At 42.8% G+C, this 67,466-nt stretch overlaps 1 protein-coding gene, 1 long non-coding RNA gene and 1 pseudogene across 3 annotated transcripts; 2 read left to right on the top strand and 1 right to left on the bottom strand.

Annotated features, from left to right (window-relative positions):
- The first annotated feature begins 9,907 nt into the window (after positions 1 to 9,907).
- Positions 9,908 to 23,849, top strand: LOC138720687 (kinesin light chain 1-like; annotated as a pseudogene).
- Positions 23,850 to 29,277: 5,428 nt separating this feature from the next.
- Positions 29,278 to 45,868, bottom strand: LOC138721631 (DNA repair protein XRCC3-like). 2 transcript variants are annotated; one of them, XM_069858974.1, is made up of 8 exons: positions 45,851 to 45,868; positions 43,787 to 43,869; positions 43,213 to 43,350; positions 42,091 to 42,303; positions 37,595 to 37,749; positions 35,268 to 35,480; positions 33,076 to 33,122; positions 29,278 to 31,923 (listed from the first exon to the last, which is right to left on the bottom strand). In XM_069858974.1, exons 2-8 carry the CDS (start codon positions 43,839 to 43,841, stop codon positions 31,701 to 31,703), a joined length of 1,044 nt encoding a protein of 347 aa, XP_069715075.1. In that variant the 5' UTR covers positions 43,842 to 43,869; positions 45,851 to 45,868; the 3' UTR covers positions 29,278 to 31,700. The 2 variants fall into 2 exon arrangements, with proteins under 2 accessions (XP_069715075.1, XP_069715074.1); XM_069858973.1 differs by lacking the exon at positions 45,851 to 45,868 and adding an exon at positions 45,027 to 45,111.
- Positions 45,869 to 46,438: 570 nt separating this feature from the next.
- LOC138720591 (uncharacterized) lies at positions 46,439 to 60,286 on the top strand. Its single transcript, XR_011337432.1, has 4 exons — positions 46,439 to 46,579; positions 53,531 to 53,581; positions 59,095 to 59,248; positions 59,825 to 60,286. It is a non-coding gene; the product is annotated as an uncharacterized lncRNA (long non-coding RNA).
- Positions 60,287 to 67,466: the final 7,180 nt, after the last annotated feature.

Genomic DNA, 67,466 nt, shown 5'->3' with positions numbered 1-67,466 from the left:
CATAACTGAATCTTTAGATTTTGATAACACAGGCCCCAAGACTGCCCAATGGTACTATTGGTGCCCAATAAGTACTATTACTGAAGATTGCAGCTGCATCCCACGCTCTCTCCAGGCCACCTCTCCCCATCAGCCCTGACCTCGACCCGACTGGGCTGCGCCTGCAGAAGACGCAGCCTTCGCCTCATCCACCAGCCCTGCACAACCCTCGTGTCTCGGGGCTGCTTTTAGCAGCATGAACCAACATACCCTTTTGTTTGGCAACTGTGTCGTCCTTAGAGGAAAAGAGAGAGCAGCAGAAAAGGAAGCAAAGAGAAAGCAATTCCCAAACTACACACTGGGCGTCTCAGTAAGAAAAAAGACAGCCACTGGATTAAAAGACTTACGCTTTGTGGTCAATGCATTCCACTACTTTTCCGTAAGTGCCTTGACCCAACACGGCAACAACCTCGTCTGTAAAGAAAAGAGCTCTTAGTCACCAAAGTGATAGGGTTACTCATCTATTAAATTGCCTAGCAATTAATAAACAGAGATAAAACAAACAATCAGAAGGAGTAAATACTATTACTGAAGATTGTTCTAGGCTTTGCTCTAAATTGTAAATATCTGGTCTGAGAGATGTTACTGGACAACTGTCTTCAAAGTACATTTACAGGGATCCCATTTCAGTGGGTTCATTAACTCCATTGACTATTTTTTTGAGGGAGGACAGAAGGGAAAAAGAAACAATGAAATATACTTTTAATATATATCATAATATATTGTGAAAAAAATAACAGTCCCAACTCCACACACAACACAATCAAGAGAGAAAGAAAAGGCTTGAGAGCCCCCTCACTTCTTACACTGTAAGAACTTGTTCTATCTGAAAAGCTAAACAAAATGGAAAAATATACTATACATCTTGCATTTAGAATGTCTCCTCTCTGACAGATCAGGTGGCCCGCCTCCTCGTCCTCCACACTCGTGGCTGTGCTCCTTCGACGACTTGCCTGGAACGACACCAGGATTGTCCAACCAATCAACAAACCCAAGTGAATTCAGCTCAGAATACAAAATGCATTCAGCGGGGAGGCAGTCAGGCACTCAGATACGCGCCAGGCCACAAGCACTACACACGAGCAATTTCCAATTCAGCCCCCGGCAATTCACAGGGCACATCGTTTATGTTCCAGGGCAGAAAGGTGGCAAGGAACAGATTTTCAGGTGGGATACTTACAGTGGCAAGGCAACAGAAAGCTATAAGGCCATTGTCTTCCTTTTACAAGATTGGTTCCATGAATTTTCCTTCAGCATTTCAGTGCCCGTATTCTTATTTGAAGCAAAAGCATTTAAGAATTCTCTTCTATGCATCAAAGGTGTCTTTTAGATGTATCTTCCAGAGACAGAGGTCTGAATGATCTGCTCTGTTTCTATATAAAATCACCTTTTGACCACATTAAAGTACTCCTTTAAAGTAACTGACACTGAATCACTAGTCTGCATTTTTGATAGGAATTGTTTGATACATTGCACACAGCATACGCATTTATTTTAGGCCGTCTCAGGTGCAGACGTTGCACTATAAATCCTACCTGCAGCTTTGTAAAGTGTTAAATGGATGATAATAAAGATCGGAACAACTGCCCCACTAGCGGGCAGACGTCATACGTATCTGACTCTACAGATTATTTAGCGATTCTTAGAACATCTTAATAAATATATCTCTACAAAAGTAAAAATCAGATGTGATCTCCTGTTTCGACAACACCAAGTCAAAAGCAAGTCTAAAAACTTGGGCTTGCATTTTTGAGTAGGGTTGAAATAAATGCCTGTCGCCAGGGAAATTCTGATGGCACGAGAGAGATGCCTGTATTTCAGGCACCCCAACGGATGGTTCTTGTTCACTAATCTGGTCTAATATATCCCGAGAACTAACAGCAAGACTGGCCTGTGTGCTGCCACAAGTGTACCTGCAAACTATACATTTTAACTCAAGAAAATCAAAACCCAGCAAAAAGAATAAGCCACTAGTATCAGCAAAATGAATAAACTACTAATGTTACCAACTGAACTCCCTGTGCCCCCTCCACTCAATGGCTGCTGCCCAGATAAGAATTAATCTTCGTAAAATAAAAATTCCTCCATTAAAATGGGTCAAGTATCTGCAAATATTCATAGATCCTGGGCCTTGCCTGTAATTCCGTTTTGTGAGCACTCGTCCCGCTCGGATCCAGTTTGCAGCGCTTGCTCTCCTGAGTGCTGCCTGCTGATCTTGATCTCTTCTTAGCTGTCTTGCTTCCTCCAGGTTCTGTTTTCTTGCACTGGTTCTCTGGTGCACCACTTCCCAATCTCTCTCTCCTTGTAGCCCTCTTGCTTCTTTGTAGATCCGATTGCTTGCGCTTTCTCTGGTGAACCACTTACTGGTCTGTCTGTCTTTTTAGATCTCTTTCGTCTGCCAAGATCCCGTTTCTTCTGCTGGTTCTCTGGTGCACGGCTTTCTGATCTTTTTCTCTTTGTAGCCGTCTGGCATCTTCCGAGATCCGGCTTGCAGTCCTGGTTCTCCGGTGCACCGCTTGCTGATTGGTCTGTCTTTGTAGCCCTTGTGCATCTTCTGAGATCTGGCTTGCAGCACTGCTTTTCCAACGCACTGCTTGCTGATCCGTCTCTCTTTTTAGTCCTCTTGCCTCTTCCAAGACCCGTCTTTTTGTGCTGGGTCTCTTGTGCACCACTTGCTGATCTATTTCTCTGTTTAGAGCTGTTGCAACTTTCCAGATCCCTTTTACACTGCTTGCTCTCCTGTACGCCGCTTGGTGATCCCCTCTTTCTCTTTTTAGCCCTGTTACAACTTCCAAGATGCGGACTTTCTTTCTGATCCATGTCAGGATACTTAGTTTGCTTGGAATGCCACATCTGTAACCAAGATACACGCAGTGATTTGGATTGGAAGGGACCTCAAAGCCCATCCAGTTCCAAGCCCCCTGCCATGGGCAGGGACACCTCTCAGCACACCAGGCTGCCCAAGGCCCCATCCAGCCTGGCCTTGAACACCTCCCAGGATGGGGCAGCCACAGCTTCCCGGGGAAACCTGGGCCAGTGTCTCACCACCCTCACAGGGAAGAATTTCTTCCTAATGTCCAATCTAAATCTTCCTCCTTCCAATTTAAAGCCATTCCCCCTCCTCCTGTCACTACGTGCCCTTCTGAACAGTCCACTCCAGAGAGTGGAATAGAGGGGCAGAATCCCCTCCCTTGACCTGCTGGCCACGCTTCTTTTGATGAAGCCCAGGATATGGTTGGTCTCCTGGGCTGTGAGCACACGGTGCCTGATTATAGAATCACAGAATCCGATGTATCTGTGGTAAAACTCCTTCCAAGGGATGCAGCTGGGATAGTTATGTCGAGCTTCTCATCAATCAGCAACCCCAATTCCTTCTCTGCAGGGCTACTCTCAGTCACATCATCCCCCTGCCTGCACTGAAAGCACAGATTGTCCCAACCCAGGTGTAGGACCTTGCCCTTGGCCTTGTTGAACCTCATGAGGTTCACATAGTCCCACTTCTCCAGCTTCTCCACGTCCCTCGGGATGACAGCCCATCCTTCTGGTGTAAGAACTGAAGCACTCAGCTTGGTGTCATCCACAAACTTGCTGATGGTGCCCTCGATCTCACTGTCTATCGCTGATGATGACATTAAAGAGCAAAGGTCCCAGTATGGACCCCACTTGTCATGGGTCTCCATTTGGACATCGAGCCGATGACCACTACTTACTGGCGACCATCCAACCAATTCCTTATCCCCCAAACTGTCCACCCATCACATCCACAGATCTGCAGTTTAGAGAGAAGGAAATCTGGGGGGACTTTAGGATTGCCAGAGCTCGTAGCAGTGTAAAAATCTGAGTGGTTTAGAACCATGGAGTGGCTGAGGCTGGAAGTTGTCTCTGGAGATGGTCTAGCCCAACCCACCAGCTCAGACCAGGATCAGCGAGGGCAGGTTGCTTAGGGCCGTGTCTACCCAGACTCTGGCCTACAGGATTTTAGAATCACATGGCTGCTCTTCAGAGTGATGGAATCTTTTCCTGGCAGCTGTGAGCCCCATCTGAATCCATCCTGTGCAGCTGGGGGCTCCCCACTCCAAGAAAGACATTGACGGGCTGGGGCACGTCCGCAGAAGGGCAGTGGAGGTGGGAAGGGGCTGGAGCAGAAAGGAAGGGGTTGAGGGAGCTCCGTCTGGAGGGCTCTGTCTGGAGGGCTCTGTCTGGAGTGAAGGAGGCAGAGGGGAGTACCCATCGTACTGCGCAACTCTGGCCAGGAGGTGTGAGCCAGGCGGCAGTGGGGCTCGGCTCGCAAGGAAGAAGGCATAGGATGAGAGGGAATGGCCTCCAGACGTGCCTGGGGAGGTTTAGACTGGACATGGGGAAAAATTCCTTGATGTAAAGGTTGTCAGGCACTGGAAGGAGATTGCCAGGGTTAGCCTCAATGATCCTAAAGGTCTGTTATAACATAAAGGATTCAACAATTCAATTAGCACACACACCTTCAGAGTTCAGAACATGTCATTTATTCCCAACAAATCCCACACCACCCACAACGTGCTACGAAAACCCAGACAAGCTTTAAACACACACAGTGAGAGAAAGAAACCACACCAAAGAATTCTAACCACACCAAAGTTTGTGAAATAAGCGCAGCTGTTCAATACTTTGGCAATCTGTCCCACAAGGATTGCTTTACATTTGCCTCAGTAAGGGACAGACACCAAATATAACACAAGTTTGTGTGAGTAATGTGTAAGCACATTAAGTAGAGTAAAAATTGTATGACATTTCTAACTGATTTTCTTCCTTCCTTGCTTCACATGGCGAGCTCTAACTGTTCTTCTGCAACTACAGCACATTAAAGCATCATGACTGACTGCCTGTTGATCTGCATAGCGTTCATATGCTTTACCTCTTCTGCATTGTCCCTTTCTAGCAGCATGTTCTGAAGTTCTGCCAGAAGAGACTTGACTGCATTCAGCCTTAACAAATTGTATTCTGCCTCCTCTTGGTACTGCAGGCCATATCCATGATATTCCCTTGATGAACGGATCTTTTCTTCAACCTCCGATAACACCACCTAGAAGGGCGGCAATCAATTACTCATTCTTAGAAGTACAACACCCCTCTCCTGACTACATTCTGAAGTCAATGCTCACACTTGCCCTGTCTCCAGAGGAGATTCCACAACCTCCCTGGGCAGCTTTTTCCAGTGCTCCATTACCCTGACAGTAGAGAAGTTTTTCCTCATGTCTAGATGGAACTTCCCGTGTTCCAGTTTATGCCTTCTGCCTTTGCCCTGTCCCTGGGCACCACTAAACAGAGTCTGGCCCCATCCTCTTGACACCCGCCCTTTCGATATTTATAAGCATTGATATGATCTCCTCTCAGTCTTCTCCCCGTGAGGCAGAACCAGGTCTTTCAGCCTTTCCTCCTAAGAGAGATGCTCCGGCCCCCTCATCATCTTCAAGGCCCTCCGCTGGAGGCTCTCTAATACTTCCTTGTCTAAACAGTAAAATAATCCAAAGGAAAGCAGAGCTTTGAAAATACTCAAGAGCTTCACCTAAATCCTCTGGAGGCATAAAGAACCCAAATCTCAAAATAAGTATTTAAACTGAGCCCTTGCAAGGCTGAACCTGAAGCTGAAGCCAAGTGGTTGCCTGGTGTTTGCCCAGTGCAATGAAGCCGATGCCAGCAGTGAGAGCAGAAGCAGTAAGCACAGTTTTTCTGCAGACACACACACCTCAGGAAAGGGCATCTTGTTTGGATGGCAGCAGTAAACTGCCCGCTCCATCTTACCTGGCAATGAGCAAGCTTCCGTTCAATCAGCTGCATTTTGGCCATCTGCAGGATGGACATCATAGCCAGTTTAGTTGTCTCTGTTGTCTCTCTAGTCTCGGGGACCTGGGCCAGGAATGTCTTCGAGACCGCTTCTGGGCTGTTCTCAGGCCTGCCACAATCTACTGCTTCCTCCGACTCCCCTCCTTCTCCTTGAAAGGCTTGGGTGCTGCTGGGGACAGGAGGCAGCTTCTCCCTCTGAAGTAAAGCACGTGAAAGGAAGAGGTTATCTATCTGCGTTGTTCGTTCTTTCCTTCCCCTCTCCATACCTGTGGGAAAAGTTTACCTTTAACACTCACAGAGTTCCAAAAAAAACTCTGCCACCTTGTTCAGAGATAACAAAAAATAACGAAAAAAACAACAAATACAAAAGAAGAGAGGCAGAAGTTAAAAAGAAGAAAGGGAAACTCAGCTGCCAGACTGGTGGGACATGGTGTAACAGCTTTCCAGGCAGCAACTTGCATTTGCACAGGGAGATCAGAGCGCACAGGACATGGCATAACGCACCATTAACAAGTTCTCCCCTGAGGAGATATGTTTCCCTCTGGATGTTACTTCTTAAATCAATGCAGTGTAACGCTGCAAAGAAATCTCTTGAACAATGCTAACAAGCTACCAATATTCCCTTGATTCTGACATTCTTTGTAGTAGCTCATGATGTTCCTGGTGCATAAGAATCTCTAATGTTTGTTGAACTTATCACTAAGCCAAAACTGATTCTAGAAACATCTTAAAGTTAAGAATTGGGTATTGGTACAGACTTTCACTGATGTTTTAAAGAAAGGACTCAAAGCTAATTTCTGTGAGCTGTCTCAGTCGGTGAAGGTACCATCTGCAGAAGATGAGTGAAAAGCTGCATGTTTAGTCAGGATGTCAGGACTATATTTACAGTCCTGACACTTCAGGCTATTTTGTATAAGGTCAAAAACCTGGAATAGTGTGATGCGGCACAGTCATCAGTATGAAATGCTGGAGTGCTTGCACAGGAGTTTAAAATACCAGTGAGTTAGCTCTGTATTAATGGGCTTCATATTGATCTATAACTGTGCTCAGTCTGGATTGAGTTGTGATTGTTTGGTAATTGAGAAGTTGTGTGCATTGGATCATGGTGAATTGAGACCTGAAAGAATGAACAAGTGTGGGTTACCAGGCATGGGAATGTAAAACCCCTCGACATTCAGGTACAGACTGTTAGGCCTTAGTATATTGTATGAGCTTTGATCCCTCCTATTGGAAGAAAATACTAGAAGATACATGGAATAAAATTGCAATAGTTGAGTTACCTTTAATGGGTGTTTGTAGAAGATCTGTAAATGAAGGAGTACATTCTCTCTCCTAATGTGGACGTGGTATTGGAACTCTGAAAATGTAGTTCTGATTCTTGACTTTATCAGATTCAGCAGTCTCAGCTGCAAATGTTGCTGCAGCGTTTGCCCCACAAGGTGTTTTGTGAACTGTCATTGTGAGGAGCTGAGAAGTCTGCATCCACTGCCTTTGTCAGGAAAGCAATTACACTTCAAACTATTGCGCTCAGACCTGATAAGCCTACTCTACCTGCATGGTTTGGGTTGCAACAAAGTAGTAGTCTTTTTGGTTTGCAGTATATAAATTAAGATATGAAAATATTCTATAGATGTTTTGTGACAGGGATGTAGGTCTGATGATGTGTTATTTCCATGAAATTGAAACTGACTTTGCTGAAGAAGAAATGAAGCTTTTCTTTCAGTTAATACTAGAAAGTAAGATTACAAAGCATTTTAGTTTGCCATTATATCTTGTACAATGTTGTTTGAATATGTTGATCCTGTTATCGCAACTTTCCTAAATTTAGTTTCTGATGTTACAATCGCTACTGTTGAATAAGCCAGGTAATTTAAATTATTCATAGAATCATAGAATTGCTTTGTTGGAAAAGACATTTGAGGTCATTGAGTCCAACCGTACTAGCATGTTCCAGTGCCTGACACCCCCTTCTGTGAAGAAATCCTTCCTGATGTCTAATCTGAACCTCCTCTGGTGCAACTTGAGGCCATTTCCTCTTGTCCTGTCACTTGGGAGAAGAGACCAGCACCCAGCCCACTACAGCCTCCTCTCAGATAGCTGCAGACAGGGAGAATGTCTCCCCTCAGGCTCCTTTTCTCCAGGCCAAACATCCTCAGTTCCCTCAGCCACCTCTCATAAGGCTTGTTCTCCAGCCTCTTCAGAAATTATTCCTGGAGGTTTTCCTGCCTTTTTAGGAAAAAGTAGTTTCTAAAAACTTTTTGAAACCTGAAATTTCAGCTAAGGACATGATCTGTTTTCCAGGAAATATTTAGTTTAAAAACACATCAAGGTAACTTTGTTTTAAAGAAACATGAAATTGACGAGATTAAATACAAATTACTTGGGGATCTCAAACTCATGTAAAAGAAGATCTTACTTTCACCAGTGACCCATTCATACAACGTGTGCTTTCTGGGATTTTTGTCAGCTATTCTACAACTGAGTAACAGTGGGAGATTACATGAACAACGAAGGGAGAATATCTTCTGTATGTAGTGTCTGGCTTTCACTTAACAAGCTCCTTTTTCATATAACTTTGCTTATCAAAAAAACCCAATCCAAGTAGACTTCTTTTTGGCTGTTCTGTTTTTTATTCTTAATGTGATTGTTTAAACTCACTGAATGTCTGCACACTCAAGCTCGTGTACGTATATATAAAGTGCTTATGTGAATTGTGTGCTCAGTGACACATTTAGATCTCAGTAGTATGATTGTCCCTTTAAGAATTGCCGTTATGCTGAGATGTTCATACTTACAAACTGTAAGCATGTATATGAAACTTCTGTCTGAAAACTACTAAATTAGAATTCTGTATTAGGTTATTTTTGTGATGCTTTAGCATAGAAGTATTACTGCTCTGTTTCAAGTTAGTGAACAAACCTCGGCAAAAGTGAACAAACTTCTTCTTCGGCAGCACCCGGCAAGAGGACGTTTTGAGGCGGTGGGAGCTTCCCTGAGCCGGGAAAATCCCAGAAAAACCCAGGCGGGGCTCCTGCCAGCCCCCACAGGCTGGTCCCGTGTGGTGCCTGACGGGAGGGGGCGGTCCCGGCGGCCACCGCGGGAGATTTAAACAGTCCCCGGGAGCACCGCGACCTGGAGCACGGTGAAGAGGAGCAGGGCAGTTTGAGCGGGCAGGGAGAGAAGGCAGGACGCAGAGAGGACCTGGAGACTAGACAGAAGACACCGAGGACCATGGTGGCCACCCGGCAGAAGGTTAAAGCTGCTCCGTGTGCTGCAGCAGGCAGGATGGATGGTGCCGCCCAGCCAGAGCCACAGTGGGTGCAGCAGCTCCCCAGACCCTGGGCTGCAGGCAGGGCCCCCTCCCACACCGGCTCGTGCCTCTGGTACTGGCTCCACTTGGGAAAGCTACACTCGACTGGGGGAACTCCTTCGCATGGTGGAGGAGTTAAGGGAGGAGGTAAGGAGGCTGAGGACCATCAGGGAGTGTGAGAGGGAGATAGACCAGTGGAGCAGGCTCTCACTAACTCAGCAGGCTGCTGGAGCTGGTGTCTCCAAACACCATCCCCCTGCAAACTGCAAGGTTGGGGGAACAAGAGATGGGGAATGGCAGCAAGTTCCTGCCAGATGAAAGAAACCTGCTCCCCTCACCCAGGCAGCAAAACCCCAGATCCCCCTGGTGAACAAGTACCAGGTGCTGCAGGAGGAATCCAACCCTGAGGATGAGGGCTTCCACAGCCTAGAATCCTTCCCTAGGCCGCACCATCATCAGAAAAAGATAAAAACATCCTCTATTAAGAAGAAGAGGAGGGTGATTGTTGTAGGGGACTCCCTCCTAAAAGGAATGGAGGGACCCATTTGCAGACCAGACCCGCTCCACAGAGAGGTCTGCGGCTTAGCGGGGGCATCAGTGAAGGAGGTAGCTAGAAAACTTCCTTCCCTGGTCCATGAGACAAACTACTATCCTCTGATAGTCGTTCAAACTGGTAACGATGATCTAGTAAACAGAAGGACCAAAACCATCAAGAAAGACTTCAGGGCCATTGGGAAAATGGTGGAGGGCTCTGAGGCACAAGTAGTGTTCTGCTCCATCCCATGGCTAAATAGAGAGGAGCTGGAAGTCAGGAAGAACAATTCGATTAATGCCTGGCTCCGAGCCTCGTGTGAGGAGAGAGGCTTTGGCTTCTTCGATCATGGGGTGGCTCATGCACCCCCAGGCTTTCTTGCTAAGGAGGGGACACGTGGGTCTCCTAGGGGGACTAAAGCCCTTGCCAAAAACCTAGCCAAGCTCATAAATTGAGCTTTAAAATAGATGTGAAGGGGGAGGGCGTTGAGTCCAGGCTAGACAGGAGCGAGCCTAGATGTGGGGCACTGGTGATTCAGAGAGGGTGTGCTGGTGTGGACCACCAGTACATCACCATACAAAAAGTGGGGGAGAACACACCTTGGTGTGCTAAGGGAGATACGGGCACTCTGGAGCTAGCTACTCCAGTTACCAGGCATTTGGGAATGAACTCTGTTCCCTCTAAGAGGGCTGAAGGCTCAGCAGCTCAGCTGAAATGCATTTACACCAATGCACACAGCATGGGGAATAAGAAGGAAGAGCTGGAAGCTGTTGTAGGACAAGGAGCCTATGATGTCGTTGCCATCACGGAAACGTGGTGGGATGACTCATATAACTGGAGTGCAGCTATGGTGGGTACAAACTCTTCAGGCGGGATAGGAAGGGTAGGAGAGGAGGCTGGGTAGCCCTCTTTGTAAGGGAGGACTTGGACTCCGTTGAGATGGATTGAGGTGATGAGGAGATTGAGTGCCTGTGGGTTAAAATCAGAGGAGCCCACGAGAAGTTAGATTTTGTGATGGGAGTCTGTTACAGACCACCCAGCCAAGGAGAAGCAGCTGATGAGCTCTTCTACAAACAGCGGTGGTTTATCTCTAGTTCATTGCCTCTCGTTCTTGTGGGAGACTTTAATCTTCCTGATATCTGCTGGAAGTACAATAGAGTGGAAAGGAAGCAGCCTAGGAGGTTCCTGGAGTGCGTGGAAGACAACTTCCTTGCACAGCTGGTGAATGAACCAACAAGGGAGGGTGCCCTCCTGGACCTGCTGTTTGTGAACAGAGAAGGCCTTGTGGGGGATGTGGTGTGGATGACCTAATTAATGCTTGGCTGCAGGACAAGGGTCATGAAGTGCCTGTAAAGCAAAAATCGTAAGAGCATGCAAGCACTCTGTCTAATCCTTAGTTAGAACATGAGCAGGACATAGATAAGATTTAGTTACTCCTTACTCCTTAGAGAACATGAAAACATTGTAGCTGTTCAAGGTTTCCAAACAATATATCTCTGTGAACACTGTACTTCCTTTGTAAACTCTGTTAAGCTTTACGAAAATATGTTACTACACTAACGATCTAAATGACCTCAGCATGTGTAACCAATAATGAGCTTTCGTTCTGCAATATGTATGAGCTAATTAACTAGCATATATATATCGTTGCTTTGCACCTAATAAACTGAGACTTGCTGATCATCATCGGATGTGCTTGTCTCCCGTCGTTTTCTCCGACAAATGGTGACCCCAACGTGATGAACAGGCTGCCCAGGGAGGTGGTTGAGTCCCCTTCCCTGGAGGTGTTTAAGGCACGGGTGGACGAGGTGCTAAGGGGCATGGTTTAGTGTTTGATAGGAATGGTTGATCCGGTGGGTCTCTTCCAACCTGGTTATTCTATTCTATGATTCTATGTCTGCACACTCAAGCTCGTGTACGTATATATAAAGTGCTTATGTGAATTGTGTGTTCAGTGATACATTTAGATCTCTGTAGTATGATTGTCCCTTTAAGAATTGCCATTATTCATACTTATGAACTGTAAGCATGTATATGAAACTTCTTTCTGAAAACTACTAAATTAGAATTCTGTATTAGGTTATTGTTGTGATGCTTTAGCATAGAAGTATTACTGCTCTGTTTCAAGTTAGTGAACAAACATTTCCATTTCAGTAATCTAAATCGTAGTCCAAATTCTTTGTGTATTTAAGGTTATATGTAGTCTTCAGGGAATTCTAGAATCATAGAATCATTAAGGTTGGAGAAAACCTTTAAGATCATCAAGTCCAACCGTCAAAACAGTTTCACTTCCAGTAGCATGATGGAAAACAATCATTAGTGAAGAGCTCCCCTAGTTTAATTCTGGCTGTACAAAGGTAAAGTTGAGAGGAAAAGTGAGAATCAGATATTTAAAGAAGAGAAATCTGCATGTATTCTAGCCTTCACAGGTTTAAATAATAAAAGGCTTCTATATTAAATACAGAACTGCATTTTAGAGGAAGTATGTCATGTGGCACCTTCTGCTTTTTAGGTAATGATGGCCTTGTCAAATCACTTAAATGCAGTGGAATCAGAGAAGCAGAAATTGTGTGCTCAGGTTTGCCGACTATGCCAGGAAAATCAGTGGCTACAGGATGAACTAACCAATACACAACAGAAACTATAGAAAAGTGAGCAGTCTGTGGCTCAGCTGGAGGAAGAGAAGAAACATCTAGAATTCATGAATCAGTTAAAAAAATATGATGATAATATTTCACCATCAGTAAGTAGCCGTATAGTAAAAAGCACCTTATAGTAACATGTGCTGTAATCTACCTAGTTACTAAGTGGCAGATAAAAGCTTTTTATTTTTCTCTAACAGAAGCTTGTCATTAAAATGTTTGTACCAGTATCACATAGTTTACATAAAGATTGAGAGTTCAGTTCATTCTTATTTTGAAACAGCAAATGTTTTACTGCCTGTAGATAATAAAATACATATGAAAGTTAAAATCCATAAATGCTTGCTATCATATGAGCTTAAAAAAGTATGAAGAAGTGAACTTCAACCCAAGAATTTCCTTTTGTAAATTGAACAGTTAAGGTAAGTGGGAAATGTGAACTATCAGAGTTTTTAAATACATAGGGGACTTGGCTTATTTTGACTGCAAGAAAAATATTTAATTTTTGTTTAGTAAAATCAATGTGTAGATTTTGTATCTGTTGAGAATTTACATTAGGGTAGGATGTTATTGAATCCCCTTTCATTACCTCCTGCTACATATTGTGCTCATCTGCACGTTTTCAGTCGAGTTTAGCTAGTTCTTTGTGTTACGTCTTCTGAGTATCAGAGAGAAAATAGATAATATCTTAATTTACAGAAGTAACGTCACTTGAAAAGACTTCTGAATTATTTGCCCTTCTTGTTAGCCTTTTATTTTATTTTAAGTAAGATGGCACTGTAGAGAAGTGTTCAGATCTTCTCATCTGTGTCTTGGAAAGAACAGTTTTTCATAACTAATTATTTCTGCAGCATAGTGATTGAAAACGTATGAAGTTTAGTCATGCTTAATGGACTACTTGACTAGATCCTTCTTAACATTTTGTGAGTAGTGAGACTTGGTCAGTTGCACACAAACTTTTAGCACTGCTGCAAGAGTTGGTATTTGTAGCTGAATATTGTCAGTGAAAACTGTTTAGAAAAGGGGCAGGAGGAGGGAATATTGGGATTTTGATCTGCTAACAGTTGAACTGTATTCTGCAGCTGGCCTAAATAGCACCATTATTTCAAGTTTAATTGGCAAGTAGAGTGAAAGTAAGCAAAGCATCTTTATAGTTTTGCTAGCCATAGGGACAGTCTCTGTTGTTAGCCTTTGAAAATGGTCAGTTGTATATACACAGTATGAGGTTGGAATCAATACACTTATAAGTATGAACTCCCGATCTGAGATCTAGTCCCATCAATCTGGTGGTTTTGCAGAGCACCAACGTTGGCACCATTGAATTTGAATGCCAGCAGCAGCAGTTGCCTTTTTCTCATCCGTGGAAAAAGATGGTGGATAGAGAGCCAGAAAAATAGGAATGTGTTCTGCTCCTGGGTTTTTCTCCTTACTGAGATTAACATTTCTGAGAACTTCAACTATTTATATTGTGTAGACTCCACATTTAAGAAGCAGGACCAAGGGATGATTTGTTTCTTTATTTTACATGATTGTGGAATTTGGAATGGTATCAGATGTTTAAAATGAATATACACTGATGGATTATGCAGAAATGTTACTGTATGGAGACTCTTGGAGTTGAACATCCTTCTAAGTGTTTCATTTTGGTTTTGAACCTTACAGGTCATGATTTCAAAATCTCTTATTTGTGTAGAAGTTCAGTACTCAGAAACTGAGATGACAGAATTAAAGTTGCTGGTGCAGCTTTATTCTCCTTCAGGAGATGGATCTCCTTATTCTTTTTCCCTTGCTCATTTATGACTGGATTCTTCGCTAAAAAAGTAACTGTGGGCAATTCTGTATTCAGTATCGTTCGGTCTTCACTGGGTACTTTCAGTAGGTGTAACATCTCTGTAAGAACAGCAAATGTGTTCTTGTGTGCTTAAATTGAGGCTGAAATCTAGGAGACCTGATTTCTATTCCTGGCTCTTCTGAAGGTGTCCTATATTGTTTTGGGACAGAGTATGTAAATATATTTGAATGCAAGACCTTTGTTAAACTTTTAAGAGAAATGTTATTCTTGGCAATTCTTAAGTTCTCGATGTTTTCTTTTAACGTTGCTGATGAGTGGAGTATCCCATTATACCTTAGATTTAAGTGTAACAATTTGTTTGGGTTTGGTGTTTGGGAAATTTTTAAGACCTGGCTTATCTCTAAACAGTACAGGTAGGAGGCCACAATGTAACACTTCGTTTTCTCTTAAATATTTAATGTACCTCTTGAACATTATATTCAGTGCTGTTTCACCACAAATTACTTGCATATACGTGATTTGGGATTGCATGGATTTTCTATGAGAAATTAATTTGTGAAGAAAGATTTTAAGTTGCTTATTCAATCACTTTATTAAGCTCAGGTTGAAGGTGTACTTCTGATTTGTTTTACTGCTGCTTTTAAATGAAACATTAATCAAGCTTTTGAACTTTGTGCTTAAATTTAATGTGATGTATCGTTTCATGTAGCCTGTGTGAAGTAGGGCAGCTCTGAATATAGATTTGAGAGGTAATTGCATAAGAGAAGAACAAATTATATTTCCACAAATGAAACAAAACTATTTAATGATTTGGGGTGTTTCGTTTCCTTTCCTCATTTGTGTGTGTATGCATTCAAGAGCAATAATTTCTTCATTTGCATACTTCAAGAGATCTGCCCATGCATGGAAAATTTAAAAACAGCAATGCATTGAGATATGTGCATTTGTTCAGGTATTTGTATCAGCAAATTCCAGTGTAATTAATATTTCTCTCCTGTTGACAAGTGACAGCAATTCTAAACAATCTTGCAGTACTATATGGTAAATGAGGAAAGTACAAAGAAGCTGAACCGTTGTGCAAGCGGGCTCTGGAAATCAGAGAAAAGGTATGATGAAAAGAATGCAGCATCTTGGTGTGGATTTTTTTAGGGAGGATTAAGGTTAGACACTATTTTTGTGTTTTGGCTGGGTAGATATGCTAGATAAATCACGGAATTAGCAATGCCCTAGTAGCTCACAGTGTCTGAAATTCCAAAGAGTAGTAGATTCCAGCAGTCCTATAGAGCTGCTAGAGCACTCTGGGTATATTCTAAATTCTGTATTTTGTAATTAACCTCCCTTATCTTTTTCTTTCCTCTTTGATAGTTAAGTAATCTTTGATTTGACAAGGGCATTGGAATGAAACATTATGGTGAATGAATAATGAAACATCATTAAAATTTTTAAGTTGATTATACTTTGTGGATATTTATTCTATTCCATGAGATGGAATGCCTCCATCTTCACACTTCTTTATATAATACACTGCATGTAATGTTATTATAGTACTTAGATTATTTCTGTTATCAATTGTTCTTCGGCATTCTCAGTTTGAAATAGAATTGAGTAATTTTTATATCTTTCGGATGCAAATTTTGCTTTTGTGATCCTCACATGCATTTCTAAATCCTAATATGATGACTGGAGAATGTTTTAATACAAGATATTTTATTTTCAGGTCCTGGGGAAAGATCACCCTGATGTTGCAAAACAATTAAATAACTTGGCTTTACTATGCCAGAACCAGGATAAATATGAGGAGGTTGAATATTACTATGAGAGGGCACTGGATATTTACCAAACTAAGCTGGGACCAGGTGATCCAAATGTTGCAAAAACAAAGAATATCCTGGTAAGCCTTTTATAAAATAAATCTAAGAAAAAGTGAAATTTTCTGATTAAATTAAATGCACCTTTATTCAGCATGTAATGTATTTATTATTTATCCAGCTTAATAAATCAGTGTGCTGATGTCTTTTGGGTATATTTTGCTTTTAGGCATCCTGCTATCTAAAACAGGGCAAATTTAAGCAAGCAGAAACTTTATACAAAGAGATTCTTACTCGTGCTCATGAACGGGAATTTGGCTTTGTAAACAGTAAGAAGCTTAGTCTCTTGATTTGAATCTGTTTCTTTTTTGTAATTATTATGAAATAAAATCTGCAGGAAGTTAGTTGCATCTTGATTAAATTATCATCTGTTTGAGGTAGAGATGCATTCAAGCACTTTCATGATAAGAAAGCATTTAGGCACAGCAGTAAGATTAGATTGGAAAGGAGATTTTCTTATGTGAGGTAGACTTGGTGTGTTTATGTTGTATAGATTGTATTTCTGGCATAATTTATCTTATGCCAAATCAAACCCAATTTTGGTGTTTTTATAGGGGCAGAAAAATGTATTTCCCCTTTCCAGTCAGAGGAAAAAGTCAGTGCAGGTTTTTTAATGATATAATAAAGAAGTTGTTAATTTGAGTCTGCTATTAATACTTCTAAATGGGGAAAATACCCTTTAAGTTGTGTGTTATGCTGTACATTGAATTGAAATGCATTTTATCAACTATAAATCAGTATGGAATTTCCATTGCATTCCATGATAGTAGCATATGCACCACTTGGTACATGTGAAAAGCAGTTGTTATGATCAAAGAAATTAATGCATATTTCCTGCACAGAACTAAATGAATGATAAAGCGATGGAAAGCGATGGCAGCATACACTGACTTGAAAGCTTCTCAGTAGTACCTGTTTCTACATTCAGATAAGAAAAGGAGAGAGTTGTAAAACTATGAAAGAGAAATGCATGTTTTATTTATCTGCTTCTTGTAGTACAGACAGTAAGGTTTTTGTGGTGGCAATAGTCTAATACTCCAGTTCACATCTTCATTTCACAAGAGTGAAAATCAAAGAATGAATAGTTTGTAGTTTTGTACTTCTATAACATATTTTCTTCTGTTCCATTAGATGAAAATAAGCCTATTTGGATGCATGCAGAAGAGAGGGTAGAATGCAAAGTAAGGCCCTTGTCATAAATCTTTTTTTGGAGCTCTTACTATTTAAGTTACAAATCGTTTACATTTTTTCAATGTTACTTCTGTTTTAGGGAAAGCATAAAGATGGCACATATTTGTAGAATATGGTGGCTGGTACAAAGTTTGCAGAGTTGATAGGTGGGTAATTTCTTTAGAGAACCAACATCATCACAGTACCCAGTAGCCAGAAATGTCAGATTAAAGCATGTTTAAAAATGAAACCAAACCAGCTGCTTCCTTAGGGCTATAAAAACTATAGTATTGAAAATTCAGTCCCCAGGACTGAGTTTCAGGAACACAGTAGCACTTTTCAAGTCCCAGGGCTACTTTTAATCTAGGCTGGTTAGATCTAGTAAATGATGTAAAAATTCACCACTTGTGCTTGGCAGCCCTTCGTATGGAAGCATAGGTCACCATTCTTTCTTTTTATACTGTTAGTTGGCATATGTGTTCTCCTTGCCCTAGCAAGACTTCTGAAGAGGGCCAAAAGCAAAACCGAGACTGTACAAATAACTGAGCCTTGAGTTTTCTTGCTGGCACAAGAAACAAAGTTAGACTCCCAGAATTCAGCATTATTTGAGTTTCTAAAGTATGAAGAATATAGTTTTATGTGAGTGAAAACATGTACCTTAAAATGGAAGAAGAGAAACAAGGACTTCAGATTGTATTATACTTTACAGAATCATAGAATGGTTTGGATTGGAAGGGACTTTAAAGGTGATCTAGTCCCAACCCCCTGCCACAGACAGGGACGCCTTCCACAGGATCAGGTTGCTCAAAGCCTCATCCAGCCTGGTCTTGAACACCTCCAGGGATGGGGCATCCATGACTTCTCTGGGCCACCTCTACCAGTGCCTCATCACTCACACAGTAAAAAACTTCTTCCTAATATCTAATCTAAATCTCCCCTCTTTCAGCTTAAAACTGTTCCCCCTCGTCCTATCGCTGCACTCCCTAATAAAGAGCCCCTCTCCAGCTTTCTTGTGGCCCCCTTTAAGTACTGAAAGGCTGCTATGAGGTCTCCTCTCTAGGCTAAACAAGCCCAACTCTCTCACCATGTTCTGTTTGCTTTAATTTTGTTCCTTAACTGCCTTTATTTTAAGGCGCAGATGGTACAATATAAGAAAACTCCTACATCTGGTACCGATAGTGTTCAGTGTGGGTTTTTCAGCATTTGAATTCTTGTATTTATAACAAGCCACAGAACCTTTGTACTATTGAAATCTGCTCATTTCTCTCCGTTATGAACTCTGGGTGCAATGCATTTTGTTGGTTTGTTTTTCATGTACTAGTTCATTCTAATGCATGAGAAAATCTTTTCTCTGCTGTTACTGGAGCAAAACAGTGTGGCTTGAGCTAATTCTTGTGCCACTGAAACAAAAATGTCTTGTTGGAGTGTGAGACTTGTTAACAGAATGTGCAATGTTTTTCTCCTTTTGTTGTTCAAGCGTTTGAATGCATAGAAACTGCAAATAGGAACTAAGTCAAAGCTGATGAAAAGAACTGGTAATTTGTTTTGTGACTAACACATTGCACAGTAATAGTCACTGAATGCACGAGTAGGCATATTTTCTGGAAGCTTCACATTTATTCAGTTGGACATGCTCAGGTTGAGCTCAATTTTCACCTCGAGATGCATCTGAGAAATGCGAGGATATAGCACTCCAGTTTTCGCTTGAGCGGATGTAGAGGCTAACTTCCAGTTTCAGAGCTGTTGACTAATTAGTGTGAGCTGTTAATGCACATTGAAAGTGGTTAACAGATTTTTCTGTGTACATGATGTACAGTATAGTACATCTCAGGAAAGACATTAAACAATTACAAAAAATATAATATTATGTTTTTATTAGTTTGAATTGGGAAGTGTTTAGTGTGCATATATATATACTCTTCTTTTTTTCTTTTTCTCCTTTAAATAGTCCAACAGTAACAACTACCTTAAAGAACCTTGGGGCACTTTACAGACAACAGGGCAAATTTTAAGCTGATGAAACATTAGAAGAGGCAGCAATGAGATCTCGTAAACAGGCAAGTATGAAAATTTGCCTTCTAATATTTCTGCATTGTGGATGGGAGGATCTTGCTATTAGAGAAATCACTTTTAGAGTCCCAGTTTAATCAGCTCACATCTGGTTTGCCAGTGCCAATGGAAGAAACTGTTCCTTGTCTCCATTTTCCAGGAGCCTGCTGGAGGCTCACTGCTGCTAATTTATTTTTATTGAACATGCTTCAGGTTTTCATTCGTGCATCGTGTACCACCTGCACCATTACATACAACACTACACATAGCACTAGATTTGGGCATGTGGGAGACAATGCCGTCTTGCTGCCTCCCTATTCTAGGGCATTAAAGTAATGGAAGACAGACAGGGTTAATGCCTGTCCCCCCCAGTGTGGTAAAGCATCAGTCCTCCACAGCTCTGTCTCTTTCACACATCTTTTGTTTGCTTTAGCTGCTGGGATCTATATGCTAGATTTTTGAAAACCAGTGAAGTTCTTTGTTCTTCATCTTTCATAACAGAATCAAACAAACCAGGAAAGTGCAGTCCCTGTCCCTTAATTTCTAAATTTTTTTTTTTTTTAACGTGGGAGGTAAATAAGAGGCAATATCTTTGGATCAGAGCCTAGAGGTTGTTTATGTGGTACATCTCCTCGGTAGTGATTTTAAATCATTTTATGCTTTTCATGTTCTGTGCTGCTAAAGGGCTTGGTGCAAAAGCCATTTTGAGCCCATGCTTCTCTGCTGTCAGAGTGCTCTCACCACTTTTCTGCACCACACAGCCACATGGAAGTGAAAACACATGATTATTGTGTGTTGGTTTCATGCTTCTTTGTGTGTAGAGTTCCATTAGGGAGGGCTGTTCCCTTCATTTAGTGGAGAGCAGCTATCTGGGAACCAAGAACCCGATTTCTCCATGCCACCAGAGCAACTTTAATTCTTATTCACACACCTTACTTTTAAGTAGAATTTTGGCATGATTTCCACTTTCTGCATTGCGGTAGATTTCACGTATTTGTCACCCAGATCTTCTGCTGCATTTGTTGGACAGTGAAAGAATATTATCTTATGTGTCTGTTGGCACTCATCTCTTCCTGTCAGCTAACACCGTTTATGATGTCGAGTCAGTTTATTATAAAGCAAACAAAACTGAAAATAAGTATGATTGTTACTTTCTAGTTTCTGTGTTAAAGATTTTGCAGTGTCCTGTAAGAATTTCTCTGCCTTTTTGTTGCCTGCACTTCCGTCATGTTGTTTGACTAATGTAGAAGTAATCTACCCACATTAACATTAATTGTATGGTGGGGTCTGTATCCCCAGGTAATTCCTGAAATAAAGACATCAACGTGAAACAAATTTGAAAACAAAGCAATATCTTCCTTGCTTTCTCTTTTTCACAAAATATTCTTGCATTTTAGATGTCACTGTAGTTCTTAAAGAATAATTCATTCCTATAACTTGCAATAAGTGTATTCATTGATAGGCTTTTATGTAGACATGTGGGCTGAGTGTGTAAGACAACAGATTCTACAATTTCTATTCTAGTAAGATACAGACACTTTTAATCCTAATGTATATTTGTATTTTTTAGTAAAACCACCTGAGATTCCTGGTGTTAAACACCAGCTTTGTAGATCATGAAGCTTACCTGTAAATACTGAGACTCTAAGAAGTCATTTTAATTTCATTTTCTGAAGAAACTTTAGTAAACAGGGTGGGTTGTTTTCCTCCTTGAGTTTAATGAAAGGGATATTCAGTTTTTATTATGCAAACCTTTGGAGTTTGGTGTGTTTGATAGCTGAATATTATAGTACTGACATAGTATACATACAATTAATTTTTGCTGTGAAGTTAGCCACCCTAGGTAGTAGAAGACTTGGGTGCCTCCCTCCGTGTTAGTACACCCCTCCATCCTCTGCCTGTCTATCTATGAAGACTTCACTTGGAAATTGTTTTACCCCTGTTGCTTACACTGTGCTTCTGTACATAACAATTGGCAGTGCTGGTACAGCCCTGAATGAGAAATACTTACACAGAAATACATTAATATCACAGCACAAAAGACAGGCTTAAGTTTTCATCTTGCTTGATACAAAAGGTTGATGAGAATAAAGAGGAAAAGTCATCAGGGAAATAGTTTCTTTAAAATCATGCAAAAGCCTTTTTGACAAAGAGCAAATCTCTAAAGAACTGTTCTTTGAAACACAGAATACCTGCAGCATAGTATCGGTTCTTTCTTTCTTTATCGTACTTCAACATTCAGTTCTATGATAATTTAACCTTGCTTACCTAGTGTTAGGTTTGGCTTTTTCACTTTCAAACTTTTGATCATACAGCAAAACAGATATTATTTGTAATGTACAAGTCGGGGGGGGGAGCTTTCATTATTGCTATTATTTAGGCATCAGAAAAACAACTGTGTGCTATTTGTGCAATCCTGTTTCTAGCGCAGAGGTAATTAAAAGTGCATTTGCTAGACTAAAGTTCTTAAGTCTGTTCAGTTAAAAAAACCCAAACAACCAAAAAAACTCATAAACAAACCAGTATCTCGTGTAATTAGATATTGTTATTTTAATTGGTACTTCACCAAGAACTTAAAAATACTTGTGTAATTTTTTACTGGTGGATTTTCTATTCCCTGGAATGTCTTCCATAACCTTTATGCTCTTTTTGAGAGTTTAATGTAACATTTTCTTTCTGTTTTATAGATTAACTTACTTTGACTTCCATGTATAACCTCTGTTGTACATTTCCTTGAATAAATGAGAAGAGTATACTGTGCATGAGTCCTTGCTTTGTTGTTGCTAACACTCATGTCAAATATTTAAATTGTGTGCATTGTGGCTTTTGAAATGTGCAACTTTAATGCTAGGAAAACCCATAAGCCTACATTATGTGCAGATGTTGCCTGTGTTTGTTAGTATTTTGGTTCATCATTCTGCTAAGCCTTTGCCTTATGAAAGCATTTAAAACACATGCTTGCCTTCGACTGTTAGTCTTACTCTAGTAGAAAGAAAAGCTGGTTAATATCTAATGTGACCTGTATGGATAAACCTGTCTGTTTTATTGGAAGGCACTGGGAACTTTGCATCAGCCAGTTGTCTCTCTCAAGCTGTAGATAGCATTGCAGGATTAAAGCCTCATTGTGTCGTGAATAGTTCGTCAAATATGTACTCAAAGTTCTCACTTAGTTGTTTTGAAATCACTACAGAGGGGAAAAAATAATGAAAAATCAAGGTAAGTTGCAAGTAATGTACAGACACTTTGGGATTAATCATGTCAGACGTTCCTCTTATAGTCACCATGATGACAGGAAGCTTAAGGCTAACCTTGAATTTCATTATACAAACTTTAAAATATTTTTGTTAAAATCTGTATATGTTTGAGAAATGCAGATAAATTATTACTCCATCTCAAACACTGGTAGATGTTACACTCAATGCAGTGATATTTTGACTCTCAGTGTTGCTATGTAGGTGGTAAATTTTTTATTTCCTCATCTGTGGCTTTCAGTACAGTATTCTAGGGTGGTTGTTGCCACTGCTTAGGGCATTGTAAAGCTAAAAGTATAACCAAAGTTAATAGCAGCAACCATCTAATTGCCCTTCACTTTGAAGTCTTTAAAATTAAAGATTAAAAAATCCTTTTGAAATAGATTCTGGAGACTTACCTAGATGAGGCAGAAAGCTCTAAACTGATGTTTGCTGTAGCTTTTCCAAGTTAAATGCTACCTATGTGACACTTACTCATGTTCCACATTTTTTTCCTGAACTGTCTGAATGTTTTCATGCATTTATGAGAAGCTGCATAAAACTGAAACGGATAAATAGGTAATTAAAAATCAGTACTAAGTCAGTGCATTAACTTGATGTGCTTTAAAAATTGAGATTTTGAGTTGAAATTAAATCAGTTGCATGAATTGTTTAAGTTCTGAGAGGATGAATTTTGGGGGGGCTTATATGCAATTTAGAACTTAATATAAACAGAATATGTAGTTGTTATAGAGGTTATCCCTCAGATCAGTTTGGGGGCATCGTTTAAACTCCCTTAACTGTGTTGCTTGTTGTTACAATAGTGTTTTTAAAGCTGTGAGTTTTCAGCTGTTCTGATTGGTTTATCCTTGCATGTTCACTTTCCTGGTTGCAGCATGAAGCGTGCCAGTTCTCTGAATGTTCTTAACATGGGCGGCAAGGCTACTGAAGATCATTTTCAGGTAAGAAGCCCTACAATACTCTTACAAAATTAGTTAGTAGGGTTTGCAATAAAAAAGTAGCATAAATAACGAAACAGCAAACTCTTAGTGCTTGGTAAGATCTTTCTTCAGTAACACGTTTAAAGTGTACGCTTAAGGCATTGTCCTATAACGCTTTCATGGATTATGCTAGATTTTAAGCAAGTTCAGGGGGAAAAAGTGTTTCTTAGAATACAGAAAAATGTTCCCCTACCCAACATGAACAAGGCCAGTTCTCTGTAGCTCCTATTTGTTTGTTCCTGCTTGTTAAAGCTAATAATTTTGTTTACTTGCTTGAACTTTGTGGACATCTGCTTAATTTATTTGTTTGTTTGTTTCCCCTTCAAACAGGAACGAAATAATTGTCTGACAGACTCGAGAGCTCTGAGTGTCAGTCATACTGATTTGGCGCATTGAGATTCTTGGACAGAAGCTAGCTAATATTCCTTTGTGAATAAAGAAGCACTGAGACCTTCAAAGCTTTGGGTCCTCATCATTATGTATAGGAACACCTAGTGGTAGATTTAATTGGTTTTCTGCCAGTGGACTGCTGTTTTTACTTTTCTAAATAGGGACAATTTTAAACACAGCATTAGTGGGTATTTTCTTCTAAAGGAAAACTATATAGACGTATGTTGCTGATTGCACTGCTCCCATTCATGCTACCTATGTTGATTTCTTTAATGGATCTGCATACTACAGCAGCCAAAAAAATGCAAGAATACAAACATACTTAAAGCATACCAAAACATGCAAACATGTTCAAAAATGCAGGCAAATTTTAAATGTGTAGCAGTAAATATATACAGTGCTGGAATGAGAAAAGGACAAATTTATGTGCATTACTGTATAAATTCAAATTGAGCGTACTGTATTGGTGGGGCTTCCTTTTGCACTACTGATGATTGTAATGTTAGAAACCTTAGCTGGCAAAACAGCACTTAGACACAGCTTATTTAACCACTAGACTGAGCTATTAAATCCTACAGAAGAGGTGGCTGAGGTTACATTATGTATAGATAGCACGAATAGCAATACTTGTGACCATAACTCTGATACTTACTGATAGAAGTCTTAGGGCACAATAACTGATAGAACAGTTCACATTGATCAGGAGAAATGGAAAATGGTTTCACCTTCACCTTGTGTGGCTGGCAGATACAGAAGTTTTGGACTGCAACTGTCCCAGAGCAGCTGCTTTTGCTCTTAGGGAAACATCAAACCTCAGGTTGACTTTCTTGCTTGTCCACTGGAAATCATCACTGGGAAATGGTCCCATTCTCTGTTTGCTGAAAGTGCTCCAACACTTCCTTACGCTGCCTTTCTCTGTAATAGCTGATGACAGCAGAAGCAGGCAACTCCACACCGAGCTGCAACACGGTGGAGCAGCTGCTGTGCAGAGGACCACCCAGATCTGAAGGGCCCAGTGGGAGCCCTAGATGGCCATAAGTGGCAAGCAACTTGTTTGACCACACACCCATGTTAAATTTACTTACAGTTAATATATATGCTGTCTGTATACAGGACTGCTGCTGAACTGAGTATGTATGTTTTAAATATTTCATAGACACTAGTGTTTCCTTTTGCTTTTCTGTAAAGCTTGTAATTTTGTTCATCTTTTGCAAAAATTCTTATTCATGTGAAGATGGATGAGAAAGTAAAAAATAACAAGCAGTGTGTGTACAAATGCATTTGTGGTCATTGTTCTGAGTTGGAAAATGCTGAACAAAATTCACTTTGGGAAAAGCTGGAATTTTCATTCAAGGTTACCACCAACGGTAGGAGGTAAAACATGGGGGCATAAGGAAGTTTTAGTATTTGACCAGGCTGTGAAAAGTCATTAGAATTAGTACTTCGTAGAAGTATTTGACTGGCTTTACATCTTGTTTTAAGTTGTGTTACAATAACTGATGCAAAAATTTGTACATGTAATGCACTTGACTGTTTACCAGGAGTTACCTCATTAGCATCTCTCTAAAGAAAGCTGCTTATGGTATACCTGCTATGAAGACAGTTTAGAAACAGTGAGATATGGTGCTGCTAATATGTAGAAGTTTTAGCACAGAGTAGTGCAATTCATTAATGAACTCGAGCAAGGACAGATTCTTGTTGTTATCTTAACAATATATATTCATATAATGCAGACTCTTGAGTTGTAATCTTTTTATTAAGAGTTTTTTATATAAAAATATACGTAATATATATACTTTTTTTTCCCCCTAAAGCAAAACACATTATGTGCACCCACTGGTGGGTCCGGTTCTCTGCACTGGTGGGTTCAGTTCTCAGGCTGAGCTGGCTTTGTGCAGAGAACTGTACATCAGGTCACCAGGCTGGGTGGGGACCATGTCCAGGTGCCAGGCAGCCACGGAGACACAGGAGAGCCCTGCCTCGCTTCCCAAACAGCCTGAGGTTGTGTCATCCAGCTCTCTAGCTGTGTCCGTGAGAAACTCTCGCTGCAAACACCCCTTGCCATCAATCTCTTCCCACCAGCCTGAGGGAGGAGTGGCTCAGCACCTTGTAACAGGGCTCTGCAGGGCTTGCTGTTGCACTCCCAGACCGTTCTAAAAGTCTGACTTCCAAAAACCCACAAAACGGTTTAGGTGCAGGACTGATTTTGCTAATATGGAATTACTTAAATTAAATAATGTGTTTTCCACATTCATCTTTCAGCTTTGAAAGAAATTTATTTTTGCAGCCTCTCAAAAAAAAGAAAAAAGAACTTGTATAAACATCAATAAAATATTTAACCGTGCTGAATTACAGCATACATTGATTTTTAAAATGCAAGACCATGGTATGTTGATGGTGACAGTGAGGGAGCTTTCTTGTTTAGGATCTTATTGTTGGTGGCATTACTAGTACTGTGCTTTTAAATGTTTTAAACCTTTATACAGTGTTTTAAAGCCTGTTGGAATCTTAAATTTTTGAGCTACTGCTTATTAAACAGTTCTTACATTTAATGGGTTAATTATTTTTCAGAGAAGAAACTAATTTCAAGACTCCTCCTTAAATCCATAAATGATAGGCAATGAGCTGTTCGCAGTCTGAGAAAAACTTGTAAACAACAAACCTACTTTTAAGGTTAACCTGCATTATGTTTATATCATTAGTTATTTGTTGTCAGGAGCTGGTTTGTGTACATTTAAATTTCAGGTGGGCTTCTCAGCTGGCATTTATTTAAGCTTCTCTGCTTGAATTTCCTCTGTTTCAGTTGTGGCTAACAGTCTGCAGAAAGCAAAAAACCAAAAAACCCAGTGGTGTAGTGCTTGGGTATCTTCAGTGCTGGACTAAATCAACAGCCCTGATGAAACAGATGACTAGAAGAGACCTTCAAAATTAGGAAAGCTGCAACCTTGGTAGTGCAGCTTTGGTTTTAACCTACCATGTTTGTCCTTGCCAAGAGATTTAAGGGTGAACTTCATTAAAAGCATAATGAGGACTCCAGATGAGGCCAGTTCCTCTCGATTCTGCTATGAGCAGTGGCTTGTTCTTGTATTCAGTCAGCAAGGGTTGCGTGTAGGATGAATCGTGCATTGAATTGTTACTGATGGAAAGGTGCCTGGTTGGCCTTCGGTCTGTCTGGTTTTGCACGAGTCTTTAGGAATATTGTCAGTATTTGGTCTTGAGTTTAGGTCTTATTAAATATTATCATGAAATGTAACTGTTTCATGGTTTGCTCCTCTTCTAGAGGAACAGCTGAACCGCTGCTGTGGTGTTTGTGCTTGTAATACTGAAGGGATAGAACACAGCACTTAAACAATGGAAGAACAATTGAATGTTATCTAGAGTTTATACCTTTTCTTAAAACAAACAGCACCCCCACCCTCCCCACCAAGGCTTCCTGAGTGGCAGCAACTTAGGCTTGAGAAGTATTTGTGTTTAAATTGTACCCTTTGAATCCAGTAATTTTGAACAAGGTGTGGTTCAGCTGTAAATACGTAGTAAAAGGGACATGCACTGCTTCATTGAAAGTGTGTTTACAATACTTGATGACTTCAAGTTATTTTAGTTTTTGTTATGCAGGTCATGTATTTTGTCTGAAAGCTGCTAAGAGAATTGCATTTCTGGTAACGTTGGTCTGTATGGAGAGAATAAATGTAAAAAAGGTGTGATGCTGTGAAGTTTACAGTTTCATTGTATTAACTTTACATTATCACAGGCTTGTGGAAGCATTAGTAAAGACATTGGCGGGGTTTTTTCTTAACTAGTTTAGAATTATGGGAAATCTTGAACATCCACATTTGATTATTCCCCACCCCAGACCATTCCCATGTCTCAGCACGGTGAATAGTCAAAAGTCAGTCATCTCGGAAAAGAAAACCCCAAAATTCTGCAGAACCACAGAATTACGGAATGGTTTGGTTCAAAGCAAGAAGCAAAGCACAGTGCTAACATCTGATAGAGGCCAAAAGGCCCAAGTTGTTGGGTTACACTCCTTGTGAAGCTGCAAAACTGTTCTTTAGTTATGGCTGCTTTTAAATAAGAAATAGGTAAAGAATCGTAGTTGGAAGTTTGGAATGTTCCAGCTACATCAAAAAGCTCAAAGATACTCCAATGGTTGTGCTGGCACACACGAGAGAGACTAAAAATTGTATTCAGCATGGAACAAGCTTAGTAAAGTGGTGTTTAAAACCAGACCAATCCTTTGGCTCCCTATATTTATACTCTAGTCATAATTCAAGCGTGGAGATTACCGAGTCTTTAGTTTTCAATTATGTACTTGAAGTGTTATATGTTAGTGGTGGTAGGTTACAGTGTGGTTAAGCCAGAGGAAGGAGTTCTATGTAATCAGGATTGGCATTTTATGTTTTCCAGGGCCTGATTTGAAAAAACAAAACCAAACCCCAACAATAGAGAACCCACTTGTAATGCTGATGTATCCTTCTTGTATCACAGCTACAGACAAAATCCCATTCAGAGCTCACCTGTTTGTCTACCCTGTAAAACTCTGTTGAAAATAAACTTCCACAAATGTTATTTGTAACAAATGCTAGTATTTTCCTGTGATTTCATCAAGAAACTTGTAATGGGGTCAGTTAGTGTGGTTTACTACCCCTGTTTTGTTAATAGGTCAGTTGTGTAAATTCTTTACCAAGCACAAATAAATTTGGTTCTACTTTTCCAAAGCAGTGTTTCCAGAGCCTGATACGATCTTTCTGCTGAAAAAGGCCTTTTTAAATACAGATCTGTAGATAAATTTGAAAATGTTTATGTTGCTCAAATGTCATTTAATGTTTCTTTTCAAAGTGTAGGAAAATATTTCAACGCAGCTTTGCAGGCTGAAGATGATGCACTCGGTACTTTCTAGAGCGTAACCCTTCTTTGTGAAAATTACTTCAATGTTTTTTTTCCCCATATAGAAACAAATCTCAGTGTGAAATCCAAAGATAAAAAAAACCGTGTAAAAGGAACATTTTTCGATTGCGTTTATTAAAACTTAAGCACTTTTCAACGCTTCTGACTCAAGGCTTCAGAAAGGGCAGATGCTTTGTTCAGTTTCTGTGTGAGGGTTTGCACCCCAAAGCTGTTCTTGTGCTGGATGAGCAGCATTCGTGATTTCTGACTGCGGGTAACTGAAGGAAGAGGCAGACGCCGCAGCTGAACATCCAACTGCTGCCAGGGATTGACTGCAGACTGCGGGCCTGTGGGGGCAGATGCAGTTCAGAGGTTCAGTGTTTGTGGATGAGGTGCTGGCTGAGGGGCATGGTTTAGTGTTTGATAGGAATGGTTGGACTCAGTGATGAAGTGGGTCTTTTCCAACCTGGTGATTCTATGATGATGAGCCAGGAAACAAACGGTAACTTTCTCTGACTCAGATTTAAGCCTACAGCTGGAGAGTTAAATAATGAGGGTAGTGACAGGAAAACTTGCTCGGATTAGGCATTACTTAACTTTGTTGGTAAAAAGTGTCTTTCATCAAGCGAACTGGGAGTTTGGCTACAGACCCACCTATGACTCTTAACACTTTGGTCTCACTCCTGCAAGCATCCAGGTTGTGAAAAGAGCCATCGAAATGTTTTAACACTGAGCCTCAAGATGTGTGTCTGACTGTTCTGAATGTGGTTCACAGTGAGGTGGACTCCAGAGATTGGAGCCTGGGCTTTGATGAGGCTCTTCTGTAAATGCATGACCAGGTAGGGGCTGACTGGCTCCCTTTCATCAGCTGCATCCATCTCTGGCTTTTTTTAAAATCAGATTAGTACAACAGGATGAGCAACATATTGGCTGAAGTCCCTGTCCCACATAAACATGCCAGGAATGGAAGAAAATAATTTGAGAGTTACTTATGCAGCACTACTTTATCTTCATTAAAATTGTTAGGCGTGGAACATGGGGATTTGAAGACGAGGTAGCTCTGGCTCTGAGCTATAGCACATTCACTGGTTCCTTACATTGAGTACACAAAGACAGAATCATGTTTGTATTTTATTAAAAACTGCCAGTGAACATGGGTGCATCCAAGTACAAAGGATAGAAGACAGTTTAGAAAAGAGATTAGAGATGATTTGTTACACTCCTCGCACAATACACGCGGATTTCGGAAGGCACTGAAGGCAACTCATCCTTCCTGCTTGCTCTAGTTTCCCTTCTTCAGCTCCAAGGTGTCACTGTGCCTGTTCTTAAGAATTTCCCTGAGGCAGTCATACAATCCTTATCTTCCTGGGTCTTTTCTTTGTGCTGTGCTCCATTAGCCTCAAAGAAGGCTTCTGCCAGAGCCTTCCAGCTGACCCAGTTCCAGCTGACCCACCGTACAGCTAGACAGAACTTGGCCTTTCTGCTACCCAGCCGCGTGCTTCCCAAGGAAAGAACGGCTGCTGTACTAGATCCTTAATGAGCATCACTGGGGAAAGGCAAAGGCAGCAGCTATTTCGCTAATGTAGTGTACTGAGTGATCATCCTTCCCCTGAACTGATATTTATGGAAGGTTTTCATTTACCCCAAACCAGAACTAAACAATGTAGCTACATAGAAAAATGGACTCTGATAGACTTCTTGTCTTCTGAAAGCTTATCAGGTATGTGATACAAGTGAGCATTGTACACTGATAGGAGCAGGCACCCACATAACACAGGCCAAGCAAGGTCTACGGCCTTCAGAAAATGTGCATGAGTAACTTCTTGCCTTCTTTCACACCAAATGCAGCAATGACTGGAAAAAGCACGTCACAGCAGCAATCCAAGGGCAACAGAAAAAGATGTGATGAACAGTACAAAGACTGAAACAAAACCCCACCGTGCAAGGGTTTAAAAACAACATAAACCTGAGAAGAGCAGTAGTTCCATAGATGGATGAAAACAGCTAAAGGTGCCCTTCAGAGGCACAATTCAGCTAAAAGCCTGGCAGTAAGGACAGAAGACACTCGAGGCGGCCGTCCAGAAGCTGATCAAGAATGCTCTCCAGGTCCAACAAAACACAGAGCAGCGCAGGTTATGGGAAAGAACATGAATGGAGCCCTTGCTCTGAAAGTACCTTGTTATACAGATTCAGTAATGGGCAAACAGAACAGGGGGTTTGTTATTTTTTTAAAAGGAAGAGGCTATAGAGGCTATGAGGGAAAGGCATGGGGAAGCCAGAAAACAGTGGGAAAAAAACCAAACATTTTCAGAAGAATTTGTAGAAGTTCTGTGAAGCTAGATATGCCCATACAGTAAAAAAGCCCTACAATTTTAATTCTTACAGTAAGATGTTAAAATCAAGTATCCTTCTGGTATTTTTTTAGTCCTAATATTAATAACAAGCGGTTTAAAAATCAGAGAGCTGCTTTGTGACAGAGCTGTGCTTTGACAGAGCTGCTTTGTATTATTTTTGAGGCCCTACAGATAGAAGAATAGCTATACGTAATGGCAGCACGAGGACCAGAAACAGCATCAAGCAATGTTATCTGGTTGAATTTGAGACCCTTTGGGTCTGGAAACAGAGATATACAATTGCAGTAATTGCTCTTTCTCAATTAGGATGCTATTAAAACAAAATCAGAAATCAAGTCTCCCCTACCACAGGGATTGCCACATCGCTCTTCATTGTGCAGCCTCCACCTGCCCACAGCTTTACTCTCCTTCAGAAATCTTCTGTCCCAAGGAAAAGCTGATGAATGTGTAGACAAGTAGAAAATGTAGACAAGGCTTAATGCAGTCATATCATTGTTCATGTATTTCAGCATCCACTTCCCTCGTCTAGGAAGGTTTCCATTTTACTAGTAATTCTTTCTCAAGTAAAGTAGCTTTGATACATTTTTGGAGCAGGATGCTTTACTATGCAAAGGATTTATTCTATTCCTTTTACACCTTCCAATTTTACTGTATAGTAGCAAAAGGATGGAGGGAGATGAGGAGCAAAAACTACTCGCAAAGTCCTCACACTTCCAGTTGGGTGTGATGCAACTCCAGCTGATTGCACAGGCTGGGGTATCCGGCTGACCATCAGTCTCATTAGCAGCTGATTTGCCCAGGTTATTCCAAGTGACGGACAGACTCTCTTATCCACTACACTATAAAGAAAGCATTACAGATTTCTGCATGTATGGATTTAATATGAAATACCTTCACTTCTGTTGTAATAAAATTACACTGGAAGAAATGACCTGCTGTTTCAATATTTACTGGGTTTTGCTATGTTTAAAACTACAAGTCTTTGAAGACAAGAGATTACAGGATATACTCACAAAACTATATGCTAGGCTCTCTCTACAGCAAGGTAACAACTGGAGACAAATGCTTCTATACAGAATAATTCATTCATTCCCAGCCATAGCCATGGTGAATACCTGCCTCTCTCTTGAAGGGTGCTCCCTTGTGATAGGAAAATAGCAACAGAAAATGGCTGAATCTTAAATATTTGAAGTGTGTAACTGTTGGCTCTGGATTCCACATAAGGAATACTTAGAAATGCTGGGTAGACAGAACACTGTCTATGTATTACTTTCAAGCCAAAGTTTAAAACAATTTTTTTTTTTCCTCAAAAAAAGTGCAATTTCTCCAGTAAAAGAATTAAGGGAGGGGATTGAACCTTATCCTTGTTCTGTGTCAGTTTCTGCATCCGGAGGGCAGAACTAACTTCTTGCAAAAAACCACATTTATGTAGAATCATAGAATCATAGAATAACCAGGTTGGAAGAGACCCACCGGATCATCGAGTCCAACCGTTAATGTAGCACCTAACTTAGCTAGTAAATCAAGATTAGAGTTAGGATTCAAACAACAAATACGTAGGTTTAAACCCTGTTAATATCTTGGTATCTTGGTTAATATCTTGGTATCAAAAGATACTCTATTTTGTTTCTTAAGCAACTAAATAAGCCAGTTGATAAGGTTTGGTCACTATGTTTTTTTAAGCAGAAAGAAAATGCACTCAGTTATATCAGACATAAGAAGAGATGCAAAAGTACTTTTCTATAAACAAGTACACTAGCCGTTAATTCTAGGGAACATTTTCCCCATGACTTGCTGATTAGGTACTACCACAAAAGTGTGTATGACAGTTTCTTCCACTTTAGAGCCCATTGGCTATTGCTGATCTCCAGCAAACACAGCATTGCTGGGTAAATGCACTCTTAATACGCTCTGGTAGTTTATACTGGAGTTATAAAAAATACAGTGGTTAAATGGTGCTGTGTCTGACATTTCTGTTGCGGATGACTTACCCACAACCGCACTGAGCAGCTTCCAACTCGCTCACAGCATCGGTCACCTAAAGCAGAAAAACATTTGAAGGTGACCTGTAGTTATGCACTTGTTTTTAGCAAACAGAAGGGCAGGGAAGGGACAAAGCCAAGAAAATCCAAGTTATTGGATCACATATTAAGACAAGTTAGAAACTCCTTATTTTTTCATGGCAAACTAAAAGGGAATTGTGAAGTATTATCTTGGCTTGTTTAGCTAGCTACAGCTTATATGAATTTAACTACTACTAGAGGCTTACTTTGATTAAAAAAAAAAGGAGCAAACAAAAAAGAACATACCCCCCTCTTCCAATGCTGTACCTGCAGTAAAAGGTACTGAAGCCCAGGTCTCCAAAAGATGTCCTGATCTCAATGATTTCACTGCCTTTGAAAGCCTGCTTAATGGAGCGGTTTGGCTTTGCTTACAGCCCAGAAAAAATGCACACCTCTTGACTCCCTCTATTGTCTTTTAATGTAATGATCCTTCCACACAAGTTCTTCACAAAGCATAGCAAGTTAAGTCATAGGTACTTCTCTAAATATAACATACCAAACGGATTACTCTACATGCAGCATCTCCCTCAATGTTCTTCTATTCGCAGCTTATTTCTGTAACTACAGACCTGCTGAGTCACCTGCCATTAGAACACAGTCCTGAAGGGCCCTCTGTCAGACTGTTGTCTTTCAGTGTCAAGCAGTGACCTCATTTATCATGAGCCAGCACCAAAATAAAACTCCCATCATGGGAAGGTAGATTTAAGATGCTCTCTTAAACCACTCTTTCTCCTCTCATGCATTCCAAGGGAGAGACTGAACTTTTCTTATCTTTAAATCAGATCTTCTTTCACTGGCGCTCAAAAAATTCTCATACTAAGGGAAGTCAAGAACTTGATACCCTACGCTGGCTTCATAGCGTAAATGCTGAAGACACACAGACCTTTGCTAAACAAAGAGCAAAATCCAACCTACGCTTCCCATGGACAACAAACTGTCTCTACCAATACCAAAATTCAGAAAGCAGTTACAGGAAATCTCAGTTTTCCTGAAACGCCACCTGACCCTGTGAAAGATTACGCAAAAAAAAGTTGGTTAACAAATCAGGAGTAACTCAAGGCTGAAATTTAAATCCTACTGAATCTTAATGGGATCTTATTGAAAAGAAAAACACCATGTACGCCTATCAGCTGTTCAAATTTCTGCTACGTATACATTCCAGTACACACCCTTCCAGCCACATCATAAATGTGAGGTTTTACACACTGCTCATGCTGTAATTCCAGAACTCCTCCAAGGCAACAGGAACAAACAATAGCTGACTTGATGAGCCTAGAACCTCTTTCTGACTGATAAAATTTAATTCTTCCTGTTTGTGACTTCTCAAGTTCAGCTTTTCTCCCTTTTCTTCTGCTGTAAGAAGGAAACCTCAGGGCCAAGTACTTACTCATTTGATGGAAGGGCCTTCCAGAAAGGAAGTTTCCCAACAGTGGCTGCCTGCACATTTACTTATCCCTTACTCAGGCTGCATTGCAAATGTGAATGCTTCATCTCCATCCAGCATTCAGACACTCCTTTGGTTTGTGATTGGACTAGGAGCAGTAGCATGCTGCTTCTACAGGATAGCAGTGTCTTCCATAGTTTTCTCAAAAGAATATTCTTTTTGACTAGTATCATCTTGGCCTTTTTTGGTTTAGCTCAAGTCAGCTGGCATGCATTCTAACGCTTTAGTAATCTCAGCACTTACACACAAATGCTGAGCTACACAAAAACACAGCAAAGCCCCTGGTGCTTCACTCTCTCCTGTACATGTGGAATGTAACTATGGATGCAGAGGTCCCAGAGCAATCCTGTTGGCGATGGCGTTTGAAGCTATTGTTAGGAAAGAACACTGTAATTTTTGTTTGATGCTGTATCTATTTTCATTAGCTTTAATGGTCAACCTTTGAGAACAGTAAGAGTCTATAAAAGCTTAAATGAAATTCTTAAACTTTGAGAAGGTAAAAATTACCAGTTTAAAGTACACCAGTTTAAGGAAACTTCAGTTTCCATCAGTTATTAATACCCAGTTGATAGTGTTATATACAACACCAGGAAATGCACCTACACAGAATTCCCCTCCACCCCAACCATTTATTAAGTGGTCCCTATAAAAATCAGAAGCAATTTTGGTGTCATACCTGATTAATGCACATTATTGGAGTCCTGAATCTAGTGCTTAAACTGTGAAGCTGTGCTCCAAATGTCTGCAAATACTGAGCCTTCGTAATGGAATCTGACACTCCAAATTCACATCGAAACAAAGCAGCAATAGAGTCTATGACCACCAGCCGCACCATGCCTCTTGCCAGCAGTAGGGAAATCCTCTTAGTAATGCACTTGTGAAAGGTGTCCTACCACAAAACACAAACAGCCAGCATTAGAACTGTTCATTTGTAAAATCAAGCTATCATCACTGTAGCAGAACATGATGGAGTTTCTAATCATAAAGTGACTTTGTCTATCTTAAAGCCTGACCACTTTTCACAAATGTCTTGATGTCTTACCTTAAGGAAAAAATAGAGACCGAAATGGAACGTGCAGTTACCTGCAGCTCTAACTTAAATCAATTCTTAAATCAATCAACTCTTAAATCAATTTGTACTGACACTGCAAAATCTCAAGAATGCAATATTGCAGTCCTGAATGATTCCTGTTTTGCCAGAGCAGTTCTCACTGAAACACTGAGGACTCAGGGCTAGCATTAAATAGTCAAAACAGAAGTTAGAGACTATGATGCTGTTTGACTTATATTAACAACAAATACGTAGTTGCTACATCCGAACCATAGTGACCAAGAGACTTACAAATGTGACTAGTTGCAACTTGTATGCTCCCTATTAAAAGTGTTACTAATTGAATATTTTGAAGTCACCAAACATTTCAATTGCAGGAAGTTCAACTAACAAATATTTTGTAGGTTGCAACTTCTATCAGGTAAGAAAAATCCTGTTAGTCAGGTGAAAGGTCCTTGTAGCCCAGTGTGTTGCCTTTAACAGTGTGGTTTATAGCAGCTGAGCAGGAGGAAGAACAGACTCACAGTAATAATCTCAGCTTCTGGCCATCAAGTATTTCAAAGGTGGCAAAAAAAAGCAATAATGTGAGTCACAATTCTTATTGGTGCCACTCTTCACGTCTAAGTAGAGGTTCACTTAGATAAGAGCTTACATGCATCCAAAATTACATGCAATATCCTCATGCATTCCACAGCTTTTAGAACTAAATTGTAATTCTCAAGTCTGAATTATAGAAAGATCTATTATACTAAAGGAGCTGCTTTTTAAGAAATAAATAATATTATAATATCAAAGGTGCTTTTTTTTTCCAAACCAAGAGGAAAGTATTATTCTGAAGAACATTTTTGATGTGAAGGAAAATACAGAATGTAATTATGGTTTGGGCACTTCCTTCCCTTGCTACCATCTGCGTATCGCCACATTGCAATGTGTTCTGTGTGTATGGATACACACGCACACAAACTGAATCTATATTACAATTCGTATATTGCAATGTAATCTATTGCATAATTGCTGGACTTACCAGTGAGTGTAGGTATTTACTTCTAAGAGTATTTTAGAGAGATGCACATACTATTAAACCACAGAGAGACTCTCTCCATTTTACAATAACATACTCTGTAGCTTCCAGAAACTACAGTTAGAACTTTAATTAATATTTCCAATGACAGTGACATGGTAAAGGTAGCTCAGCTACTGCCTGGACCACATAGTGAATAAGTGGCAAGCAGAATAACGTACAAAATCTTCTCATACCCGCAAACTACAATTAAAAAACCCCAGCAATCAGAATGATTCAACAAGTGCTACTTTCAAGCCTTAGAGAAAACAGAAATTCTGACATTCTACCAATAAAGAACATGGATACTTAAGATAAAGCAGAGATATGCGGGTTTGCAAGGCAAGAATACAGTACTGAAGTTGGTATCTATTCCCCTCCAGTTCTGCTCTGACACTTTACAGGCATCACACACAGCTGCACTGTGGTGCTTATGCTGTGTCATTACCTTTTCCAGGTATCATTTCTTTGTCTCCTTTCCTCCCATCTGCTTAAACTGCAATTTAACAACTCTGGTGTTATATTGCAAGTTAGCCAGGATAGACACCCCTGTGTATATATATTTATATCCTGCCTCCAAAGTTCATGAAGATCTCCTTATGAGCTACAATAAATCTAGGAGCACTAAGTCTACTACATTTTAACAAACAAAATTACTTACAAAAATCCATTACATGTTTCATTCTAAAGACTTAATATTTGTCTTTCAATATCTTTCATAATAAAACACTGTAACAGACAGTTCTCTAACAGCAAATTGCAGAGATAAGGGAATATTCATTATAGATCTTAGTTCACTTTTAGCCTTTTGAAAGGTCTCCTGTACCAAAAAACTTCTGTGGTTACTGGATTATAGCATGATTAGGTACTCTTGATTTGTGTTACTACTTACTAAGTCTGCTGCGTGCTCAACAAAAATACTGTTTCCAAATCTGATCTTCTGTATGATTTCAGCTGGAACATCTGCGCGCAGCCTGTGCTGTTGTTCTATGAGTTGTTGTAAACGTTTACTTGGGAATACATCTTCCGTACAAACGTAGACAGCTCCTATAAGCCAAGGAAAGCACCTTCATTATTAGAACAGCTCTCTTAACAACACAAAACCAAGCCAATACATTCTGCACTCAAAAGCTAGGTGTACATACCTGGAAATTCAAGTTATTTTCTTTTGTAGCCATATTGAATCAATGATGAACAACAAAAAAAAACACTCCTAGAACTTTCCCGTAGTTGTCAGGTCCTTTTTTCAGTGCTCTCCACTAGGTGCCGCTCATCCTTCAGAGCTGTGGAACACCTGCTCACCTAACTGGGGTGATTTCGAGGATCACAACTTATCCAACCCACAAACACAGCGATACTGCACAGTTTGCCCTGGGCACAAATCCAAACCACAGCTCTATACTATGAAGGAAATTAACTACCCCAGCCAAAATCAGCACTACTAGTGTTTTGATTAAATTCACTCACTGTTTTCAAGTTTCTTGGGTTTAAATTTACACATGGAGGTGTACTTAGCAACACCACTTTTAAGCCATTTTAAAGAGTATCACTTATCCAATCTCAGTCCAATTAACTCCTCCTGAAAATGGTAGGTTAGATAAAAAACATTATATTTCAATCACATTACTCTGAGTGATGTCTGTATGTTTTTACTGTGGTTTCTGGTTAACAAGTATGCATTATTGCAGAGAAAATCAACCACACACATGAAGGATGCTGGGAAAAGAAAACAGAAATACTTTATTCTGTTATTGCAGAACTAGCCAGCATTATCAGCTTACAGGGTTACATCCAAGGATTAAGTCCACTCATTAAAGTGGCTGAAGCTGCTAACACAGCTTGGCAGCTGATGTGCTGGGCAATGTGAGATTTCCTAAACATCTCTACCTCCCATTAATCCATCCCTACGCTGGCTCTCCAGGGACTCCGATGTCCCATTTCCAGATGCAACTTCCATATCTCTACATATTCCATTGAAAAAACATTACAAAAATGTATCCAATAGCAGAAACTGAAAGATCTCAGGATTGGATCACGTAATGGTTAAAAATAAAAATATTTTGCTGGTAGACACCTGTATAGCACAGGGTATTGAGTTTTAAGAATCTCCTATGTAGGACAAAGATAAGCATACGCCTAGTTTCCTTTAGGACTAAACTTGTATTGTCAACATAACTCTCCCCAACTTCTCCACAAATTTACAGAAAATGCCCTACTTCACATGTGAGATATTAAAATAAATAAATAAATTATTTTCCCAATACACAGTCTTCTAAATACTTTCCAAATACTCAGAAAGGTATCAGGTGAAGAAAATAAATTACCCATGCCCACTAATTAAAAATATTGGTTTTGACAGGTGAGAATTAAAGACCTTCTCCAATTATTAACACATGGAAAAATACTTCATCATCATCCACAGCCTCCATAGGAGGTACTGAAATGTTTCCTCAATTTCTATTTCTATGCTGCCCAACAACAGCTTCAAATTATACTTCGGCTCCTTTTTACTTTTCTTGGCCCTAGCAGCCAATAGCATTTATTGCTACAACATTCAGTCTCCATTCTTAATTCCCCAATTCCATTAGGTATACACTTATGTCAGAGGGAACTGAGGGCTGTGAGCAGTTACATTTGTCAGTGACTAAGGAATCCACTAAAGCACCAGTGATCACAGCAGCTGAGATCTGATCATGATTCTTGACCTACAATATATTAAAAAATAGGAAGTTGAACTGTGGGTATGTTCTGTACTTTTCCCACCTTCTTCCTAGCATTTGAGTGGATGGAATTCTGTGTTTTAAACTGTGGGTATACATGCTGTTTTCAGTAATTACAATGACTGAAGCCATACACAATACTTGAAGACACAAATGAGCACAGATGCAAAATCCCAACAACAAAGAGAAAATTAAAGAAGAGAAAATGAGTCCACAGTCACTTGAGCTCATGAAGTTTACAGTGACAACAGCACCTTGTTCAGCACCATCTGAACTTGTATGAAGCTCGGGTGAGGAAATCACAGTAAACTATTCATTATATCACTTAACTGCTTAAGGCTTTTTAAATACCTAATTATTAGACAGTTAATTAAGTGAACCTTAACTGCCTTGCCTATTTCCCTAGGTTAATTTCTCCTAATTGGACTAATTTCCATATCACTCTCCAACACATCAGTGCTTTACTGTAATTTAGACTGCTAAAAGTGCTGTGCTGGTTGTTGACAAGAAACCACCTCAAAACCAACAAAACAAAACTAAAACACACTAAAAAAAACCCACCCTCAAGGGAGGACAAATTTTGAGTCCTATGAACATAATCTGTCATGCACCAAACCAGCTTGTTATCAAGAATCAGGTTTTTTCTAATTCATAATTTTAATATGGATATGAATTTTTCACATTATATTAATGTATTGCTTTTGAATATGGGCATGTAAAATAAATTCAGCCAACACGCAATCGGCCATAACTGACATTCTTAGAATGGCAGAAGGATAACCTTCAGGCAAAGGATGTCCCATTTTCTTAGTTTGCTGCCAATCTCCTAGCACTGAGAACAGTAAACAAGGCTATGGCTAAATCAAATGAAGCAAACAAACAATAAATCTCTACTGTCTAAAGAAATGTACTTCAACATCACTACCTAAGAGAAGGGAAGTTTCTAGCACTAAAAAAACCCACCATGATTTTAAATCATAAGCAAACTTTTAGCACAGAGATTAACTATTCTATTGGCAGACTAACTTCTATTGGCAGCGCTAGACTTCTGTAATAGTTACTAAGCATTTTTGTTCTCCTCAAGCTTCCTAAATAAAAGTCTTCAAACTTAACATAAGCTTTTAATTTCCTGTATTTCTCATGAGACTCAACACAACCCTTATTTACAGACCAGAGGGAAATGAAGTTTCATTTTTTAAGTGCTACACAAACAATAACTTCTGCTGTGACTGTATCCAACATATCGCACAATCCCACAGAGTTAAAAACTGCAAGAATAAAGATTCCACTGCTCCCCTTGCTCTTCAACTCCTGCAGCAGAATACTTCCACCTCCTATAGCTTTCAATATCCTCAAAATTTCTGCCCTCTCAGCTCTTCTGAAACACTCCTATTCTCTCACAGAAGTCCTGATATGATGCCCATTCTACCCTATCTTCCATGGAACACTTGGGAGTGGATAGATGGGGAACACATACATGACAAGGCAACTGCATCGAGAGCATAAGAAACAAGAACCATTTGCAAACACAAATAATGAAAAGATTTGCTCTTTTGTAGTTCTACAAGGAAGAGTGTAGTTTGGTACAACAGACAAGGGTGTCATTAGGATGCTGGGCACCTTTTTCTGTACTCCATTCCAGTTTGTTCTTTCTTTCAACACAGATAGGGAGAAGTGCTAGGGCACAAATGAAAATGTATTTGCATTCAAACTATTTGCAGCAGTTAGCACTGATACAAGGAAAGCGAACAAAATATATTTGCTTCTGCTCTGATTAATGACTTAACTTACAGCAAAGCAAGGTAATCCATAGGCTAATTACTACCCTTTATGCAAGATCTTCATTTGGACATTCCATGATTTTTCCACCTGGGCGGATACAGTACAAAAAATAAAGTTTGCCCACAACAAACCACTGAGCTGCCAAATTAAAGCCACTGCTGCGTGGAAGGAAGAGCAAGATCACAGTCAAAACACACCTAAGGCAGACTACTAGGACACTCAATTCTCAAAAGCGATACAAGTTTCCTTCTTTTCCAAGGCAGCATACAATACTTAAACCCCCAAATATCAGGAATTAGATTAATGTGATAGATGGTTAAAAAAAAAGTACCCTAACAAAAAAAACCTGCTCCCTTCACCAAAACCAGGAAAACTGTGGGTACAAAACAATGTTAACTTTCTCCAATTACATTTCCATCAATTTTACTGTGTAAATCACTTTAGTTATTGGTATAAAACTAAATATTCTTTGAAATTTGAATCTCCCACCCCCCAACTAGGGAATATATACCATATAGCCAAGGGGTCTGTGGACAAATCTGACAAGCTGTTCTGCTGTGATGGTTACCTGAGGAGTCAGTAAGTACTTGTGACCACAACAATTTTCACAGACTGCTTAAATGTGTCTAGTTCTACCCACAGCAGCAGGCAGACAAAAACCAGCCAACAGTAATTTTGTATTAAATTATGTTTTGATACAGGATATGCCCAGCACAGTTTTCTCTCTACGAAGATCCATCACTAATTCACTTACTACTAATGTTATTGCAGAAGGATACAACACAAACTCAATAGCTGCATCTACTTCAGTGCACGGATGACGTTCTTAACGACAGTATAGTCCTCCAAATGACAAATTGATCAGCATTCATATTTCAATACTTACCAGACTCTAGTCCACCATATTTGTAAGGATACTGCACACAGAGGCACAGTTGCAAACTAATCTGAGTCTTCCCAGCAGAACTTTCCCCAGCAAGTTCTGTGATTCCCACTAAAGGAATGCCACCTTTTAACAAGTTATCTAGTACTGAACATCCCAGGCTTAGCTTCTGGTGTTGGGAGGTGAGATGATCTTTATCTTGGTAGAGTTGAAGTGCTGCAAGGTTTTGGATTTTTTTTTCAATAATTGAAAAAAAGAAAAAAAATTAAAAAAAGGAGTGCCATTTAGTATCATTCTAACACACAATGATACAAAATAGAGCCTGTATACCAGGTTTACATCAACAACAGATATTTTCTTTGTTGAAGGGAGATTTTTCTCCTTCTGCCAGGTTTTCCCCACCTCCCTTTCCCCAAGGAGCCTACTAACTGAATGTCTGCTCAAAAACTGATAGTTTACGCTGAGCCCTTTCTCCCTCTCCAACTTTTTTTCTTCCTTCTGCCTCTAAGCAGTCTCCATGGAAAGCTACACTCAAGGAAAATATTGTCAGCAAGGTTCAAGCACAACAATTACAGAAATGGAAAGCTAGAGTAGACTATGAAACTGCGTACCAGGCCTCTAGCCAAGGCCTGAAGATACATGAAAATTGCAAGGAAATAAATTCTAAGTACAGAGCTGCCATGAAGCATTTCTACAGGGGAAGCTACTAGGTCCTGCTTGGTTTAGAGTGAGGTGTTTATATCAAATCAGTTTATGTCGTTAAAAATGTACCATATACGTTTTTCAACTAGTCTTAGTCCAAAAGGAAAACAGAGTAAGAGAGAGATACAGAAAGAAAAAGGAAACTTCTTGTTCCTCTAATCAAGTTTTCCAGACTGAAGAATCATTTTGCCCTGTTTCAGGCAAGCTTGACCCTGAAGCACCCACCCACTTCCATCAACCTTCAAGGTCCCAGAGGAGCTGTCCTTAGGACAGTTAAATAATTCACTACAGCATCACTATACCATCTGCCTTTTCATTTACAGAATCCCATTGCTGTGTCAATAAAGAGCCAAAACTATATTTTCATCCAGTGAAATACTTTAAGATTTAAATAGAACAGATTTTTTGCATTGACTGTATTACCTGTAAGCATACTGTCTCTCCTCAGTGCGTGAGAGACTGTTTTCAGTAAGCACTGTATATCTGCATTGGATAGCTTCATCAGTCTTTGCAAGTCTGCTCCAGAAAGATTTAAAATCTCTCTTATTGATCTTATGTCAGCTGAAATGAGAAGAATTCTTGTAAATCATAGAATCATAGAATAACCAGGTTGGAAGAGACCCACCGGATCATTGAGTCCAACCATTTCTATCAAACACTAAACCATGTCCCTCAGCTTTTGGCTAGATTACAGTCATATGCACAAAAGAAGTTTTTCCACTTTCTACTACTCGTTTACTTGTAGTTTACCTACACTGCATTCCTGTAAGCAGAGGAGGCAATGTTTGCTTTGACTATATCAACACATGCTATAACATAGCTTGGAAGAGCATAGGGTAAAGTCATAATTTCTAATCACTCAAAAAACTTGCTTATGAAATACTTTGTTAAAGTTCTAAAATGTTACTGTACATCTATGTGCTTACATACACAAAATTATGTAAAGGAAGACACTAGGTAGTAGATCTATTAGTAAGACACTGGTAAACTAAGTTACCTTTCTTAAGGGCAGCAATTATTTTAGGGTTCAAGTCAAACTGGTTCCAGTCCATTTCCTGATACAGTGCCAGGGTGAATGATCTGTTTTTAAAGAGGATTTTATCAGATACACATGAGAACAAAAAAAATAAAATAAGTATCATTCAATGTGAAAGGACTGTAGTAATATTCTTTTCTTATAACAACATATTTATCAGTTATCTTAGAAAAATAATGATGATTCACTACATTGGCAGAAGTCTTCTCAGGCAGCTGTTTACATCACCTGTTTACATCATAGAATGGTTTGAGTTGGAAAGGATCTTAAAGATTATTGCTGTGGTTTGAACTAAACCATGACAATCATCCAGTTCCAATCCCCCCTGCCACAGGCAGGGACACCTTCCACTGGATCAGGCTGCTCAAAGCCTCATCCAACCTGTATACTTATATGCTACTAAAGGGTTCCACTAATAATACCATAGATAAGAATTACCAGTAATTTTCATTTTAATTTTGGCTAGGACTTTTGCTCCGGATTCCAGTTAGCGGACCCGTTAGGTAGTCATTTCTATCCTGCCACTCTACACAAATAAACGTTTACTTTTCAAAAACAGATCACACACACGTGCAGTTTGGAATGATCCAGGTGTTCCCATACATTGGATAGCCAAATACATTTTCATTTACTAGCAAATCTAGCATTAAAGCATTAAATAACAACGTTAGGCACTCTTCTGAATGCTTTGACCTAAACCACAACAGCTTAGCCCTATAGGCATCTCTTCTCCCAAGTTACAAGTGACAGGACAGGAAGAAATGGCCTCAAGTTGTCCCAGGGTAGGTTTAGACTGGATATTAGGAAAAAATTCTTTAAGTAAAGAGCAGTGAAGCACTGGAACAGACTGCCTAGGGAAGTGGGGAGTCACCATCCCTGGAGATGTTCAAAAAGGTATAGATGTGGCACTTCAGGACACAGTAGTGGTGGGTTGATGCCTGGACTGGATGGTCTTAAGAGCTCTTTTCCAACAATTCTGTGATTCAAAGAGTTCTGTGGGGCCCATTACTGCTTCCGAAGGGCTGGGGAGAGCACACAAGAGCTTTGTAAGACTAGACGACTTTGCAAACCATCCCTTCTTTAACATGGGGGAGGAGAGGCTGCCACAGATCCTGACAAAACGAGAAAACACACTAGAGGAACTGGTCATTTTTAAGCATCACCTCTTCAAAGTGATGTCCTGACAGTCATGGGAACTTACCAAACTAATCATGACCATGACGAGCTCTGGAGGGATGGACTCCGGGCCAGCATGTGCACTGCTCCCATAAGAAAAACAATGACGATAGAGTACACTGGCAGAAGTCTTCACAGGGAGCTGTTTACATCATAGAATGGTTTGAGTTAGAAAGGATCTTAATGATTATTCACAGAATCACATAATAGTTTGGGTTGGAAGGGATTTAAAGATCACCCGGTTCCAACCCCCCTGCCATGGGCAGGGACACCTCCCACCAGACCAGGCTGCCCAAGGCCCCATCCAACCTGGCCTTGAACACCTCCAGGGATGGGGCAGCCACAGCTTCACTGGGTGATCTGTTCCAGTGCCTTACTACTCTCATTGTGAAGAATTTCTTCTTATGTCTAGTCTAAATCTTCCCCTCTCCAGTTTATACCCATTCCCCCTAGTCCTGTCACTACAAACCTTTGTGAACAGTCCCTCCCCAGCTTTCCTGCAGCCCCTTCAGGCACTGGAAGGTCGCTATAAGGTCTCCTCAGAGCCTTCTCCAGGCTGAACAACTCCAGCTCTCTCAGCCTGTCCTCGTGTGGGAGATGCTCCAGCCCTCTGATCATCTTTGTAGCCTCCTCTGGACCCGTTCCAACAGCTCCAGATCCTTCTAGTGTGAGGATTCCAGACCTGGACACAGGACGCCAGGTGAGGTCTGCGTGGTTTGAGCTAAACTGTGACAACTACCCAGTTCCGCCCCCCTCCCACGGTACCGGGCTGCTCAAAGCCCCATCCAACCTGTACGTTTATACTCGCCCCTAGTGGGTTCAGCTAATCACAGCACAGATTAGAATCACCAGTAATCACCATCGCAGCGGGGAAGGGGATCACCCAGAGCCGATCCCTGCAAAGCCAGGCAGGTCCCAGGGACGCGGCCTACCGGGACCGGCGACCCATCCACGCCATCCCCGTCCCGGGGGGTGCGGAGCAGCGCAGCCCGGCAGCCTCGCAGCCCCCGGCCCGGGGGACGCGGAGGGACACCTGGCCGCTCTCCCGCCGCCACCGCCGAATCGCTGCCGCCGCGGCCAATGGGCGAGCGGCTCCCCCCCCCCCCCCACTCCCGGCCGGCCAATCACAAACCGCCGCTCAGGAGCGCAGCCAATGGCAGCGCGTCGCTCGGGGAGTGGGCGGGGCTTGTCGCCGCCCTCCCCGCGTGCTGATTGGCTGTCGCGCTTCCCAGGGGTGGGGCCGAGGTGCGCGCGGTTCCGGGGCGGGGAGGCGGAAGGGTCCGGAAGGGGCGGGGCTCTAAGCCGCGAGCGACACGCGATTGGCCGGCAGGCCCGGAGTCGTGCTCCGATTGGTCGGACGGCGCGGGTAGGCGGGGCCTGTCTCCTTGCCCACACCTTCCCCCCCCCCCCCCTTTCCCCCCAAATTGGCAGCGCCGCGGGGGGAAGATGTCGGGTGGCGAGGCCCGCGACCCCAAGCGGCTGGTGCGCTCGCCCAGCGGGCTGCGCATGGTGCCCGAGCGCCGCTCCGCACGCAGCCTCTTCGGCTTGGAGGAGCCGCCCTGTGTGCCCGATAAAGAGGTAGCGGGGGCGGCCCCGGGGGGGACCCGGGTCGGGGCGGCTGAGAGCCGCGGGGCCTTGATCTCCTTGGGAGGCGTTGGGTGTTGGGCCTCGGGAGGGTCAGCAAGGCCGAGTGCCACGTCCCGCACCGGGTCGGGGCAGTGCTCGGTTTCAGTGCGGGGTGGGGAATGATGCGACTGAAAGCGGTCCTGCGGAGAAGGACTTGAGGTGCTGCTTGACGGGAGTGTGGGCAGGAGCCGGCAGTGTGCGCTCAGAGCCCAGAGGGTGCCCCGGGCTGCATCCAAAGGAGCGTGGCCAGCAGGGCGAGGGAGGGGGTTCTGCCCCTGTGTTCCTCTCTTGTGAGACCTCACCTGGAGTACTGTGTCCAGTGCTGGAGTCCTCAACATAACAAGGAGATGGAGTTGCTGGAACAGGTCCAGAGGAGGCTACAAAGATGATCAGAGGGCTGGAGCACCTTCCATATGAGGACAGGCTGAGAAAGATGGGGTTCTTCAGCCAGGAGAACACAGGTCTACAGGGAGACCTTGGAGCAGTTTCCAACAGGGCTGGGGAGGGACTTTTTATAAGAGCATAGAGTGATAGGATGAGAGAGAATGGGTTTAAACTGCGGTGGGGGGGAGGGTTTAGATTAGACATTAGGAAGAATTTCTTCACACTGAGGGTGGTGAGGCACTGGCGCAGGTTGCCCAGGGAAGCTGTGGCTGCCCCATCCCTCGAGGTGTTCAAGGATGGATTGTATGGGGCCTTGGGCAGCCTGGTTGGAACTGGGTAGGCTTTGAGGTGAATTCCAACCCAAGCTGTTCTATGATTCTATTAATGGACTGGCAGGTCATGGGAGGGGTTTCTGCCCCTCTACTCTGTTCTGGTAAGACCTCACAGGGAGTCCTGCGTCCAGCTCTGGAGCCCTGATCACAGGAAGGACATGGAGCTGTTGGAGCAGGTGGAAAGGAAGCCACCACAATGATCAGGGCGCTGAAGCCTCTTCCCTGTGAAGAGAGGCTGAGGGAGTCGGGGTTGTTCAGTTTGGAGAAGTCTCCTGGGAGACCTTATTGCAGCCTTTCAATACTTAAAAGGGACTTATAAGAAAGATGGGGATAAAGTTTTAGCAAGGCCTATAGTAAAAGGATAAGGGTCATGGCTTTAAACTGAAGAGAAGTTTAGACTAGATATTAAGAAGGCATTTTTTATGCTGAGGGTGGTGAAGCACTGGGAACAGGTTGCCCAGAGGTGCTGGATGCCCCATCCCTGGAAACAATCAAGGTCAGGTTGGGTGGTGCTGTGAACAGCCTGATCTGATTGAAGATGTCCTATTGCATGAAGATGAAGGGAGGTTCGGTTGGACTGGATGACCTTCGTGGTCCCTTCCAACACAAACCGTTCTCTGATTTTGTGAAAAGAGTGGGACTTGTTCTTCAGGGACCTGCAGCCCTGACACTGAAATTAGCAAGGGACTTAATGAGTTAAAAGCAAAGTAAGCTCTGCAGCCTTAGTGTTTACTGAAACCATCCCTTTAAGTGCTTCTGAAGACCTTGTTGACTTAAAAAAGCTCCACAGAGTTAAGTCAATGAGGCTGAGTTAGAACAGCCCCTCTGGCTCCTGCTGTGAGTTAAATCACCCTCAAATAAGTTTCAGTCAACTTTGCCTGTAAATGCTTTCCAAGTAAACTGTATGATCGTGATGTTACATTAAATTTCATGCAATATGCATTATGTAGCAGTCCCAACAGCTTAGATGCTAATACAACTTTTAGAACCAGTTGTTTGTTTATTTATTGCCAGCATTCTGCAGTGTGGATATGTGTCAGCGCATTTAAATGTGGCTGGAATTATGATTTATTTTTGATGAACCAATGCGAATTTAAGCAGGGAGTCATTAAACGAAGCCATTCTTTGCCAGAGACTGACACAGTTGGTCTGTTTTGTATAGGAACGCTATGTCCTCCTTGGTTAGGAATGAGGAAGGAAATTTTGCTGCTGCCTGGTATCTCTGGAGGCAAAAAGTTCTTTGTAAAAGTGATGATGCTGGAGGCTTGCTCTGCTAGCACAGCTTCTGCTGCTCAAGCAACTGAGACTGACTAACTGCCCTGAGGTGTATGGCTAGTAAGACAGTGTCGGGTCTTGTCCAAAATAACACCCCACTTTTGGAAAGTGACTTTTTCTATTTACTTTAACAAGGAGTGTGTTAAAGTATCAGGTGGGAGTTTTCTCAAATTTATTCTCTTCCGTGCTTAGAGCATAAGAAACCTTCTCCTGTCATCAGTAGCAGCTGGGTGTCTGTCTTATGTGAAGTATATATAAGAAAATTTTTGGTGACAAGAGCAGTGTCATCCGAATGAGTTTGTTCTCAGCTTCTGGGACTGCCACCCTGCTGGTACCATACCTGTCCCTGAGTGTGTTGTAGATGGGTGTGTATTTATCAGGGAGTGTGTAGCAAAGTCTGAGCAGTTACTGTGTAAGCAGTTTCCTTGTGTGTTGAGCGGAGTCTGCTTTTGCTGTGTGGGTGACTTGCTGTGCCCTGTGTGCAGTGACCTGTGCCACCTGGAAACTAATGCCTGGCATCATCAGCATCATTGGATATAATTAGTAGAACAGTTGAATAGAAATGTGTTTTATCCCTGACCTTCTGAAATGTAGTTTTATGTTTCAGTAGTCCTTCGTTATAGCAGCCTAGCTTCATTTCATAAAAGTAAGGTGCTTTTAACTCAATCTAATGCATCGTGCCACTTCAGTTCAACTAAAGGTTGTTTGAAGATTGTGGTAGGATTCATTTAAACTAGTTAGATATATTTAAGAATTAAGCCTGTGTATTTTAGATATATTGGTCTGTGTGTTTGTAGTTTGAATAATATGTTGCAGTTGTGCTGCCCCTGTTCCTTCTCAAAATTCACCTTTTTGCCTGTAGGCTCTTGGTCAGGAGGCTGAGCGTGTTGATGTGGGACCGAAGGTTACCTTTTCATCAGACTAGTGACCTTTGCTTTTGAGAGGAAGTGAACTCTAGGCAAACTTTTTAAATGCATTTCTTACTTGGTATTCTTAATCTTGCATTATTGTTATATTGTAAAAAGTTTTTTTACTAGATCTCTTAAGGTGTATTTGAAGTTCTGACCTCCCTTCAGCTAATGATTACCAAATGTGTTACAAACTTTTTCTTAAAGTAAAACAGGTACACAGTACACAGGGAAGCTTATAAAACGCATGCTTTTATTACTAAAATTAAATTCTAAAGGGATAATGCTATCTAGTTAATGATTTTCAGAAAGAACACTTGTTCTTGCTACCATGTTAGATGTAAGTGAAAAAATGTGTTCCTTGTCCGAGATTAGCATCGGCAAATGTTGCTCTGGCTTTTCAAATACTTTGGCTTCTGCTGTGCAGCCAGTAACACACACAAATTCAGTAGTTTTGTTTTCCTTAGGCAGGAGGTGCCTACTGGCTTATTTTTTAAAAGTAAAGCCACCTAAAAGTGCTGGCGGTTAGTAGTGTTGTGAAATTTCTATTTTGGAAATGCGCTTCAATTTTATGTCACAAGATTGTAAAGTTTTAACATACCAGTTATTTTCAGGAGTTTGAAGTCTAAGACCAAAAGAGGACTACAGAAAGCTTTCCTTTTGTTAGTCGTATTTGCAATATAAGTAATGGATTGAGGTGGAAAATAATATGAAAATTTGTGCTGAGTATCATTAAATTTCAGATAAAGCTTAAAATGTTGGTCACTGCCTTTTCTAATCTGGAATTTCTTTGTTGGTCACCAGCAAAGCTCAACTGATGAGATTCCTACTGAGGGAATCTTAGACTGCAAATGGAATAAAACTTGTATGCTGTCATGCAGAGGTGGCTGAGCCTCATGGCATCCAGTTGCGTCCCAGATCTTCGTGTGGCTGGGGAACACTGCATGCCTTGGTACCGCGCTGGGCAAGAGATGATCACAGATATGGTGAAAGTGATTCCCTAGGGCTTCTGGATCGCTGGCAGTGGGAACTGAGCTTCTTGTCGCTGGCTCTTCTGTTGGCTTGGGCTGAGTCAGCACGAGTTATGCAATGGAGCTGCGCTTGGACTGCTGGCAAACGCCTGTTGCCCAGGCAGTGAATTGGCTCTGTTCAGTTATAATATCGGAGAGCATCGTAAACTTTATCTGCTATGTTTGTGCTGGGCTGTCTTCTACTCTGGCATCAGCTGTTTTAGTTGGGTGTGTTACAAGGTGTGATTTGATAAGCTTGTGAACTTTCAGCTTTGCAAAGGTTCACCATGTTAACAAGCTTAACTGGGTGCTACCTTGCTTCGCTTCTTGAGTGGCTTTGTTGGTGTCTATGCAAATAAAGCGTGTGAAGCATAACCATAGCTTCCAGTCCACCAACAGTATTCTCACCTCTGGCTGCATCCACTGTGTTACACAAATTTCTTACCAGACTCCAGCAAGTGCCTGAGAAGTTCCACTCCATTTGTAATGAACTAGCTGTCAGTGTTTTCTAATTTAAAAACAAGAGCCAAGAACTGCTGGATGTCCTTCATTTTCTTCCTATTATATCAAGTAATCCAATATTGGTATTTATGGTATGTTGATTATATGCAAGATGAATATACTAATGATGTGCATTTTAATTTAATTCCTTATTTCATATCTTGTTGTTTCTGCTTTCCAAAAAAAATCAGGTTTGCAGTAGTTTTAAAACATCTGTCTCTTGAAGACTCGAAGAGTAACTCCAACATCACGCTTTCTTCTTTGTAAATGTGATTAAAAAAAATCTTGAAGTTATAAAACTTAATTCAGTACTCATGTACTTCCTAATTACATCATCATATGGATGGATAGGAAGAATTCAAGATATTCTTCAATAGAGAGCTGTTTCTAGGCAAAGGAAAAATCGGTGTTGTGCAAATGGGCTTGTTCGGTTTTGGCTGCCTTGAAGGCGTGGTGTATTGGGCCAGCTTGTGTTAGAATGTTTTTGTAGGAAAATCTCCCTAGTGCCTGCTGCCATATGCCACTTCACTTGTGGATTGTTCGCTCTGTTTCAGGCAGTATTATCAAGATAGCTCTGTAATTCAGAAATGTTTTTGTATGGAGCTTCTATTAAGTAAGAGAATGGATGACTTTGTTTCTCACTGAAAAGCAACTTGTATGTTTAGTATAACAATTTGTATGGAATCTTTTTAAGACAGGATTTAGAAGAGTGCTCCCCTCCCTGCCACCCAGTTTGTGCTTAACTTCTGACAAAAAAAAAAAAACCAAAAAAAACCCCCAGAACAAAACAAACCTGTTTTCATTAACAAGTTGAGCTGGACTCCAGGTAAATTCAAAGTATACTAAAATTCTTCCCAGGTCTGGCTCCCAGACAAGCTATGGAGCTACAAATGTAAAAAATTAATATAGTAAATCAAGATCAATGTCGAGTAAAATGTGGTATTGGCTGTGGAGTACTACTTGTTACAGAGACAAAACCTCAGGATTGCTGAGGGTGTTTTATGTTGAAGTTTATTCATCAGTGGGTGTTTGAATGAGCTGTTCTACAGCTGTGGTGAAGAGAAGTGGTTCAGTGCCTTAGTTCCGTGGGCCCTTTGAAACAATACAGGAACACTTGTAGTTCTCATTTGCATTTAGAAACAGCTTATTGTGACATGAATTGGAAGGAACAACGTTCTGTTACAGAGAGTTCAGTTACTCTAATTTCTTAAACTTCCGTTTAAACATCAGAACGGTTCATATAAACTGCTGTAAATTATTAACAGTCTTGCACTTCACAAGAAAATGAGAAGTTTTAGAGAATTTTTAATGTAACTGCTGCAATATTTTCTTGGCTGTAGCTGTTGTACTAGTGACAGAGATTGGGTATCTGCTGAAGCCAAAGTCCCCGATATAAACTACATAAGATCTTGTAACCTGAAGGAATTTATAAACTATAACGGGTTAATTATTGAAATATGTTAATTAAAGGAAAATGGTGGTTACTGTGTGTTTAGCAAATAGCATCTACTCAGCTTAGGGCATGATTTTTAAGGTGACATTCTGCTGAAGTCTGACATGGTCTGGTTTTAAGAGTTGATTTCTAAAGTTATAAAGCTTCCTGTAGGATCTAACCACGTTCTCCTGGTTCAGATGCCAGGCATAATTTTGCATTAGTCTTTGCAAATAAATCTTGCAATAATTGCTTTATAAGCCTTAGAGAGTGTTTTTTGATATGGTGGATAGAAATATTTAAAACATTTGTGCAAATCCAGGGATCTAACAGCTGAATATCAGCTCTCTGGTAGGTGCCTTTCTGTATAGAAAAATGTAATTGTCTAATGACCACTGATCATTTCTGGTAGTTTAGAAAATCAAAACTGCCACCCCTTAAACTCTAGTCTAGTTGAGAGGGAGAGAGAAAAAAACTTCTTCAATTTGTTCTGGGCTTTTCTTTTGGGAGAAGCGTGAGTGTAGGATTGTTTTAGGAAAGAGATATTTCAGGAAGTAACATTTTGTAACTGGAATAACAATGAAGTCTTAGTGGCTTGGAAGCAAGCCAGCTATCTCCTAGCGTGTTTCAAAAGTGTGTCAGTATTGAGACCATTAAAATTTCTAAACACTTTCAGAGAGTCAACAGAGCATCACAGTATAGTACAGTGAGGAGATCAACTTACAAACAGTTGACAGTAGAGTATGTGTCTGGATAGTGAAACATAATTAAGCATAAGTACTTCTGAAATATAGTTTTTACAGCTGGCAAGAATTAGTATTCCTTGGGGTGAATGCATTTGGCAGCTTTTTTTTTTTTTTTTGTCTTACAAATGGAAATTATGTTATTTTGCTGCATCAGCATTAAAGGAAATTAAAACTATTCGTGGTGAGAAGATAGATAACAATGTGCTGGGGGTGTTTCTTTGTGGGGCATAATATAAAACTCAGTCTCTATATATGGGAGCAGGATTAAAGGTTTAGAAATCTTGCAGATTAATCTTATTTTGTACTGTTTTCTAGTGACCAAGATGTATGCAGTGTGACACAAAATTTGACTTCATAACTAGAAAGGTAAGATAAATCAGTGAAAGCATTAACTTGCGAAATACTTGCATGGTCTTCTCTGATCTCAAACGTAGATGATTTCAATGAAAGTTTTTCCTTCCAGTTCTTTTTCTGAGTAGAGGTCCTTTTTGATGTAATTCCGTTTCTTTGAAACTCTTCTTGTTGCTCATTGTGTAGTGCCTAGTTAGGGTTTTTCGAAATTACTGGGTACCCATGGGATTTATGTTTAAAGGAAGAGTTAGAGGAACTCAAGCTGGAGTGAACTGCTAACATCAGTACTGACGCAGAAATCGGATCAAATAATTCAGTTTTACAAAGGGAAAACACTAAGAGTTAAGTTATCCTGATGACATGAAAGTAAGCAGATCACTGTGGAATGTGTGCTGGTGTATGGGATGCTGCTGTCGGAAAACATTCTGCTGATATGGGGGTTTCTGCATGGAGAAGGAAAGCAGCCTCCCAAAAAAGGCTGACCATGATTTGTCGCAGGGAATACTGCTGCTTTTCATGACTATATGGATGCTCTTAGCATGTGCTTGTGAAAGTGCATGAAGCTGTGAAAGCGTCGCTTATAGTGCTTTGACATTGTCAGTTGTTTGGAGGCAGGGGGAAGGATAATTTGTGAACCAGATGCAGTAATATGTTATACCAGATGGGTGTAAATTTTCAGGAGGCCTGAAGAGCATTAGGGTGTCAGTTACTGATCCTAGTATTCCTAAATCATGGAGTATACTTTCTCCTAGTTCTTGTTTTAGCTTTAGTTGGATGGGTTAAGAGCATGGTGGGTGGGTGGGTGGAGTGGTTTGGTTGAGGAGCACCAGTTCATTAGGCTGCTGTGTTTTACTTGTGTTGCCTTAGAGAAGTACGTGGAGGTAGCCTTGGGAAATAAATACTCTGGAGAATTTTGTGTGGCATTTGGAAGGAAAGCCTAATGCTGACCAAAACTGCACTGTATCAGTTCCTTTTATTAAACTGCTCAAGCTTGCTTTGAGCAACGCATCAGTTCCTGCTTGCCTGGGAATACCTGTTCCAGCAGGAGAATTTGCGTCAGGAAGACCAGCTGGGGCTGTCACACCCCAGTAGGGATCTGGAGCACAGGCCACTTGTTGCAGATCGGTAGCTGTGAAACACTTTGCAATACTAGATTTGATTTTGCAACTGCATTGGATTTGTACTGTGCTGCCTGATGTTTGTGATAGAGAAATAGCTTCAGGTTCGAAGTTTCCGTGGGAAAAACTTGGGAATAAGTTTTAAGGGACAAGAATAGGATCTCCAGTTCAAGTTTCCCAAGATCTTTTCTTGGAATTGAGTAGGGATCTAGAAAGCAATCTTCTCTTGCATTTTTGATGGTAAGGTGAAGGATTTACTGGACACAGGAGAAGCACTTTTAGTGTCTTGTCTGATCCACTTCAGAAGTGTGTTTACAGAGTGTCAACAAAGGCTGATAGCGCTGCTGTTCGTATTCTCAGTCCTTTGTATTCAACCTTCAGAGAATTTCTGCCACTCTAGCAGTTGAAATCCCTTTACCTTTCCTTCAACTTGTGGTTTTCACACCTGAGGAACTGTTCTGTTTCTTGGGAAAGACGATATTTAATGTAGTAACTTCATTTAATTATTCCCTGATATTTCCTGTGCCAATAAACAATGTGTTTGGGTCTTCAGAACCCTCTGATGCTCTTTCTCTTATCTCCTTCTTCATTGTCTCCTCTTGGTGAGCTCAGGTCTGCCCTTTGCTCCTGCTGGGGGACTGTCCTTGTTTCAATTCAGCAGAGTTGTTTCTAGGGGCCTTCCCTTGGGAAAGGTGGTTGATGCCATCTTGTGCCGCCAGCCGTGAGACCCCCAGACAAAGCTCTGTATGTGAAGTCTTCTTTCAGCAGTTAAAGATCAGCACTCTTGCCAAGTGATATCGGACCTGCCAGAGCTCACGCCTTGCCCTGGCACAGGCACGCGGGTGGCGTCTGAGGGACTGGAAGAGGTTGAGCGGTTCAGCCGTTCGGAATCCCGGAGGCAAGATTATGTCCCAGGGCATGTTCTCATTGCCAATGAAGAAGTGGTTGAGGCGTCCCTCATCCACGCAGCAGCGCTGGTATCGCCTGATATCCCACATCCACGGCACAAAATCCTCCATGTCCCAGCGTGAGCGGCGTGCAGCGCTCAGGAGGTGCATCACGGCTGTCTTGTAGGCATAGTCGGGCAAGTTGCTGCCTACCCAGATGCGTGCACAGGTCTGAAGGCATTTGAGGTAGACACGGGGCGTCGGAGCCTGCCTGGCCATCCACCTGAAGAACTTCACCTCTGCCACGGCGTAGGTCACTGACCACATTGTCCTTGGGGCTCTGGGGGTCCCTGGAGTCTGGCTGCTCAGGAAGATGTCCGAGTAGCCTTGCCGCACTCCAAAGATAATCTCAGTGGCTGGGGTTATCTGTCCATCCCTTTCCAGCTGGTAGTTGCAGGAGCATCCGGAGGGTAGAATCCATACGGTGCATTGGGACGATTGAGGCAAAGCCTCCCAGGCTGCTTTCATGTTTGCATGAAACCAGCGGGCAATTTTCTGCACATCTAGGTTCGAGAGGATACCAGTTCCTTCACCTCCTCACTCATCTTCTGAACCTCTTCACAACTTCTTTCCGGCTCTTTTTGTTTCTGTCATCATTCCCCTTGACTTGCCACATGCTGCAGAACCACCAGCAGAGGCGAAAGGGCAGGACCAGGACTGCAGCAATCACCAACAAGGGATGCAGCTGCAGCAGGCAAATTAACCAATAGCCGTAATAAATGAGCACAACCAGGACTGCAGCAATCACCCAGAAGTGCCACTTCTGCAAGGTGTCAGAGAGCACGGTTCCCGAGGCAAAGTCACTCTGCTCCGGGGTCTTCTCTTCCACGTGCTTCTCCTGTGCCTTCTCTATCTCCAGCCATAGCCGAGCCATCTCATGCTCCAGGAACAGGTCACGCTGAGCCATCCGCTCACGCGTAGTCTCATCCAGCTCATCACCAGCCATCCGCAGGCTCGAGATGAGGGGTAGGAACACACGGACGAGGAATGCTGTGGCAGCCATGGCCTCCAGGAGGAGGGAGAAGAGGGGTTCAGAGGGGCTGTCCTGGAGGGAGCTGGTGGCAGGGGAGAGGGACCTTTGGGGCAGGCAGGAGTGGGGACGAGGCAGCTGGGAGGCAGTGATGCCTTTGAACCGCGCCCTGCCCAAGGTGCTCCTGCGAGCGGCTGGGGCCTCGGTGCTGGGGCAGAACCGACCCTCCCTGGGACCCACGGTTCTGCCCCAGCCCTCGTCCAGCCCAGCCTCCCCCTACATGTGCACTCACCACTCTCCCACGCCACAATGGCCAGGGCTGCGTGCCAGTGCCTTATAACCTGCCCCGTGGTCCCCTGTCCTTTGTGATGTCACTGGCACCGGAGCACACCACGGGCTCGCCCCCCACCCAGCCCCAGCCTTCACCCCCCCGGTCAGCGACTTTCAGGTGTCCCGGGCAGCCAGCAGGGCACACATCCCTTCCCTGCTCCTGCTGGCCACACCATTTCTGACCCACGCCAGGATGCTCTTGGCCTTCTTGGCCACTGGACCCCCTGCTGCCTCCTGTTCAGCCGCTGTCAACCTGCACCACCAGGTGCTTTTCCACGAGGCAGCTTTCCAGCCACTCTTCCCAAACCCTGGAGTGATTCATGGGGTTGATTTTGACCGAAGTGCTGGCCCTGGTATGCTGCCTTGTTGATCCCCTTTGAATCCACCTTGGCCCATAATCCAGCCTGTCCACATCCCACTGGAGAGGCTTCTTGCCCTCAAGCATGTCAACGCTCCCACCGGATTTGGTGTCATCTGCAAACGTACTTAGGCAGCACTCAATCCCCTCATCCAGATGAATAATAGAGACCTTCAACAAGACTGGCCCCAACACTGAGCCCTGGACAACGCTGCTTGTGACCAGCCAAAGGAGTAATCCCAAAGGATTTAATTCCGTTCCTGACCACACCCTGGGATCATCGCCCAACTCTGTGTGTGATAAATATCCAGAGCGAAACAGCAAGACAGCTCCCACAGACGTGCCCTAGCTACTCCAAGCGGTACATTTCCTGCTAAGGACGCTCTAAGGGCAAAAGCTTAAAGTCCTAAGGACCTGGGAAGGATGAATAGGACCAAATGCTCCTTGAAAAGGATAAGCCTATCAGGGAGAAAGGAGAAGCTGGTAAATCCAGCCTTGTTCTACCAAATGCTTAGGAGGATGTCTGAGTTGCCGCTCTCCCTGTGAAATGTCAGTCCCATTGAGGACAGTCCTCTTGAAGGTGTCAGGAGCCCAGAGTTTGTGGTGGTAAGAAGAAAGCAGCACCATTGCATGGTTAGGGGGGTAATAAAGTGATGATGAATAAAAATGATTCAGCGAATCCTCAGCATACCAGAGGAAGCACAACATGTTCTCCAGCAGCCTCTCCCTCCTGCAGGTGTCCTCCGGCTACACACAGATGCAGGAATCCTTCGCCGACACCTCATGCACCGTGCCCAGATCAAAGTGGAATGTGTGCCCAAGGAGAGAATGCATGTGCTAGACAGCATCATCCTCATGAGGACGTCAACCTTCAAAGGCTTCGGTCACTCTGCTGGCTGGCTGCGACACAAGGGAGAAAGTGTTGGAGAAGAGCAATGTGAAAGCATAGAGGAAGTCACCACCGGCTCTTCTGCCACCTTTCACACGCTGCCTGGGTTCTGCACTGGATCCTCAATGCGCTTTTCAAAAGCCGTGCCAGTTCCGTCCTATCATAGGGGTCATCTTCACTTCCTACCTCCTCCTGCCCCACACTTCCTCCTTCCCTTCCTCTTCCTCCTGCTCCACCAGAAAGTTCTTTAAGAAATGACATTACCGTGGGGGAAGAAGGAATCCCTGTCAGGAATTGCAGTTTTTTTAAGAGAGGGAAGAAAATATAGAAATAATAATTTTTCACCGCAGAGATATTATCAAGCAGGACCTCCAGATGGTTTGCCCAAACTGTTCAGAATATTTGGAGCTGACCAGACAAGACGAGGATTTCTGAGGAGCTAGAGCCTGCTGGTAATATGAGATTACCTGGGAGAGCCAAGCCTAAAGATTTGCGTCAAGGGAAGCCAATGGAAACCAATACCGGATGACTGTAGGGTCAACTCCAGGGAAATTCTGTGTTGAGAAATACCAAATCATAAACACAGGAAAAAAGAAATGAACTACATCAATGTAATGATAGACTCTAATGGCTCTTACTGACTCAGGAAATAAATCTGGGTGCCAGTATTGATAGTTCTATGGAAACAAGAGTTCAATTCCCAGCAAAACTCAAGAAGTTAAGACCCCAGGCAGAGAAAGAGAAGGTAAAATCTGTGTCCTAACATAACGCATAAGGTTTTTTTTTTATTTTTAAAGACCACCAAAATAACTAATGAGCATGTAACACCTTGCTTCATAGTGTCATACAAACACGTATCATATGAGTGTCTTGGGATGATGAATGTGATTATTTGTTTTACTTCCTAACTGTGCAGATGACGTTTCTCTTGGGGCACGAGAACACTACAAGGATCAGACCCCCTTGGTCACACATAGCCCAGAAATCATGGACCCATCGGAGCTGCAGCCCTTTTCAAAGCCAGAGGTGGTGCTGGCAGAGGCCTTGGCCTTTTTAGCTGATGATGACTGGTAGGTGTAAACAGCTGTCTACAACCACAGCGTCACGTAGAAGGTGTTTATTTTGATAACGTGCTCTATAAAAAGCCCAGCAGAATGGCTCTAACATCAAAGACAGTGAGGGAGATTGGAAGGGTTATAGGAGAAAAATGTTTTGAGTCCAAAGCTGGATTGAACTGTCACTGTGGTGAGCTTCCCAGCTCGGCTTCCAGAGCCTTGTAGGAATGCTGATGTTTAAGCACTGCTTTGGAGAGGGCCCTAACAATCTTTCTTCCCACTGTCTGTGGAATATGAGGCTTCACTGGGCTCTGCCTGGTGAAAGAGCGTTACAGTGCTGCTGCTGTTTAAGCTTGGGGAAGGAATCACTGTGGTGTTTAAAGGGAGGTGGAAGCAAGAGAGAGCTGAGAGACCTCTATGATAGAATAGTCCTGCTACCACATTAAAAGAAAGACTAACTTTTAAAGAATTTCCTGCATTGCTCTGTTTTACAATCCGATTTCTTCGCTCTTTGGTTTCTCAGAATTCTCTGCTTCGACATTTTTATGAAAACTTGCAAATGTTTTGAATTTAAATCTTTTCTCACTATAGGGAGAAGAAGATCAAAGGCCTGAACTTTGTCAGATGCTTGTCTGCCTACCAGGCGACTGTTCTGATGGCCAAGCTGCACGAAACAAGTCCGGCTGTGGCTCAAGAGGTTAAATTGTGCTATGGGACCATTTTGCTGCCTATGTGTGTGTAGATGCATTTTTCAGCTGTAGGCACACTGAAGTGCAGTGCTGCACTCACCTCTGGGCAATTTGCCTCGTCAAAAGGATGAGTTTGAGATTCAGCAAAGGAGCTCCCGCTTCAGCTACTGACCCTTGGTCTGGTTAGCTGAGACTGAAGAAGTTTAGATTGTAACTTTTTAACATTTTTCATGTATTTGAATTCTTACACATTGTGAATCAAGTTAGAAATGTACTTCTCAATCGCTTTTATTGTTGCTTAAAGATTACGAAGGAAAACATTAACCTTTGGTGATTTTAAAGTATACTTTATAAACATTGTTTATTCTTTGTTTGGGTTTTTCCTGTGGGCGGGTCAAGAATTTACGCTCAGGGGTTTCTCGAGCTGCTGTGGTCTGTTTAGGGGATTTGTTCACCCACCTGAAAAAGAGCATGGATCAGGAACTAGATAATGCAGTAAAAGTCCTTTTGCACAAAGCTGGTGAATCCAACACTTTTATAAGGGAAGAGGTAGACAAAGCATTGAAGGCTACGGTTAATAATGTGACTCCAGCACGTGCACTTTGTTCTCTTATAAATGGAGGGCAAAGGTAATTCCTATAAAGACTTCATGAAGCAGTAACTTGTCAATAGTTTAAATTATCAAATATACTCTTCAATCAAAGCGCAATAGGCAGGAATTTGACAATACAGTCAATCAGCTCTGCACAGCTCTGCACATCCGGAGTGATGTTTCTTGGCACAAGGGGAAAATGTACCCCCATAGTCTGTCCCTTGTGGAAAAAGCTGGCTGTTGATTTTGGAGCTTGGTCTGGTTTTTGGTCATTTTGCCACACGCCAGTAATGCATTCGCTGTCAGCACAGTATCCTTAGGGAGCTGCTGCTTTGCTTCACCTGCAAAAGCTCACGCAGCGCTCTCGCTTTGCACTGGCTCCGCAATCCAATGCCTGTCTTTTCAGCTTTATGCACTACTTTGTCGTTATAGCTTACAACTCTCTAGCTGCAACCGTGTTGATTGATTTTGTGCTCGGCTCTAGGCTTAGCTGGTTGAGTCTTTCGTTCCCTGTGTAGTGGTGATGGCCGCTGTGCTCCTGAGTGTCTCAGACATAACCGGCCTCCACTACTGGCTGCATGCTTCGATAGCTCGCCCCAGGCTGTAGCACAAATCCCATTCCTTTTTTCTTTTCCGTCCTTATTCCCTATAACAGCATTCCCACCATCCCAGCGCGTTAACACAGACCTGCTTGCACTTGATCCCTTCTCTCTGTCATCGGCCTGATAACATTTACCAGGCTGCAAAGCCTCTGCAGCTGCAAACCTCTTGCGGATGTGTCGGGGCCTTGCAGCTGGTGTTGGCTGCAGAAGGCTGCCCATCCGTGCCGAAGGCGAAGCCGTGCAGGACTGACTCACGGCTCCACCACCTCCTACTTGTGGCAACAACCAGCAGGGGCTCATTCAGAGGACGCTGGCGAGACAGAGCGCTTGCAGTAAGGGCTTGGAATTGATGCTCAAATGATCTGAGATGCAGCCCCGCTCAGAGCAGTCACACCCAGCCATGTGCATGATATGTGCATATGAACAAGTCCCGCATGGAGAACAGGCCTCAAATGGCAGGAGTGGGTTTCCAGATCAGTTTGGCTTTCCCTAAAATGAGCCCCCAGGTGATACCTCACTTCATAGTGTCGTACAAAGAGCCCTGCAAGCTGCCCCCGCCGGGGTTCCCGTCCAGCTCCCCTCAGGCCCTGCCCGCCATGGCCGCCGAGGGGCCCGCGCGCCACCGTGATTGGCGGGCGAGGGGCACGCGTGTGGGGTGAGGGGGGGATCGGGGCTGGAGCGACGAGTGGTGAGGGGGCTGGAGAACAGGCCTGATGAGAAGCAGCTGAGAGAGCTGGGGATGTTTAGCCTGGAGAAGAGGAGGCTGAGGGGAGACCTCATTGCTCTCTGCAGCTCCCTGAGAGGAGGTTGTGGAGAGCAGGGAGCTGGGCTCTGCTCCCAAGGGACAGGGGACAGGACGAGAGGGAATGGCCTCAAGCTCCGCCAGGCGAGGGTCAGGCTGGAAATTAGGAAGATTATTTTCACGGAAAGGGTCATTGGGCACTGGCAGAGGCTGCCCAGGGAGGGGGTTGAGTCACTTTTCCTGGAGGGGTTTAAGGGACGGGTGGACGAGGTGCTGAGGGACATGGGTTAGTGTTTGATAGGAATGGTTGGACTCGATGATCCGGTGGGTCTTTTCCAACCTGGTGATTCAGTGATTCTATGATTCTGTGATTTGACTGCTGGAACCCCTGCTGCCTCCTGTTCAACCACTGTCAACCTGCACCACCAGGCAGCTTTCCAGCCGCTCTTCCCAAACCCTGGAGTGATTCATGGGGATGTTTCTCCCCTGTGGTTCCCAGCTCCAGGCGGAAGGTGTGGCCACGAGCTGTCTTCAGGGCCACAGGCAGCTGGTAGACAGCATCATCTTCACAGGGACTGCAGCCTTGGAAGGTGCTGCCCACACTGATGGCTGTTTGCAGCACAGGGAAGAAAGTTTTGCCAGACCAGCCAAGGTTTCCCACAATTCCCCCTTTTTGTATTTTGCTACAAAAATTGCCTGTGCCTTCTGCTGCAGGGCCCTTGCAACAGAGACACAAGACATGGCAACGTTAGTAACACAAACGCAACAACGAGCAAAATCAGCATTCTAGATCTTACCAAATATAATAACTACCTCGACAGTCCCCATCCTCTAAGCAAGCCATTCAATTAATTCCACCCACCGACTCCTTATCCGATATAACACATTCCCTCAAAGCCTTCAAATTCATGTCCTTAGACTAATAATGAGAAGCTATTACGGTTCTTTTTTGTGATACAGCATACCTAACACTATCAACATCAGTTAACAAAGCACTCAGTGAGATCAATGTAGCATTGGTTTGCTTACCTAGCCAACATTCCAAGTTCATTAGCTTTTTAAGGTGGCCACCGTAGCCACCCCAGGTGCCAATACTCAGGCTGCTATAATTTTTTCTAATTAGGTTGGATGTCGGTGACATAAGCTCCCCAAAGCCACATGGCCCATCCTAAAGTTTCAAAAGAATTCCACCCCCCATGCTCTATCCCCACAAACTAGAAAGATCCCTACAAGCAAAACCAACTAGAACAGAAAAAGAGCGTGACATATTAGAGGAGATGTATCTGCTTCGGTTGTGGCACCATTCGTTCTTCACTTGCACGGACCATCCACAACAGGCCAAACACAGCGAGCAGGAGCCCACTGAGGGCCACTATCTGTGGAAACACAAGCATACCCTCTTCCCCAGGTTAATAAATCACACGGAGGTGGCTATTGTCCACTTTGCAGGTCTTTCACCTTAACCTTAACACCGGGGGAAATAGTGGTTGTGCTACGCAGGGATTCCAAAAGTGCTTTATCCGGTCACGGGACTAGTCCCGCTACGTGAGCTGAATCTGTAACAATATTCATTGCACAAGCGAATCGCTGGAACGCCAATGTAACAGCACGAAGTTCCACGATCTGAGGGGAACCTTCTTGCTGCTCGACTATGTGTTGCCACTGGTGACCATCACACCAGACAACAGCTGCTTTTCCAGTGCATCCTGATCCATCTGTAAATACTGTAGGACCTGTCACAGGTTCTTTCTGGCTTAATTGTTTCTGTCCAATACGAATCTGACTTCCTAACTTATATAACGGATGAGAAGGAAAATGATACTCCATTTGTCCTGTATAATTTATTAATGCGGCCTGCAATGCCGAACTGTTAGCTAGACACCATTCAAAATCGTCTACCTGTACAAGTAAGACGATTTTTTCTGGGTCTCTTGCCAACAATTCTGAGCCCCTCATTCGGGTCTTAATGATAAGAGCTCCCCTTGTTGCCATCACCTCATTGATCCGAAATAAATCATGTAATAATCGCCGTTTTCCTGATTTTTTTCTTAATCACAAACACTGGGGTATTCCACGGGCTATGGGATGGTTCAATATGACCTGCAGCTAGTTGTTCTGCTACCAAAGTCTGCAGGGCTATAAGCTTTTCACAACTGAGAGGCCACTGATCCACCCAAACCGGCTTCTCTGTTAACCATTTCAAAGCCAGTGTAGCCTCCCAGGCTGCTTTCATGTTTGCATAAAACCAGCGGGCAATTTTCTGCACATCTAGGCACGAGTCAGTGCAGAGGCGGTGTAGGAGGCCGAGGGTCTGATTCCCTCTGGGCTCTTCCTCTGGGTGATGGAGGAAGCACCGCATCCTCTGCGCCTGCTGCTCTGTTCCAGCAGAGGGAAGGAAGTATTTGACAAGCGCTGTCTGGTGTTAGGGATTAAAGAGGATACCAGTTCCTTCGCCTCCTCGCTCGTCCACGGAACCTCTTCACAACTTCTTTCCGGCTCGTTTTGTTTTTTGTCATCCTTCCCCTTGACTTGCCACACGCTGCAGAACCACCAGCAGAGGCGAAAGGGCGAAAAGGCGAAAGGCTCTTGGTGAGCTCAGGTCTGCCCTTTGCTCCTGCTGGGGGACTGTCCTTGTTTCAATTCAGCAGAGTTGTTTCTAGGGGCCTTCCCTTGGGAAAGGTGGTTGATGCCATCTTGTGCCGCCAGCCGTGAGACCCCCAGACAAAGCTCTGTATGTGAAGTCTTCTTTCAGCGGTTAAAGATCAGCACTCTTGCCAAGTGATATCGGACCTGCCAGAGCTCACGCCTTGCCCTGGCACAGGCACGCGGGTGGCGTCTGAGGGACTGGAAGAGGTTGAGCGGTTCAGCCGTTTGGAATCCTGGAGGCAAGATTATGTCCCAGGGCACGTTCTCATTGCCAATGAAGAAGTGGTTGAGGCGTCCCTCATCCACGCAGCGGCGCAGGTATCGCCTGATATCCCACATCCACGGCACGAAATCCTCCATGTCCCAGCGTGAGCGGCGTGCAGCGCTCAGGAGGTGCATCACGGCTGTCTTGTAGGCATAGTCGGGCAAGTTGCTGTCTACCCAGATGCGTGCACAGGTCTGAAGGCATTTGAGGTAGACACGGGGCGTCGGAGCCTGCCTGGCCATCCACCTGAAGAACTTCACCTCTGCCACGGCGTAGGTCACTGACCACATTGTCCTTGGGGCTCTGGGGGTCCCTGAAGTCTGGCTGCTCAGGAAGATGTCCGAGTAGCCTTGCCGCACTCCAAAGATAATCTCAATGGCTGGGGTTATCTGTCCGTCCCTTTCCAGCTGGTAGTTGCAGGAGCATCCAGAGGGTAGAATCCATACGGTGCATTGGGACGATTGAGGCAAAGCCTCCCAGGCTGCTTTCATGTTTGCATGAAACCAGCGGGCAATTTTCTGCACATCTAGGTACGAGTCAGTGCAGAGGCAGTGTAGGAGCAGCAGAGGTTCCTGCAGAGGGAAGGAAGTATTTGACAAGTGCTGTCTGGTGTTAGGGATTAAAGAGGATACCAGTTCCTTCGCCTCCTCGCTCTTCTTCGGAACCTCTTCACAACTTCTTTCCGGCTCTTTTTGTTTTTTGTCATCCCTCCCCTTGACTTGCCACATGCTGCAGAACCACCAGCAGAGGCGAAAGGGCAGGACCAGGACTGCAGCCATCACCCACAAGGGACGCAGCTGCAAGGTGTCACAGAGCAGGGTACCCGAGGCAAAGCCGCTCTGCTCCAGGGTCTTCTCTTCCACGTACTTCTCCTCCTCTGCCTTCTCTATCTCCTGCCATAGCCGAGCCGTCTTCTGCTCCAGGAACAGGGCACGCTGAGCCATCCGCTCACGCGTAGCCTCATCCAGCTGGTTTGTCAGAGGCAAATTCCCTAATTGAGATGTTCCTCTGCAAGAGGGACCCCCAAGAAGTTTTTCCAATGGTCATTCTACTCTGTCTTTGCTCGTTCTCTTTCTCCCCACCCCCACACATCTCATCGTCCCATTCATCAGGCCTTTCTTCTGGGACTGGGGGGTACCTTGACAAATTTACGCAGTGCTCATGTCCTTCATCTAACAGAGAAAGTGGTGGGGCCGACGGCTCTACCAGAACTATACTATCGGTATCAGATGGCAACGATCCCGGATTGTCTGGCAGCTCTACAGGTATTCAAATAGTTTTACCACCGGCCGTGAAAGGGTGTCTGGTGCACATCCCATCGTCAGAATCATCCCAAAGCTCCCCTCTCCTCCGCAGGTCATGAATTCTAGGGCGTGCTGTGTTATCCAGCCTATATCCTGGAATCAGTTCCTCTGCAAGGAGTGACACGGGAGGCGCAAAATGCTGTACGGTATCAGGAGCAGGAGCGATGCCCTCTGCCTGGTCCCGCTGCAGCTTAAAATCAGTCAGGGTCTCATAAAGAAGACATCACAGAATCACAGAATCACAGAATAACCAGGTTGGAAGAGACCCACCGGATCACCGAGTCCAACCGTTCCTACCAAACACTAAACCATATCCCTCAGCACCTTGTCCACCCGTGCCTTAAACACCTCCAGGGAAGGTGACTCAACCACCTCCCTGGGCAGCCTCTACCAGTGCCCAATGACCCTTTCTGTGAAAAATTTTTTCCTAATGTTCAGCCTAAACCTCCCCTGGCGGAGCTTGAGGCCATTCCCTCTTGTCTTGTCCCCTGTCACTTGGGAGAAGAGGCCAGCACCCTCCTCTCTACAACGTCCTTTCAGGTAGTTGTAGAGAGCAATGAGGTCACCCCTCAGCCTCCTCCAGGCTAAACAACCCCAGCTCTCTCAGCCGCTCCTCATAAGGCCTGTTCTCCAGCCCTTTCACCAGCTTTGTTGCTCAACGTCATGTTGGTAAAAGTGCTGCTGCGTCTTTATCCCCCCACGTAGCAGAGTCAACCGGTTTATCGCCCACCTCCTTCCAGATAGTAACATTAAAGGACGTTACGGCGCTTGCTTCATATCCCTGTTCTTTACTCCATCGGAGCATTTTTCACAAGTCTGACTCTTCTAACTTAACTCCCCGTTTTTGCAAGATCGTTTTCCAAATAGAAATGATCGTTGTCTCCTCCTAACTTAAGGAAGTATCCATATTTCCCAGCAGCTGACCTCAATCCAGGTGCTTTCTTCTGCAAACAGCTCTGGAGACTCTCTCCCACACCGATCAGCTGGCAGCGTTGGAAAAGCTTGTCCTTCACCACTCAGCTGGCAGCTCTGGAGCCCCACTCCTCCACTGTTCATCTGGCAGCTCTGGAGCCCCACTCCTCCACTGCTCAGCTTGCAGCTCCAGAGCCCCACTCCTCCACCGCTCAGCTGCTCTGTGTACTCATGGCTCTGCAGATCCGTTGTCCAAGTCCTTACAGGTCTCCAGTTCACGGTCCATGGTCCAAGTGCCGTGATCACGTCGAGGGTCACCAGATGTCACGGTCGGGGCAATCCATGACACGTAGAAGTTGTGGGCCAAAAGCCCATCTCTATTCATTTTACAAGACTTCTTATACCCCTTCCTGAGCTGCGTGTCCATGCACGATTGGTTTAGCTAAAGACCGACAGTTCATAATTGGATGACTCCTTCTCA

The sequence above is a fragment of the Phaenicophaeus curvirostris genome, chromosome 5, assembly GCF_032191515.1.
Source record: "Phaenicophaeus curvirostris isolate KB17595 chromosome 5, BPBGC_Pcur_1.0, whole genome shotgun sequence".
Taxonomy (NCBI): Eukaryota; Metazoa; Chordata; class Aves; order Cuculiformes; family Cuculidae; genus Phaenicophaeus; species Phaenicophaeus curvirostris.
This window is presented reverse-complemented; position numbering and strand designations above follow the sequence as displayed.

Coding starts and splice junctions, on each gene's coding strand:
- LOC138721631 (XM_069858974.1), bottom strand. CDS start 43,841: ATGGACTGGAACCAGTTTGACTTGAACCCTAAAATAATTGCTGCCCTT. Junction 43,351..43,786: donor AATTGCTGCCCTTAAGAAAG/GTAACTTAGTTT, acceptor TTCTCATTTCAG/CTGACATAAGATCAATAAGA. Junction 35,481..37,594: donor TTGAGCACGCAGCAGACTTA/GTAAGTAGTAAC, acceptor GTTTTGTGGTAG/GACACCTTTCACAAGTGCAT.